The sequence below is a fragment of the Ambystoma mexicanum genome, chromosome 5q (assembly GCF_040938575.1).
Source record: "Ambystoma mexicanum isolate Mex_15411 chromosome 5q, UKY_AmexF1_1, whole genome shotgun sequence".
NCBI lineage: Eukaryota > Metazoa > Chordata > Amphibia > Caudata > Ambystomatidae > Ambystoma > Ambystoma mexicanum.
The window spans coordinates 991970967-992043055 of record NC_090933.1 but is presented as its reverse complement, the minus strand read 5'-3'; positions in this window follow the sequence as shown (position 1 = coordinate 992043055).

Sequence of the window (72089 nt, the reverse complement as noted above, 5' to 3'; positions counted from 1 at the left end):
CCCAGTCTATGCAATTCAGGATAATTGCTCAGGCATGAACCTCTAGACAATTGCAATTGAACCCCCCCCCTTATAATTATAGGGCCCTGGGACTGGTTAATGACCCAATCCTCAAGGAGTGAGGTCAATTTGGACAGAAAAACAGCTAACTCAAATTTAGCCGGATTCCAATACAGGTTTACTATAAGAAGTGTACTTTCCTCTTCATCCGCCAAATTCAATTTGACTGCCAACAAATCCTCAGAGGAGTGAATTATTTGTGTCATACTTTTTAAATCCTTATCAATCGCAATAGCTAGTCCCCCACTAGGGAGACCTGCTAGTGCTCTCTTTGCTGGACTTGTAAAGGATTCATAGCCATTAAGCTGAAATTCCTTGACAGCCATAGTCTCCTGAAAAAGCATATTTGTTGGTTTGATGGAAAATGTTGGATCATACAACCATGTATTTAAATTCTTTAGGCTGCATACGTTCCATGACATTACACTAATGGATTGAATGCTAGAGCTGTGTTAACCCTTGCTGAAGAGTCATTAATGTTTTTATAGCTGACTCTACCCACGACCAATCATGGCAATTTTTGACAAGGTTTGGTGACTGCGTTTTCATCTTGTCGTTTGTACCTATAACGTTTTATTTGGCTGTGAATTGCATTCTTTGTCAGTGACTTTTGCATGAAGCCCTAAAAATGTCATAGCTTCTTCCGTGGAATTCAATGAATTGAGCTTATACCCCAAAGTCAAAAAATCATTGTGTCGTTCCCAGATAACTTTTAATATTATTGTTGAATGGAATTCATATCATTAGATTGTTGTTTCTTTGTCGTAGAGTAATCCAATCTATATCGTCAGAATTCAAAGATCTCAATGCAGGAATTTGCCTGAAAAGATCTAGCAAACAAGATCTGAAGACTCTTTTCGTTCCATTAATTTTTAGATCACTTTCCCAACCCATAATTTTTGATGGATAAAATTCTGGTTTGGGAGATGGCATTTGTATTATGGACGTACTATTGGGTGGTGGCGGGGTATCATTTTCAATACAATTCATCACCTGGGCAATAGTGTGATTAAGCTCCTTCGCTAGAGTATTTGTGATAGAATAAGGTATGGAGATACTTTGACTAGCATGTCCCAAAATGGGTCCAGGAGCAAGCAACTTTCCTTTAGTTGTTTTAGGCTTACAAGGAAAGTAAGTTGTCATTTTGCTTTGTTTTATACATGTGGGGACCGTAGTGGTAAGGTCATGGCAACCACCTCTAAATCTTTGGTTTTACTAGCCGCAATAGTAGTGGCTATAATGATCCTGATTTTCAGTTTGGGTTTGTATAGAATGACTGTTTGAAGGGCTGTATCCCTTGTTTTGTGTTGCTTCTCTTTCAATTGTTCTTGCTTATTGTTCAGGTCAACTATTTCATCCACCTCAGGCAGATTACATATGTTTTAAATTTTAGTGTTATGACACACAATTTTGGTTGCTTGCATATTTTTTTCTTAGTGGCCTTTCTTTTAACCCTATTCTCTTTTCGCCTAGTTCTGCGGGAATTCAATTCCATGTGGGCAGGAGAACCTGAAGACACAGGTCGGAATACAATGCACTCTGGGTCCTTTAGTTCTATGATCGAATTAGACTGTTCAATAATATCTGTCAACGGTGTCGGACTCTTATGTGAAAGGTCATCCTCACTCTCAGATCTGTTTTTTTCAGAGCTTGTTGTCTTTGTTTCTTTACTCCTTCCCATAGCACAGAAGAAGGTATTGATATTCTCTTCAAGTTTACCGAGTTTAGTTACATTAGTATTTACTGTGTCCCATATGTCTTCACTGACTTCCTGAATAGTCTCATCTGGGACTTGTCCGTGTGTGTTTAAATACAAGATTCTTGTCCCCTCCAACATACATACACCTGACTGTGTCGAACACTTTTCTGCATATGTTGGATATGTCTGAGAGTCCTTAGAGACACAGAGAGGCAATTGAACTTTTTTGTGGTCCCTCAACTCTGTCTGAGTAGCTATAGTAATACCAAACCTCTCTTTTGTTTCTCTTGTTTGGGAGTAATTAGGAGTCTCGCAAGCCAATACGAAGCCTTCTAATTTGTTCATTTTGGCAAGAATCTCTGATAAAGTGGATTTAACCTCACATATTTCATATTGTGTGTCATCATGTCCTTTATCAAGAAGAGTCAGAATTATGGTAATCACTGGAAAGGAATAGGTGTCTGTATAGGTGGAGTCTTGAGGAGTGCTGTTATTGGCATGAGGTGTGGATAAAATGGCCCTACGAGGCAAAAAAGAATTAGCATGGCTTAGTTGTGATAAATTGGGGATCTCATGGTTACCATGAAAAATAATTGGACTCTCATTTTGTATCATAGAAGTTTGTTTTTTTGAGTGTCCCATTTTAGGAATGGTATGAGAGCATATATTTAAAGTTATGTTTATAGAATTCTCTTTTAGATTAGACAAAGAAGCATTTACCTTATGAAACAAACACACTTCATCCATAGCATAAGGCAAGTTTACGCATGGTGTAGGTGGTCCTAAAGATAATCTCACACGTTTACCCAACTCTGCCATCACAACAGGTGCTAACATTGAGACATCAGATACAAAATTATTGTTCCCACAATGCAATAGCTCCTCATGATCAACATGTGTCAAAGAACAAGAGGTAATACCAGACTGGGGCTGTGCTGTAAAAGTACCTTTCTAAATCTCTAGTTCCTTTTGCTTAATCGTTTGTGTCACTGTTAGGTAGAATTATATGCAGTACCCTTTGGGAACACCAAACACAATTAAGACTACAAGTGACAGTACAATTTCACCTTTGGTACAAGCCTGTACTAGACAGTTAAAGTGGTAGCAGTGGCTGAGCAGCCAGACGTATCTCAAGAGTAAGTGAGCAGTATCAGATAGTTACACAAAGGACAGATATTACTATGATTCAGGCAAACACTGACTCAAGGTTTTCAAGTAAAAGAATATACATTTATTTCACTCTTCAGTTGTATGACATTACACTATTATAAGCAGTCTAAAAATGCCACTCTTAATACACCACACCACTTCCCTTAAATTCCAGACAATTTAAGCGCACAAAATGAAGTGGGAGGGAAAGACAAAGTTAACAGAAATTGAATCACACCAACAGGTAAGTACTCAAGGCAATTTAACAAGAGAGACTACAATGATAAAATCAGATAGCAAAGGCTCAGGGCCAAAAGTCAATAGGTCAAAAGTCTTTTGCTCAAGATAATACAGTTCAGTGTAGTTTTCGGTACAGTTAGTGCCATTGATTCCGGACGAGGTTGGTTGGTAGAAAAGTTAGTTCAAAGAGAAGAGGACTCGGTTTGGAGAAAAAACACACATGAAAAATATGGTGCCATGGAGTAGGTGAGGCTCCAGTGCTCAGGATCACACAAAAAGTAGAAATACACACACTAAAACACATGTAAGAGTGGGAAAAAGGCTCACACTCTTACCAGGTGAAAAAAAGAAACCCTAGAAAACCAGCAAAGCTGCTGAGGGACTCAGTAGGTAAGGGAAATTAGCCATTCTGGAGAATTCTCCCTAACAGTCACCAATTCTGTATCAGCCTCATGATGAATGTCTACCTGAGTCCAGCTGAATTCAACCCGCGCTAGTGACGACTTGCTACGCATATCTTTCCCATTTTTACTTTCCAATCGCTTCATTTCATAATCACGCAACCTAGATTTTTCTAAAATGCAATCTGTTGTAATTTCAGATGATATAATAGATGATTGTTGCACGTGATCAGGCATTGTAATAGTAATTGGGGTTTGCGGTGCAAAGCACTTACCGCTTCTCAGCTCAACTACCACGAGGCTTTAAAAAGTTGGCATAGTTTTTTGAAAGCTCTCTGTTAAGGTCCACTAGAAGTCTCTACCTGATCTACTTAGTCACTTGCGGCTCCCACGAACGCGCTGTACACTAATTATCAACCTGAATGCACCATTAGCCACGTCCAACTGTCACCGCTTCCCAGTGATGGAGTCACATTTTTCAATTTAAACCAACAATATTGGTTCAAGTTCAGTGCAACTGTGTAAATAAGCGGACGGAATTGCGGTTCATAATGACCTCATCCGGCCGTCACCGCTACCCTACTTGTACAATTGAATTATTGGCAATCAGACGAGCGACAATTCTCACAAAGTCAAGGTTCCTAATGGTATTCCCAGACTTAACCAAAAGCTGTGTTAGACTAACACAGGAAAATGCACTAAAGGGTTTCTCCCATTTCATTAAAAATATTTTGCGGAATATAGGAAGCAATGCAAGAGGTCTTTCTGTCTTTTAAATTTGTTAAAACGGCTATGCAGATGTTATTTCTAGCTATTCGCAAAAGGCAATTCTATTATTGATTGAATACTCACGAACAGAACTACAAAACTATCAGTATTGATTTTGGTCTACCTTAGAGTGTCATTATTTGAGTATAACATCTATACAACAGTACACCCCCTCAAGCAGCACCAAAGTGTTATCGTTCACCAATCAGAGGATAAGGAGAGTCTTATTTCAAAACACATACGATGCGCCGTGAGGGGATCCAAAATGTCTCTTGCAGTAAATGAATAAGGGCTATGACAGGCTATGGAAAGGACCAGTCTCCGTACCCACTTCTTTAATAATAATTTTTATCAGAGCAGCTTGATAGTCAAGAATTAGATTCTTTAGGAAGGAAGTAATTGATCAGGAATTGCTCTCCAAGAATTTTTGTGCCAGTGTGGATTAGTGCGGGCTATGGCAGGCTATCGCTGAAAGCACACTCCCCCGCACACTCCCATAGCAGTTACTTAGAAAGTTAAATAACAGCCAAACAAGGAATTCTTGAACAGGTTAGCAAATGTTCCTGTATTGTTCTCTGAGGGAGGATTTTAGTGCAATTATGAATGCGTACGGGCTATGACAGTCTATGAATAGATCCACACTCCCGCACACCCCCCCAAAAGAAATGCTCAACTAAGAATATAACTATGATGGGTCTCCACTCATATTTATACATAAGATACTAGATCACATAGTGCATGGAAAGCAGAGTTCCTTCTCAAGTCTAAGGACATCAATAGACAGCCAATTATTACTTGCAATTGGGGCAAGCAATATCTCCCAATGGGGTACTGTGCTTAACTGATGGGTTCCTTGATCAAGTCAACCGTCCAGCCGTCCATCTCGCCACACGACACCTAACACACTGTTTGCACACCAGGTGGTATTATCTCAGAGTCTTGAGGATGTTGTCTTTGAGGATGTGGAGGAGGTTCTCCTCGAAATTAAGTATGGGGTCTGGAGGGCGGTAAATGAGGTGGATAGAGATGGTACAGGTAGGTGAGGGTGACAACTTGAGGGATAACAGGTCTACATTGTCCTTGAGAGTGGTGTTGACCTGCATGATAGGGAGGGAGTCTCTGGCTACAATGGCAACACCACCTCTCCTGGATGTAAGCCTGTCGTTCTGGTAGAAAGTGTAGCCAGAGGGAATGACTAAGGACAGTGCAGGGTCTGATGCATCATGAAGCTGGTTTCTGAGACAGCTAGTGCATCTATGTTGTGAGTGGCGATGAGGTCATTTATTTCCAATGCGTGTGTGGGTACGGAACATGCATTAATGAGGACACAGAGCATGATGGGTTGTGTGGCTATGGGGATGGTGTGTAGCTCTGCAAGCCTGGCCTGTTTGGTTGTGGCTGCACATACCCAACAGAGGCGTGGAGCGTGAAGCTAAAGTATTTGGGCCGACGACATTGACATTAGCATCTGTAAATGTCCACACAACACTGCTGAGTGGGCATTTTCAGATTTTGGGTGGGCCTTGCCTGCTCAGGCCCTACCCTGTATACGCCTCTGGCACCCAGGTTCCAGAGGTAGTTGGATGGCCATCTGGTGATGTAAGGTCACCATCTACAAAGAAGGGGTCAGCATGGGCATTCTCCTTAACAAGGGACTCTGAAATAATACCACCAGATGACAATGCTGTGACGTTGAATCGAAAGCCATCTTTGTAGATGGGGTCAACATAAAGAATAGCATTAATAGTTGGTTTGCATGGCATACAGACGATTGAATGTTTGGTGGCTGTAATTCGATTATTTCTAAGAGAGTAGGCAGCAGAAGTACAGTCAGGTGCAACAGAAGATTTGCTGCTAACATCTTAACAACAAGTGGTGTGACTAGTGCAGGAGAATTAGATGACTTTGCATGTGCAGTGGTAATACCGCTGAGTTACTGCTAGAAAGGTAAGGTTGGGCCTAAGGGGTGAGGGATCTAGTGTGGGAGGGTGGGAGGTTGCAATGTGCACATTTCGGAATCATGACATTTTTACAAACATTAGAATGAAGAGCGTTGAGCGGAGGGGCATATACAATGTCATATTTGGAGTGTTCGCCGGTGGGAGGCATCAGTGGTGCACTTGCCTTATGTAGTTCAAGGGATGCAGCAGATGGTGGTGGTGGCCTCAGTGGATATGTATGCAATGAACTGAGACCAGCCCCTAAGGAATTTACTTTAAGAACATTCAACAAGATTAACGTCTAGATATATAGCTTCTTTTGAATTGTCATATTCTGACAGTCAGTGAATAAATACACTTGCCCTAGATATGTCAGTGAACAAAAACAATTAGCCTAGATATATGATGTCATCAGTGATGTCATCAATGACATTTGTGATGTCATCTTTGATATCCTGGGTGTAAGTGTTAGCAGTGCACAGTGGCAGCATGAGTTATGGTTGCTTAGCTTCACCATAACTGGCAAATTTGTTTTTTTTGCTTCGGTTTTACTTGTAACCAGAATTTCCCCGCTTGTGTTGCTGAAGTTCTGAATCATGTTACAACAGGGAATAAAATCGTGTGAGTCATGCATGTATATTTTTGCTCACATTGATTTCTATGTAGCTCAAAAGACATGGGGCCTCATTACGAGTAGGCCAGTAAAAACGGGTCCATTACCGGCTTGCCGGTAAGAGCGGGTCCGTGCTCGTATGAACCTGCTAATAGTGGGTGATTATGAGTGCGTGAGCATGCGCAAACCCCCATGCCGGTAATGGAAATACCGGCATGCCGCTAAAGGCCCTCCAACCCCCCGATAGCGGCATTTCGGGACCCGCCGATACTTGCACCGCCTAGGAGCAACCCCTAAATACCGGCCCGGTAATACCACTATGCTAATACCGGGTTCGCAAAACCAGACCCGGAAGTAACGTCATCGCGTAGGAACTGGAAATGGGCCGGCGGCCATCTTTAAAAACACAATCCATTGCCATCCTCACTAACCACCAGTCGATACTCGGAGAGCACAGTGGAAATCCATAGAGAATGTCAAAGGCTACCAGGAAGACCACCCCCCGGCTGCGGAAACAGCGTTACTCAGACGCAGAGCTCACCATGTTAGCGGACACTCTAGCTGCACATGCAGACACAATACAATCCCACGACAAGAAGCGGGAGGTGCAGCACCAAAAGAGACAAATCTGGCAGGAGGTAGCCCGCAAGGTATCAGCCATAGGTACCACCCAGCGCAGTGTGAGGGACTGCAGGAAGCGGTGGGATGAACTCCGGTTGAGGGTACGCAGTATCATGGCCAGCAATTGGAGGGAGGCCATGGCCACAGGCGGGGGACCCCATCCCCCTGCCAAATTGATGCCCTGGGAGGAGACGGCTAGCAGATTCATCAGTCCTGAGTCCATTGAGGGATTATGCGAGATGGAGACGGGTGCGGTATCAACCGCGGAAGGAGGTGAGTGACCCTGCAGATCCCTGTAGGGAAGACCATGACATAGCACAAGTGAAGTGGTAGAGAGTCTAGGCAAGGCAATGCATGTCCCAACACCCACATGACCATATCCAAGTCCAGATGGCGGTCCAAACGCTGCCACACTGAAATGCATGCAGAGTGCCAATCCCATAACCAACACACAGCCAACACACCTGGACCTTGCCCATGTGATACATCACACAAACCCAAAATCAACAACATGCCACCTGCCATGCAGTGAATGCTAACATGCCCCCTCTGAATACCCTGCGTGACACACCTGTAAGACATGAATGCATGATCAAATGAATAATGAACAGCACCATCTTATGCCTCTGCCATGTCACACCATCACTGATGCCCTGCATCTCTTCTACCCCCCCAGGCACTGATAAGGAAGAAGCAGCCCAGGAGACAACCGCGAGGGCATCCACCTCACACCCTAAGAAGAGGGCAACCACCACCTCCGCTGGAGGCAAGCAGGCCACACCCACACCTGTCCAAGGGGAGTCCCTGGAAGCACCCGCCTCCACTGAGGAAGAACTTGATGCCAGTGTGTAGCCTGAGGGAGACACTGAGGTGGCATGCCCGGCCACCCCGAGCGCCATGCCCATCCTCTCGTCCCAACACTTGCAGTCACCCACCTGCAGTGAAGCTGATCCCTGCCTCCATGACTGCGACCTAGCCACCTCTGAGGAGTACAGTCCCGAAAATGCCATCCACGTGACTGCACAACCCACCACTCCAGCCCCCTCCAGAACCCTGGAGACACGATTGTCGATGGTGGAGGCACAACAGGAGGCCATGTTAGACCTACTCTGCCAGTACATAGCGGACGGGGAGGAAACCAGGCGGGGTATTGCCACAGCAATTCCGGGGACCACAGCGGTCATTGAAGCCAACACAGCCGCTGTTAATGCATCGGCACGGCTAATGAGGGACTGCCTGGGGGCGGTGACACAGGTGCTGACTTCAATGCTCCTTCATATGTAGCGGTCACGGCTTGCAGGAGGTGTGGAACCTGCCAGCGACTCACCTACTACCTCCACACCAGCTTCATCTGTCCCCACCAGCCCAGTGCGCCACACACGTAGGAGTGCAAGGCACACTGAAATGCTGCCTCTGGACAGGAAGAAGTCCCGAAAGTAGTGTGTGGAGAACAATGGTAGTGGGACACAAGGTTGGGGGTGAAGGGGTGCATCTTGTGGAGTCTATTGGGGTGTTGGAGTTTGTTGGGGGGTCTGGGAGTTTGTTGGGGGGGTTTGGGAGGGGGGAGTGGGCACATTTTTGCTGTTGTAAATAATACACACGTTGTGATTAGAAAAATCCATGGCTGGTCATTGTTATTTTTGTGTACATCCATTTAATGTGTTACGGTGTTCAGTGGCCAACTCCCAACATTCCCTGTGTGCATGTCCACATTGGCCCAGTGTCTGACTGACACATGTATTTCATAGTCCCTGTGTTTCAGAAGTGTTTGTGAATTAGTGCTTGGCGTACAGCATGGCCATCCCGTGCATCAAGTACTGGCATGGGGGCTTCTTCACCTCCGTCTCCATCCTCATCATCCTCACCCGGGCCATGCATGTCAATGTCAGGTGGCAGTGGTACATTTTTCCGGACGCACATGTTGTGCAGCATGACACAGGCCATGGTGATCTTTGCCACCTTCTCAAGCCTATAAAGGAGTGCCCCACCAGACCTGCTGAGGCAGCGGAACCATGCCTTCAACAGGCCAAGGGTCTGCTCAATCACAACACGGGTACGGGTGTGCATACGATTGTACTCCTCCTCAGGGCTGTTTTGCGGGTTCCGCCCAGGGGTGAGTAGCCACGGCCTCAAGGGATATCCTCCATCACCTGCAAGCAGATACAAATAGGTGCGTGTCACTCTGAATTGCCACCTTCAGGGAGCACAGTCATGGCGGCTGCTATTTGGTGTGGCAATGCACGTGTCCCTGTACTCATGCAAAAATGTTACCTAGATGTAATCTATACTGTCATGAGGTGTGGTAGTCTGGATGGCGTTCAATAGATGATGCAGTGTGTAATCATGCATGCTGAGGCAGATGTGCTGTGGTAGTGCAACAATGTTTAGCCTCCAATTCATGCTGCTCATTCTTTACTGTGCATGGTCACAATGACCACATTGCCACAGTTGCCATCCTGTTCATTCATGCATTGCTTGCCATCACCATGGTGGCCTGGTTGTGCCTCTTACTTGTTGTCATCGATATGCATTATTTGTGATATGTGGCCCAGTGATGTGTCATGTACCGTTTGACTGGTTCAGGTCAGGAGTGTTTAGCTCTGCATGCATTCTCCAATCACCGGCTATTGCCACCCAGGTGCAGTATCCCCCCCCTTTCTCACCCAGGAGAAGGATGCCCCCCCTTTCCCACCCAGGTGCAGTATTCCCCCCTTTCCCACACAGGTGCAGTATCCCCCCCCCTTATGCATCCCCACACATCAGTAGCCCAAAGCACTGACATGGGACAGTTGTGCAACTCACCAGGCAGCCAGGCACATGGCCCAGCATGTCGCTCCATGTGACGGGGTAGCATGGAGTTACGCAGTACCATGGCATCATGTGTTGATCAGGGAAATCGGGCACAGCAATGTGTGATGATCCTGCTGGAGTCACATACCATTTGCACATTGATGGAGTGGTATTGCTTGCGATTGCGGTTCACCGCCTCTATGGCATGGGGGATTACCAATTCCACATGGGTGCAGTCGAGTGCACCGACACAATTGGGCATGCCTGCCAGTGTATGGAAGCCTACTTTGGTGTCGGCTATCCCCTGGGAAGTCCGTGGTAGGGTTATGTGGCTGCTTGCATGCTTCAGGAGGGCATCCAGCACTTGGTTCAACATGCGTGAAAATAGTGGCTGTGAAATGTCATTCAGCTGGCCCACTGTGTGTTGGTAGGTGCCTGTGGCCAGAAAGTGTAGCACAGGCACCACCTTTAGTAGTGGGGGGATGGCAGTGCATATTTCAATGAGGCTGGCAATGTCATTTTGTATCATGTCCACTATGGTGGTGATGGTGTCACGGTCCAACCAGTACAGGGTGTGGATCTGCTCAGGGGTTAGGTTAAAAGGGCTGGGTCTGGTGCGAGCGATTGGTGGTTGCCTACGAGGCACTGCTGCCTGCGTTGTTGGTAATTGCTGGGCCTGTCTCACCCTCCTTCTCCTCCTGCGTCTCCTCTGTGCTGCCTGTTGTTGCTGCTGTAGTTGTTGTTGTTGTTGCTGTTGTTGCTGTAGTTGTAGCAGTATGGGCATGTCCTCCAGCGCCATGATTGCAACAGCTAGTGGTAGCATTTTGGTGTTGGAAGGGGTGTGGTGTGTGGGTGTGCTCATTTTATACTGGGGCAGCCTCCATTGACTCCACCTGTGGGGATTGTGTGCACCTGTTGCAGTTGCCTTGTATCCTGATTGTATCCTGATTGCTGTTTGCGGGTGGTCTGCGATGCCTGTATGGCCGGCATCGTGCAGCCTGTGATTACTGGCTTTGCGATGCCGGTATTTGCATGTCCACGTGGGTTGGGATTTCCCCCTATTACCAGCATGCCAGTATTTGCTCCCGAAGGGGCGCGTGTACGCGCCTATGCCGCTATTAGCGGCGCCGTTATTTAGGGTGCTGCTAATACCGGGTTTGCGGGTCGGAATACACCGGAGCGGTAAACGATGCCGGTATTACCATACCGGCATCGTTTTTGCCTTACCGCCAACCTTGTAATGAGGTCCATACACTTTGCACAGGTCTAAAACAAAATTGTACACATGATTTTAGGAGATTATTCAGGAATGTGTTCATTTGATTTGTATTACGGTTTGTTAGGCTTCTTGAGTAGATGTTTCAGTAACTAAAATAACATTAAAAAGTAAAGTAAATTCTTAGTTAGTAGGTTTTACTCGTTAAGTCCTTTTCGACCTGGCCTCAGATTTCTTGTGTGTGCTTTCGTGTTGTGAAAATGAAAGAGAGAAACAAATAAAAGAATATGATTTTTTAATTTTCCTTATGGTCCATCAGCATTCATCAGAAAAAAACAGCAGTCTGTTGACTGCATAGAATGATAAATTGCCCAAATGTCTCAAGTGTGCACTAAATGCGTATTCTTGCATTTTTCTCTGGCCTTGTTACCTTTCATTACAGCCATTCGCTTTGCTTGAGGCTAACTTGCAGGACAGCTTTAGCATTTGGGATTGCTAACGTACCTGCAGTTGACATGTTTCTGGAGTGTTTGTTGCTTGGCGCTGCTGGCTGACAGCCAGGCTTGGGTAAAGGTTTAACTGACAGATTTCTTGTCAGGTTTGCAGGAAGGATCAGCTGGTTATTTCGGTTTTTGGACTTTCCCAGTCTTAAAGGGTGCCCTGCTACATGTCGTTTGAATGGCGTGCACCTATTTGTTAGGACTGATTTTCTGTACTCTGGCCAAACTATATTGTGACAGGGACAACTCAGTGGAGCTTAGCCAAACCAGTTTAGGTAGCAGTGCCAGGTGCTCTAAGCTAAATTCTTCAGAGATGGTGAGTTTGTAAGTGGTCCACAATGAGGTCACACAATGGGAATCACAAATTACACTTAGACAGGATGTATACAAATGAATGTATTATTTATTGGCCAAAACACACTATGACAAATGACTACTAGCAAGTAGAGTTAGCACACAACACTATTAAACTAAATACACATATACATTCACCTTGTTATAGGGCATAATACATATCAGAAACTCCTGAAAAGGAAAGGTTAGAATAGTATTATGCACTCAAAGTCACAGAGATGATCCCTAACTAAGATTGTCCAGCCCTAAGTTGTCTGGGGCCTTTTGCCCAATAGTTCAGGAAAAAGTTCCACAGAAGTTATGAAGGACATAATGGAGGTAGGGTCTACGGGGTCCAGTTCTTATGGTAAGGGTTCAAGTTAGACTAATGCCCAAAAGTAGCCCTAACTTTTAGAGATCTTGCGCAAGCATTGGAAAAACCAATAGTCTTAGAAGTAAGGTTTATTATAAGCCCATTGATTTACGATGGGAGTATAGGGGCAGGTAAGAAGCCCTGTAACTAACCCCATACTCCGATTCTTCACAGACTTGGCAGGACAAAGGAAGAGGGTCAGAAGTTGCTTTTCCCACCGAAGGTTACAGTCCTCGATTCTCAGGGGTTGCAGGTTTGAGCTGATCTCCAGTTGGTGTCTTTCACTGTTGCAAGGACTCTCGATGGAAGAATGCAGCAAAACATGATGCAGGACACCTCTCAGGATTTGACTCAGGTCAGCTAAGAGGTTTCAGACTGTGGTCACCGCAGCAAGGTGGCTCAAAGGGACTCAGCAGCCACGGTAAGACTTTTCCTCCTATCTTGGGTCTCCTAGATGCTAGGATGGCAACATTTCAGAGAGGTTAGCCTTGTAGAGCCAGCTGAGGATACCCCAAGTTTCAGGTCGAACATCGGTACGGTGACACCAGTAGCACAGTAGCCCATAATCAAATCTGGTCAGTCACAGGATGGTTCCAGGGCACTTTCGAATCCTTCCTTTGGCAGGGCACCGAGCAGATGTCAGGAATGGATGGTCCCTCCACTCCAAAGGTCACAGCTCCTTCGCAGGACTGCTAAAGATCACTAGCAAGACAGGGCTCCTCTAGGACAGAAGCAGAAGTTGGTCACCAATCCCCCTTCACTCAGATGTCAGCTTTCTTTGCGGGTCTCGCAGCTGGATAGGATACTTAGCTCCTTCAGGTTTCTCCAGGATCTCTGAAGAATGGGTGCAGGGGTACTCTTCTTATCCTAAAAGTCATGTAAGAGTTGAAACTCCCACTAGCCAATAGCAGGACTAGCCCACACACACACACACCCCAGCAGTGGTCCAATCAGGACCACTGGCGGGAAACACTCATGCATACCACACAGACACACTGAGATCAATTTATGGATTGGGACATGAGAGTCCCAGCTCACATCCTGCCAGCAAACACATCCTATCCAGTAGCCCGCCAAAAGCTTCTGCTTTCCCGGGCACTGGAAGTCCTTATAAGGATTTTTCTGGTCTCTTAGGCTAGGAAGAAGACTAAAGAACAAGATGGCAAAAGGACAAGTGAAAAATCCTGTGGCACACCCATGTTTGACCACTAGCCACAGTCAGTAGCCAAATGCGGAAAAATGCAGTAAGGCTAATGCGAAAAAAAACAAAAGTGGGAAAAAGTCACTGCTGCCACCAGCTGTTAGGAAAGATTTCATATTTGAATGTAATTTTCCCTCCATGTGTCAACCTCCAAACTTTTTGCTGCTGTTCTACCCCCTGATCTAACCCTTGCCAGAGAAGCGCAGCCCTCAGCCTCACTCCTCTGGGCTTTCGCTCAATTCTTATGGGGAATCTGACATGCCCTTAAGACAGTCAGTACTGGGAGACTGTTTCCCTTAGTCCTTTCCTCATGTTGCAGCTTTTTGTGCAACATGTAACAGGTGTACAATGTAACTTACATTACAGTACACTTGGGTCTCTAGTCATTCCAAAGGCCCTAGAAACTCTCGCTGGACTTATTATGAACTGGGCAGGTGTGTCACGGACAGGACTATTGTTTATCTTATGTTTTGAACCCTTTTTTGCCATGTTATCTGCGCTTACCACAGTGCTCCTAATTATAAATATGAAACAGGCACAGCCCAACAGATACGCATCCTTTGCCTCTTTTGGTAACTTAGGAGGAGTGCAGCCTATATTCTTTAGGAGTAAGAGCTTATAACGGTAGCATCCCAAACAGCATTAGTACAATGGATCCAAAATAAGACTGTCCAATCAAGTTTATACATACAAAAGTACTTTATCAAAACAATCAATTCAAACAACTGAAAAACACATAAGACCCACCCCTAAAAGAGAAACACAGAGAATGCAGAATTCTGATGATAATGCGCACTCTGGGTTGATAAGCAGGGGTGTTCAGGCAAAACGATTTCAGCACCAATGTCAGTGTTCAAGTATATGGGTCTCATTATGAGTTTCGAGGTAATTTGGTGGTAAATCTGGCAAATTACTGCCAAACTCGTTAGCACCACTTGGCCCAATGGGTTTATCATGGGATTGCAAGCAGTGGTAGGGCAGTGTTAATCCCAATTTTTAGAGTCTACTCTATGGGTATTTTGGTGGAACTACCATGAGCGGTAGTTCCACCACTGTAATTACCGATATTTGGCCTTAAAGAGGTGTATTTAACTCGAGCATGATGCTGGAGGAAAATCCTCCACTTCAATGTCAAACTTGTATTTCGGCTGTACGGGCAACATGGCGATAATTTCGTTACTGCCAAAACGAGTGTTGATACTGGTTTTACCACTAGTTTTTTTTTCCTCACACCGCTAAACATGTAAAGAATCCCTATGTCTTTAAAAGGTAAGGAGGGCGGGGTTAACATTCACAATGGTCCCTTAAAGTGGATCACTGGGACATGGCCTCATCAAAATACCTTTAGCTCTGAAATGCACGGATAGATCATGTTACACTGCCAAACATATACAAGTCTTACACATTCCTATTTGCTTTGCCATAATAGGCATGCTGGAATGAACCTAATAATAGGCTAACTGGGAGCTTGGAGACAAGCAATTTCGGCACATTTATAGACTGATAATGATAAGCGTCTTGTGATACCTGTTCAATCATTATAATTTCGTCCACATCCAACATACCATATTGGTAAGTGTATTTAATACATAGCTCTGGTGGCGCATTGATGTCAGCTGACACTGATTTGCTAATATCCAATCATAATAAAGATATTGACCTAATTCTCTTGTTTTTCTTCCAATTTGTTTCCCTTTGTTTTTTGTTCCACCCTCTGAATCTCCTTCCCTAAAACAATTTTTGGTGTTCATACTTTGTATAATTTTGAATTATATTTGTTGTCATGTATATTTTGTGTTTGTATAATACATGTCAATACTGTGTTATAACAACTATGGCATATTTACAGCCACAACTTAAATTGGATTAGTTTACAGTTTTGAATTGTAATTGTTTATTTGTAAAGCGCTTATACACAAGTGAAGTGCTTCAAAGCTCTTCAAGGCGACAAGGGAATAAGGGGATATAGTCGTCATTCTTAGGGCTTGAAGATTCCGAATGATCTTAACAACAATAACTACCATACTAGGCCAGAGGCATTTCTACTGATATAAGTGCGTGAGAAAAGAGTGGGGAGAGAAGGGGAGGAGAGGGAGAAGGACATACAAAGACCCAAAAGGTTGGTCATCAGTGTGCCTATGCACAAGTATTTCAGGCACATACACAGCTAGGGAGGGGGGCAGAGAAGGACAGGACAGACAAACCTGCTAAGCCTAGGACATTCAAAGTTATGCAAGTACGCAGACAGGAAGTGCGAGGGACGGGGTGAGGGGCAAGTGCGCCCAGTCCAGCAAGGGCCTGGGTTAAGTACAGAGTGGTTGCCCCTCTCATGGAACGTATTCCAAGTGCAGTAGTGCAGGCAGAGTCTGGAGGCCCGGATGCAAGTGCAGGACTGACAGGGGAGCCGGTGACCTGTGATGCTCTGGAGGTGCACCAGGTGACCAGGTTTGGGAAGAGAACAAAGGCGGGAAGCAGGAGAGAAGAGGAAGGAGGTTAGAAAGGGAGAGGGAGAGAGAAAGAGGATGAGAAGAGGAAGGTCTTGAGGTGTTTCCAGAACTTAAGGAGGTCTGGCTCAAGACAGAGGGAGGCAGGTAGGCTGTTCCAGAGGGAGGCACCTGCAGTAGATACAGGTCTACCCCCAAATGTCTGTTTGGAAAAACGGTTCACCGGCAGAGATATGGAGGAGGCCGAGCGGAGGGCTCTGGAAGGAGAGTATTTAGGAAGAGAGCATTGTAGTTCGTAAGGGCCCCGGTAAGCCTTGTGGACTATGCAGAGGGACTTGAACTTGATCCTTGCAGCCACGGGGAGCCAGTGGAGGGATTTCAGCACAAGAGAGATGCAGTCCCTGGGCTTGGGGCCAAGGATAAGTATTGCGGTTCTGTTCTGGATAAGTTTAAGAGGTCAGAGAGCAGAAGTAGGAAGATTGAGGAAGAGACTGTTGCAATAGTCCAGTCTGGAGAGAACCAGGGCTCTGGAGAAAGTGAGCATCTGGGGGAAGGTGAGACAAGGTAGAATACCTCTGAGGAGGTGCAGCTTCTCACATCTCACATGTCCGAAATGTGAGACGAGAAAGAGAGAGTGGAGCTGAAGATGGCCCCCAGATTTTTTGCCTCACTAGTGGAGGAGGGCACAGGACCAAGGGTGGCTGGCCAGAGTGAAAGTGGGAAAGAAGGAGCAGGGGTCCAAATGAGGAGGATCTCTGTCTTACTGGCATTAAGACAGAGATCATTAGCAGCACACCAGGACTGAATTGCGGACAGACAGTCAGTGATGAGCGAGGAGGAGGAAGATGCTGAGGGTAACCTGAAAGAGAGCTGTGTGTCATCCGCATAACACTGAAGAGGTGAAGACAGAGATCATCTGTGCCAAAGGGGTCACGTAGACATTGAAAAACTGGGGAGCAAGATTAGATCCCGGGGGCACACCACAAGTAGAGAGAGTGATAGCAGAGAGAAAGGGCCCAAGTTCTACCTAGGAAGGACGGTCAGAGAGAAAGGATGCCAGCCACATCAGGGCCTGATTAGTGATGGCCAGGGTCTCACGGACATGGGAGATCAGGATGTTGTGGTTTACTGTATCGAAAGCAGAGGATAGGGCAAAAAGAATTAGGGCAGAGGGAGAGTTAGAATCAAGTTTTGTGAGCAGGTCTTCACGGGTGTTTAGAAGACCAGTTTCTGTGCCTCTGAATGCTCTAAAGCCATTGTCATGGAGACAACCAAAATATTCAGTGTGGAGGGTAAGCTGAGAGATAACCAAGTTCTCCATGAGTTTGCCCAGGAAAAGAGTGGTGGAGACCGGGTGATAGTTTGCCAGAATAGTGGGGTCGGCAGAGTTTTATTTTTAGCAGAGGGTTTACACGAGAATGCTTGAGAGAAGTGGGGAAAACACCAGTGGTGAAGGAGAGGTTGCAGAGGTCTGTCAAGGCTGGAGCTAGAAAGTCAATGTTGTCCTTGATGGTTTTGAGGGGAAGGGGTCCACCTGTTTGGAAGAAGCTTTCATAGACCAGACTTGTCTAGAGACCTCCTCATGTGTGACAGGGGAGAGGAGGGGGAGAGGTGAAGGCGGCCGAGGGGGGCCTAAAAGATGTTGGTGTACGAGTGGGTGTGGAGGAGAGAGAAGACAGGATGTCCTGTGTGTTGGTGAAGAATGAGGACAGAGGGAGTGTTAGTGTCGAGATTTGAGAGCAGGTCTTCACAGGTGTTCAGAAAAGCAGTTTCCATGACTCTGGATGCTCTAAAGCCAGACTGATGGTCGTGGAGGCAACCAGCAGATTCCGTGTGGAGGGTAAGCTGAGAGATAGCCAACTTCTCCAGGAGCTTGCCCAGGAAGGGAGTTATATAGATAGGGTTGTAGTTTGCTGGAATAGAGGGGTCGGCAGAGGGTGCACAAGGGAGTGCTTAAGTGAAGTTCGGAAAACTCCAGTGGAAAAAGAGAGATTGCAGAGACCAGCCAAGGCTGAAGCGAGAGAGTCAATGTTGTCCTTAATGGTTTTGGAGGGGCAGGGGTCCACCTGTTTGGATGAAGCCTTTATAGACCGGACTTGTCTGGCAACCTCATCAGGTGTGATGGGAGTGAGAGAAAAGAGGAGAAGTGGTGAAGGGGCTAAGGTAGACTCCAGAGGTGTTGGTGTATGATGTGGTGTGGAACAGGGAGAGGTAAGGATGTCTTGGGTTTTTGCGGTGAAGTGTGCAGTCAGGCACAAGCAAAGGTCCTTGGTGGGTGTGACAGAAGAAAAGGCTGCTGCAGGATTGGCTATTTCTTTGCAGACTTTTAAAGGTTTGGCTGTGTTGTTTGATGCCGTGGAAATGCGGGCTTGAATAAAGACTCTTTTCTTGGAGTGGATGCAGAGTCGATATTACGTTTGGAGGAGGCAGCAGGCCAGTTTGTCGGAGGGTCTGCCTGACGAATTCCATTTCTGCTCAGCTGCTCTACACTTGCATTTGAGGGCAGCCAAATCGGAGTAGTACCGAGAGTTGCACTTTTTGGAAGGCTTCAGTCAGACCCTCATGACAGGGGCAAGAGTAACAAGAGTGTTAAAGATAGAGAGATTGAAGTTAGCGAGGGCTGTGTCAGGGTGGGAGTCAGCCGCAGGAGTAGGAGGCGGAAAGTAGGTGGAGGCAAAGGCAGCTGCGGTCACTTTTTTAATGGGTCTGGTGACTTTGAAACTGAATGGCCGAGCCAGGTGTGCCGATTGAAAGAGGAGAAGAGAGCTTCAACTGTGATGAGAGAAGAGAGTGGTCTACCCAAGAGAGAGAGGTAGTGAGAGGGATAGAGAGAGGTTTGTCGGTAGGGATGAAAGCATCCAAAGTATGTCCCGCTGTGTGCGTGGAGGAAGAGGGTAAGATTGAGAGGGAGAGAGAATCACATAGGTTGCGGAAAAGTCCTGAGGAGTCAGGGGAGTCCAGATGGATGTTGAGATCACCCAGCAGGAGGAGTTGAGAGGAGGAGGAAAGTAGAGAAGAGGCCAAATCAGCCCATTCAGAGAGGAAGAGAGTGGACTGTCCTTGTGGCCGACAGAAGGTGGCCAGAAGTAGAGAAGATTTAGGAGAGAGTGAGAGCTTGCAGAATAGCCACTCGTAGGAGGAGTAGGCCTAAATTGGGATGATGGACACAGGTATCCATTCTGGAAAGATCATCAACACTCCCCCTCCTGTCCTCTTGGTCCTGGGAGCAGAGAGGATCTTGTATCCTTCAGGGAGGAGTATGTCAAAGCTCGGGACAGAGCTGTCCTTGAAAGAAGAGAAGATTCAACATTTGAATCCTCCCGTCCCCTGCACACTGTCTTGTGTTGGATAAACCAACTACTATAGTCTATAGAGAAAATCTCAAAAGGTTAAAGCATTAATAATGATTTCCACACAAAAAAAGTCTTATAAAAAAATTGTATAGATATATTTTCACAAAGTACGAATTCCCAAAAAAAAACAGTTTTAAAGAAGGAAATAAATGGAGGAAGTGTTGGCAGTGGTCCGTTTTCAATGGCGACGTGTTTCGAGGAGAAAAATTCTCTTCTTCATAGGCCTAATTGGACTGTAAAAGAATTTACATTACGTATGCGCAAAATTTTGTTGTACAATAATACAGAAGTACTAAGTTATCCATACATGTATTTAAACAAACAATTTTTAGCATTTAGAGATGTATACCAAGATAATTCTTTAATGATTTCACAAAGTAATTTCTCAAAAAAAAAGTGCATAAGTACATTGATATTGTTAGTAAAGCAACTAGATCCATTCTTGATCAGGTATGACAAATGTTATATCGCCCTAGGAGACATTAACTTCCCTGGCGAGGAGTCTCGCAAATAACCAAGACAACCCAAACATGCAGAATTCAAAACATACGGTCATTGGGCCTGGAAAAGTAAAGATTACCTGTTGGCGCTAGAATGAAAGAATGTGAAGGGCACAACTTCCCAGTAAAGTGGATGTGGAGATTCTGGAAATACAACTTCAAAGTAAATGCTGTAGTTCAGCCGCGTTGTACCAATTTCAAATGTAAGTATAGTTTATGAGTCAGCTGTGTCTGTAAAAGATGAGATGAAAAGAGCACTATTGTAAAATCGGGTGATTAAGAGAAAAAGAGACCGTAGATAGAGTAGCAGTTAAAAATAAATACATGTAACCAATTCTACCACTGAGTAGAAAACTGCAAAGCAAAACCAAAATGTACACCCAGTGACTGTAAACAAAGGTTTGACTAAAACATGCACAAAAGATAAGAAGAAAGGTTCATCTGTCAATATTCTACAAGAGGATGTAGTAGCCAGTAGAGGCCATGATCCGTCTGAAAAAACTGACTTTTCTATTTGATACTTTTTTTGCTTTCCCTTTGCTTTCCCTCTTGGGTATCTTTCAACTGTTTATACTTACTTGGGACATACTACAATATGGCCCTCGTTGGATATTGAATAGGACATTTGTGTCCCTTCTCTATTTCGCCGGGTTGCCAAGGTTGAATTTTCACCGGATACGACGTTGTATGTGCTCCTTTTTCTACCTTTTCTAAAATGGCCACGGGCCTCCCCATGGAGATGTTTCGGAACAAACCAAATGCAAATAAATTTAAAAAAACAACAAAAAACATCAAAGCCTCCTCGAAAATCATCCTCTTGGGAGATGTTAATCTGGGCCTTCATGACCCAAATGACCCTCAAGCCATCTCGGTGGCTAACCCCCTCGAAACCATAGGCTTCAAGCACCGCATAACCAACCCTACTCTTGTGAAAGGCTGTACACTGGACTGGATTGCTGACCACAACTGCCAAGTCTCAATCAGTGCCAACACTCCTTGCCCGTGGTCTGACCACCACATTATCAATTTCACCATCCCCCACCCTAGGAAGCCTAAACTTACTGCCACACAACTACCACCGGCAGTCATGCATATTACCAGATTGAACACACCTGCCTCAAACCTCCTTTAACGGCCGGCCCCAATTTACTAGTGGACATTCACACCTCAACCCTTTCCAAAGCAGTTAACACTATTGCCCCCCTACTCCACACAAAGCTAAACTTGTCAGACACTCCATCCTGTTGTTTACCCAAAACCTACTAGAACTGGGCAACAAGAAGCACCAGGCAGAACTAATGTGGATTAAAAAAACTCCTGATACCTTGAAGGATGACTTCACCAAAATCTCTAGACTCTATCTATCTATCTATCTATCTATCTATCTATCTATCTATCTATCTATCTATCTATCTATCTATCTATCTATGCAGAAAAAAGCGCCAGTTTAAAGACAAACATGTGAATTGGTTCCTGCACACAGCATCTGAGAAATGACACATGCAAAGAAAATGTGCGATGTTGGCAGCCATATACAGCAAGATTATATATACAACATTATATGAAAAGGCACACAAAGGAATCATTTTAGTTACATGGAAGAATGTAGCCAACTTTTGTTAATTGAAGGACTGTCCAAACTGAGAGGAACAGCACAGCATTTTAAAGGAAAGTGAAAAAACTAATTGGGCCCTGCATTGTATTTTTTGCTTCAAAGGTCTAGAGTTGTTGTTAGTCTCGGTTTCAAGTTTCTGTATGTTCTAATCCTTGAAATTTACATGCAAAAGAAGAGTTGTGTTCACCAGGCCGTTTAATACATCAAAACCATCTTTTCAGGAACCATGACCGCAAGTACTTAAGTCTTGGCCCTTAGTTAGTGCTTGTTTTTTTTAATATTTACCATCTATGTTCAGGGTCACTGCAAGCGTCCAATAACAGCATTTCAACATATAATCCATATTGGGTCAAATCCTGTTGTGCTTCATCTATGCAAAGGGCCTGTGGGTCTCAAACCTGTTAAGGAATCTCTTTTTAAGGGACTCCTATGACGACCCAGGGGCTGTTTGCTGCCATCTTTGCATCTGTGTGGCAGGCGTACTACTTACCTTCCTTTTATCCATAATGTTAGCTGTGCTACCGACTATCTACTGTTATTTCCAATGGGAAATCTCTGAATTCGCCATCTATACTATTAGGAGGGACCAGGACGGAAAAAGAGGACAATCCTCATACATCATAAACACAATGGCCCTCATTACAAGTCAGACGTTAATGATTTAACGGCGCCGTTAACCCTTAACTCCTGATTCACACTTTAACGCCTGCTTTTTGCAGGCATTAAAGTCCAAGGCGCTATGCGACCTTGGTGCTAATTACGGCACCGTAATTTAAGGTGCCGTAATTAGCACCTTCCCCATCCCCATTATGCCCTATGGGGCAAAAATGGGAATGGGGAAGGGCAAATGGTGAATGGGGAATTACCGCCCCACTCACCTTGGCGGAATCCGGCATGGACCATGGTGCTAATAGCACCATGGTCCAACGCCTGACTTGCAATGAGGGCCAATAACCCTCTCTAGTCAGTAGTGATTGGCATACAAAAAAAATGACCATGTGATGTCATAAATAGATCATTGCTCTTTTGTAACACAGTTTAATACATCATGTTATAGTCTTGCAAAAATAACCCATAAGGATATGGCGGGACTCGTGGAGAAGCAGGTAAGTCATTTAAGCAGGAAGTGGATTGGAAAGAAGTGATACAATCAGGAGTAGATTGTAATGAGGCGGGAAAATCAAGAGTGAATTGGAAGTTTATAGGAAGACCGGGAATGGATTAGAAGCAAGTAGAAAAGCCAGTAGTGGAATGAAAGGTGGTAAAACCAGGAATGGATTGGAAGGAGGTGAGATGATTAGCAAAGGGATGGAATGTGGTGGTTAGACCATGAGTGGAGTGCAAGGAGTAGGTGACGTTAGAAGCGATGAAGGAGGTGCTGCCTTCAAAAGAGAGGTGATGATATCTGGTGAGAGGAAGGAGGTGATGATCAGAAGAGTTGGGTGGAAACACAGTGACAGTGATCACTAAGGAGAACAGGTGTATGTACGAAGTCGGAAAGAGGCAAGAGAGCTTTCGGAAGAAGAGAAAGAATTGCTAAGAACATTATAATCTATTTAGCCGGTCTAGGAGTCTCTGCTGGGCTAGGTCTGCCTTTGTCAGGTTGAGAAGACAGGCAAAGTAGAAACTTGGGCAATATTGTCAGTGTAGAAAGAAAGAGCAACAAGTGTAAGCTTCAATGTGTAAGCTTCAGTCTGCCTGTCCTGTTGACCCCTATATACCTCTCCTTGCCAGTCTAGTTAATAGGCCAACTAAAGTAATCTGGTTCCCGGATTATATCAGGAGTACCAAACTCCAACAGGTCTGAAACAAAATAATATCAAGAAGAGCATTGTCAACCATGTTAGTTTTCAATCCCAAGAAAGACGAAGGGATGCAACTTCCCTAGGAGTTTAAAAGAAAAGGGTTTGGGAATCGTGGTTGCCTTGATCTATTGGGGGTCCACAAGACTGCTTCAGTTCTGCCATTTACGAACGAGGCCGTCTATTGCAGAATAGTGCTGCCTAGTCCTGCTACCCGGAGCCTTTGGATAAGTGAAAAATCGCTTGCTGTGTCAAACACTGCATAGATGTCTAGGAGTATGAGGGCTGACATCTATGTTAGCTTATACAAACTATTCCGATGATACACAGGTACTCCTACCACTCTCAGGCTCCTATGACCATGATGTTGCAGCCCTTCATGCAATATATGCCACCATCCATCCAGGCTTGGATGGTGGAAAACTGCCTTTGTCTCAATGGTAACAAGACTATGATCATGCTCATTGGTCCCAAGGAAACACTAGCTAAACTTGATAAACAATACTGTAACTTCACAATAGAGAACTCCATCATCCCGATCTTCTCTTCAATAAAGACACTAGGCGTCTAACTTGACTCTAGGTTGTCGATGGCACACCAAGTCAGCGCCTAAGCTGCTGCTCACACCACGAAACTAATCACTGCTGTAAAACCCTTCTTGTCCCCACAGAACTGCCTTTCTATTGCCAGAGCCACCGTAGGGGTAAAACCTGATTACTGCAATGTCCTCCTAGCAGGCACATCAGCAAATAATGTACACAGACTCCAATTCATACAAAACAACGCGCTTGGAGAGATCTCATTGTTCAGGCCAGGAGAGCTGCGCACTGGCTCCCCGTAAAGGAACGTATAACTTATAAGACCCTCACCATAACGCACAAGTCTCTAACTCTCACAGCCCCACCCTACCTCTCAGAGATTATCGTCAGAGCCACCTCCTCACGCCAGAAAAGATCCTTCCACACCAACCAACTGCACATCCCGTCCATCAAAAGAGCCAAGACAGGGGGTATAGGCTTCCCACACATAGCACCTAAACTGTGGAATGCTTTACCCAACTCCCTCAGAGCCGAGACCTCCCTCTATGCCTTCCGAAAAGTGTTAAAAAACACACTCTTAAACTAACCCTGGCGCGTCCTCCCCTCCACCTCCCCCCTTGATCCCCCTGTTCTCTCTGTTTGTAAATAAGTTTGTACTTCTATTCTGTAACTATGCATGTTTCTATCGTAACTAAGTAAGTGGACTGTAACAAGCGCCACAATGCCTACGGGCTGATGTGCGCTCTACAAATGTAAAATAATAAATAAATAAATAAATACATGATCTGAGGTCTTCACAATGTTGGGCCAGATTCCGAATTCCACGTTGTCTTGTGAGCCCCTTTACCACATTATTAAAAGTGCTTGATGGACATCATGGTGATACCTACTGGTCCACTCCGCTGGAACCGACTCAACTCTTGAGCTTCAATGCCACTTTCCTACACCCCCATGCAGTGCTCCCTTTTTCTAGCACACATCTGCCACTGCATTCTGCTTTGCTTGAATAGTATCCTTTTCTGTGGCACATCATTCTTTGGTTCCATTCCAAAAACGATAGGGGCAGGTGTGAAACTGTATAGCAATGCCTTATTCTAACTCTGTAGGCTTCTCTTCTCCCCTCTGTGCATTATCATTGGTTAGAACCAGGACTTTCTTCATTGCTTTCGTTATAGCCCTGCCTTATTCTGACTACTCAGGCTATGATGTATGATGTGTGGCATCAATAAAGGTGACAGTAGCTTGCATGATCGCCTATAATCGCGCAAGGCGTCAGGCATCAGAGACCTGATGCCTGAGGGCTTGCGCACGCTATACAATTGCAAAAATAATATATAAATAAATAGAAGAAGAATGGGTAACATTTTGGGGATGTGCTTTTCAAGAATGAGACTACCACCTCACTAGAATGGTTCAACAGGTTGGCCTTCAGGAGGAGAGTACACCTTTTAAGCAAGCTATTCCCAAAGCATCCTGTCCATTTACATGTTTGAGATGGGATCTCCGGGAAGGGTCGAAGAAGGCTGATTTGTTTTAGGGCATAATGTTCACAGCCTCTTTTAAAGAGAACATCATTATGCAGTATATGTTGTTATATGCTAGTTTGAGTTACATGGAGGATATCCACAACTGTTTCGAAAGACGTGAGCAAGAGTGTTTCCTCTTTTTTCTGTAGGGGGCTGTGGTGGATGAGGAAAGTTGTATATGAAAAACAGCAATTTCCACCACTAGCTACCCTGCTTCCCATCATCCAGGTTGTAGATAATGGAGTCCCCAAGTGTCTACAAAAAGGCTATTTACAAAACATATTTATAGCCAAACACCAGATAAAGGGCTTCATTATGACCCAGGCGCAAAGTGTTTAACGGCGCCGTAAAAGGATGCGGCGCCGTTAAACACTTAGAGCCTAATTACGAGGTCCCTTTACGGGACTCGACCTTAACGGCTGGTTTTACCAGCCATTAAAGTTGGGACCCGCAAAGGGACCTTGGTGCTAATTACGGTGCCGCAATTTGCGGTACCGTAATTAGCACCTTCCCCATTCCCATTGAGCCCTATGGGGCAAAAATGGGAATGGGGAAGGGCCATGGCGGCATGGGGAATTACCGCCCCACCAACCACGGAATGGGGTGGTAATTCCCCATTCCGCCATGGCGGACTGCGGCATGGACCATGGTGCTAATAGCACCATGGTTTAGCGCCAGAGTCCTAATGAGGCCCATAGTCAAACAACATATTTTACTAAGTATACATGGTCATAGTATAGTATACAGTATACAGTATGATAAAGGAGCCAGCATCAAAACTATATATGCTTGGTTCTTTCCTTTTTAGTAATGTAATAATCCCTATGTTGCCATATAACTGATGAGCCAAAATAACTTCTGAAGAAAATCACTCCCGAACCAGTCACTTTTAGATATACCAAATTTGAAATTTAAATATATGGGGTGATCACAGATACTTTATGGGACCCCACAGCCCCATTTATGAAACGATTTTCCTTTAGCCTTATGCAAAATGCATGACTCCCCCTTTCAAAAGTCTCTAAAGACTTTTGTCTTCTGTTAATTTGGTGTTGGGACTTGTTAGGGAGAATTATCCACAATGGCTAATTTCCCTTACCTACTGAGTCCATCAGCTGCTTTGCTGGATTTATAGGATTTATTGTTTCACCTGGTAAGAGTGTGAGCCTTTCTTTCCCACTCTTACATGTGTTTTGCTGTGTGTGTTTAACATTTTCTTGTGTTCATAGGCTGTGGAGCCTCACCTATTCCCCAGGCATCATCTTTTTACTGTGTGTTACACAGCAACTTCAGTGCTGTGACACAGGGTTGTCTTTTACACTTCCCAGCTCAGACTCAATTTTTTGGGACTGACTACTGTCACCCAGAAACATATAAAGTTGCCATTAACTTTATTAGCCTCTGTAAAACCACAGACCCAGTACACCCTATCTTATATAGAGTACTGGAAACTGTTGCTAGTTATCCCTTTTTGCCTGTTTATCTTGGAGCATTGTTTCTCTCTTTTCATCAAGACTTGGCTGGTGGCAGTGGTAACTACCCTATTTAGCCTACCGTGGTTATCTTAAATAACCTTGGTATTGTTTGAGGCTATCTTGGTAGCCTCGAACTTAAACCCGCTAGGCCATATATGTTTTATTTCGGTTCCGGCTGGGTTTATTCACTATTTCTTTTTGTAAAAGTCTTCCTTGTGTTTTACTCCGCGTGCCAAACCAGGTTTGATTCCTTTGTTCACCGTCTTTTCGCAGGCTTCTATGCAGAAGCCCTCCTTAGGTGCCTGTATGTCTGGGGGAGAAAGGATGTGAGGGGGGGTATAGGACTCCCTGCACAGGGTCTCCTTGGAGACCCATGTCGCACTCTGAAATGATTGGCTGTGGTGACCGACCCCGCGGGACAGCCACCCTGCTGCGTGATTGACAGCCAGGCTGTGTGAACGGGGGAAAACTGCATAAAAAGCAGGTCTCTGGGTCTGGAAAGGCAGGGTAGTCAATGGAACAAAAGAACCGACGAGGAGCTGACAGAAGAGGACCCCTACAACAACTGAACCGCCCGGTGAAGCCCTGCTGAAGGTCTGAATCTTCAAGCCCCAACAAAAGAGGAGATCTACCAGGAATCTTCTTCCCGTGAGCTGGTGGGACCAACCAGTTCGCCCAAACAGCAAGCCAGGACTCTTTCCTCTCGTCGAATTTGCTGTGCCAAGCTACAGTGAACCGGTAGCCAGGAAGGTCGGACCTGCTTGGGTTTTAAGGAGTGCACCTTTTACTCGTTGCTTTGCTCTGCTGCTGGTTTCTTCCCTGGGCAGTGCAGGACCTTCCAGTCTTCCTACTTCGTGTCAGTCTGACAGTCGATTCAGGAACCGTGAGCCTGCAGGACCTGCCAGCACGTCTGCCTCAGCTACAGCTTCTTCTCCATTTAAAGGTACTGTTCAAATCCGGTTGTTCGTTTCGTCCAGCCACAGTGAAAGTGTGTGAAATCTTTCTCCAATCCGAGGGCTTGTCCTTCTCTACACTTTGAACTAACTTTTCTGTTGACCATCTTCTTCCGGAACTCTTGGTAAAGACTTAACCGCAAACTACCCTGAACTGTGTGATCTTGAGCAAAAGACTTTTGTCCTATTGACTTTGGGCCTAAGCCTTTTTCGTTTGATTCCCTCACTGTAGTTCCTCTTTCTAGATTGCCCTGCTTACTTACCTGTTGGTGCTGCCTAATTTCTGCCTAACTTTGTCTTTCCCTCCCTTTTAAATTGCTAGAGTGCCATTTTGCTCACATTTCATTATGAGCTTAACTTGTCTGGAATCTATTCGGAGTGGTGTGGTGTATGAAGAGTGTGGAGGTCTAGGAGGTATTCCAAATTAAAGTTTGTGAATTACATATGCCTTTGTTATTTCACTGAGGTGGTGCTCTGTGCAAATCTGTGACTGACAGAAAGGGATAACATGGCAGTGGGAAATGGCCACCAAGTAACAGGTGCCGCATGCCGTTTCAGATGGAGTCCCATTTTTCTGTCCATGCCGTGGGACAAGCAGTGTGCATAGAGCCTGGAGAGCATTGGCAGTGGTATATGGTAATTAAGAAGTGCCCATGCAGGATCGGAGAAGGACATGAAAGTGGGCAGTCGGTAAGTGGAGAAGGATGAGGGAGCAGATCTAGTGGGGAGAGCAGAGTCAGACAGCAGAGGTAGAGCTGGCACCTGGCATATCACTTGGAATTGTAACAGGCATCAGGATCCATGGCTGCGCCAGCGAATATTGGCAGGGAAGTGTGATGAATCCGGTGGAGTCATCACTGATCCCCCAGTGTTAACCTCCTCTCATGTGGCATGGGGATGGCAGCCACTATCTGATCCCGACACTGGGGTGGTAAAATGAGGGAGGATCACATGGGAGGAGACAGTCTTCGGGGAGATGTCATGACTCCATCGGGTGAGACATGGTATCCCCCATTTGTCTTTGAGGATAATCTTCCCATACCCAAGACCCTTATGGCTTATTGTCATTCATCTACACCTCCCCCTTTGAAGCGTAGGGAAAACCTTTCCACACATCAAATCAGCCAAACCTCCAACCTTGATTGGTCTTGTAGAAATTACAAGACCACCTTCCCCAGGTCCAATTTTCAATCATATCACAATACATTACCATTTAAAACTAATGAAAAGATTATTCAAGCTTTAGAAATCAATTACCAACAATGGAATTCTTGTCCCACAATTCCTCATGTAATGGGACAAAGATGAGGGAAAGAGTAACGCAGAGCAGGAGAAACCAGAAACCAAAGGAGCATTCTAGTCTTTCCCCTCCAATACCTTTGCACAGGAAATTTAATGGAAGGAAACAAGATGCAAGAGGCTACTGTTGGTGAGAAGACGTTTCAACTGTCTGCAAGCATGCTCCACAAGCATGGCGAGCCAGGTGGCTCACCAGCAGAGAAGAGGGGAGACACTGATAGAGCGCGTCATGCTGCAGAGATGCCAGGAGCCAGAGGAAGACCCCTGGGCTTTCGCCCGTCTGCCACAAGCAAACCCTTTCTTACCGGAGCCAGAGGGAAAGCAGAGTGTGGAAGAGACACCACAGAAGAGGAAAAGCCGAACAGGAAACAGCCACAAAGGGAAACTAAGCGGCGTACATTCACTGACGGACCGTGAATTAGCCCGAGAACGGCATCAAGAACCACAGAAGAGAGAAAACCAAGAAACTAACCGTAAAAAGGGGAAGGGAAGTAAAACCCTTATATTTTTTAATTTTTTATTTATTAAGTGCATTTGGATGAACTATGTCAAACCTTTTACACTGTATTACACAATACGATATCAATATCCATACAATGCATTACATAAAAAACAGCCTTTGCCTAATACATTATTATGTAAAACGTGCTTTATATATTGCCATGCAAATGTACAACTTTAGAAGTAATACCCCTATCAGTGTGTGAATGTATGGAATGTAAATACAAGGGATCACCAAAACGAAATGTACATCAAGAGGATGCAATATCCAATCATGTGAATATACAGTGTGGAAATGGTTGAAACCCCATGTGAATACAAGAAGCCCTGTATAGAGAAAATACCAGGCCACTGCAAGTGTGCAAGAATGGAAAACCCCGGCAGGAAAATATACCAGACAATTGCAAGTGTGCAAGAATAGGAAGCGTGCAAGAAACAGAAGTCCTGGCAGAAAAGTATAAAAGGCAATTGCAAGTGTACAAGAACTACAAGCCCTGGCATGAGAGTATACCAGGCAAGTTATAAATGTGTAAAGAACAAAAAGCACTGGCAAGAAAGTATACCAGGCAATTGCAAGCGTGCAAGAACAAGTGTGTTAAAAACGTTTAAGTACAGAACTATTAGAACTGTGTTAAGCATATAAAGAAAAGCGTAGTCCAGACAAAAAGAAGCTTTGTCTGTTGCATTGTGGAACAAGAGCTCTTCCAAAATAAATAACTTTTTGTGTTGAAACTTCAAGGAAGAGAACCTGAGGGGAAGGGAACCCCATTGTGAAACAAGGGCTCTTCCGATATAAATAACTTTTTGTGTTGGTACCACTTATTCTTCTTTTATGAACACTTTCACAAGAACTTCACAGGTTAAAGACATTTCCCTTTTTACCTTTATAATTTAGTTTTAGCGTGAGGGTCAGAATACAACATTTAGACTCAAGTACAGTTTGATTTTGACATCCTGACATAGACCGTTCCTTAGTTTTGGTTTAGGTAGGACAATTGCTATTAGAGCAGGATGAGAGAGGCCTTTTCCCAATCCTTTTATTTTCAATAAAAGTCTTTAACCAAAAACATGGCTAACTCGTGTTTGAGTTTCATTCCAGACTCCTCACAGGACCCTGCATCCTAATTGGCTTTAAGGATTCAAATGTTTGGAGTCGATTGCTAATCTTGCTTAATGTCCAGGCACTCTTCTCTTTGTGTAAGCACAAGGAGTATTTTCAATAAACATGGAGATTTGAATGCTTATATTGCACTCTTACTGGATTCTCATTTAAGAAGGGTAGCTCAATACTGATTGAGATCTAAATGGAGTCCATGCCAACTTTCTTGCTTCTGCGTTGTGGAAAAAACAGGGTATGGCCATTTTGTTTTACCAGCGAACAGGGATATCAGTGGATGGAATTATTTGAGACGATCAGGACCATATGCAGAGCTTCAGAATTCGCTAGACAAATGATATCCTGATGGTGTTTAGAGCTAAGTTCCTTTATTATTATAATTATTATTAGTATTATAATTATTTATTTTGTATGATGCGCAACTCATTCATTGGCCTCAGTGCGCTAATACCCTTTGCATTGTGAAATGTATCCCCTCTAATACAGTGTTAAACTAAGATGCTAGAGTATATAACAAGGCTTTAGCCAAGTGTCTATCCCTTATAACCAAAGTGACTCATAACAAACTTGGTTCATTTTTGGTCACTAAATCCATGATAACAATTAAATATAGTTTAAACCCTTGACCTCTCATCTCACAATATTCTCCACCTCTTGGGAAGGTACAGATAAATGCAATGGAGAAAAAATGATGAAAGGCTAAAGATATACAAAATATTGTCGCAAATGGCAGCCACTGGGCAATAACAAGGTTGTATGTATGCAACGCTGCACACTCTAGGCCATCTGTAAGTGTGGGTAAATTAATATGATGTGATAGTGAGAATATCTACAATTGATCAATGTCCCAGGTATTGGATGTACAATGTTGAGTACTTATATGAGCCTGAGATTTTGTTATTTTCCTTTAAATTGCAATGGACATTTGTTAGGGTATCAGGAGAGAACAGCTCTGTGGCACATCCACTGAGCTTGGAGATGCCTATTTTTGTAGTAACTACTACTTCGAGTGTACTTCTATACAAGGTTCGAATTTATCATGTTTTCCATGTAGTCAATCATTGATAGATCGACTCCCATTGTTTACTTGAATTTCAATCACTTTTACACTTTCATTTTCAAATGTTCTTTATTGTGATCCTTATAGCAGAAGCCCTCGCCATGTATCCCCTCATCTATTGGCTAAAGCCAATGCGTGTTCTAGAGAGTCCAAAGATGGGACATGCGCTGGTGAAGAAAATGAAAACAACATGAATAGCCCCACTTAAGAAACATAACAAACATTACTTACAAAGATCCATATCCACCTGTGGATCCAGATACCTGTAAATCCCCTGTGCAGACAGCACCATATTAGTGCCTAAAGACTTGAATCCAATCGAGAATACCCGAATCTAGAGTTACTATAATGCTCTTGTCTGAATCCTCGTGTGATGCCCGAATCCATGTATGGGCTTCCCGATCTCATCCAAAATTTGCAAGAGAAATTCAGATGTCACAATTTTTTGGCTAGCTCGAGTGGATTTGCCAAATTCCAGCGATTGAGCCAGCAGGAGTAAACTCACAGTGGGAAGAAGAGGTACAGTGGGGCACAACCTAGGAGTAAATCACAGTGGGACTCAACTTAGAAGTCAAAACGCAGCGGTAGGAAGAGGTACAGTGGTGTACAAGTTAAGAGTAAAGTTTAATGAAGAGCAGGGAAACAGTGAGGCACAACCTAGGAGTAAGTCACAGTGGGGTTCCTTACCTGATTGTACATAGGACTGCTGGTTGGTCAGGAATGGGATCAAGAGGGGAACACATTGACTAAGTAAACAAGTGTCATCCTTTTCCAGTGTCCTATGCCATACTCTGGAATTAGGCTTCTAAGAAGGTCACGGGACAATCGGCTCCTTTGCTACAGAATCTGGTCAGCAGTTGTTCGGAGGAGGCATTGCCTGAAAAACAAATGTTACGGGTCAGAGACAGAAGGCTGAGGATTAAAGAAGGTAAAGGAAATGGACAGAGATGATGTTACGCTCACCTGGCTCCCACAAGGGCGTCGGTCGGAGTCGGACAGCTGCGGTCTCCACCCACGTGATGCGTAGTGCAGCGATGACTGACTGTATCTGCCCTCCTAATCTTGTCTGCTTAACCCGCAGAAATATTCTCCTGCAAGAAGAGAGATGGATTTAGCCACTTGTGGATTCAAGTGATGGCACCCCCACAGTCCTCCCCAACTAATCACCTCCGAAATGCCCTCACAGCAATCTAACCTTATATTCTTGAAAGATGAGTTCTCCATCCTGCGTGGATTTGCAGGGGCGCATCGATTCCAGTTACTTCACTGGTTTGAAGGCTCGGGAGAGTTCCGGAGAGTATTGACTCTGAGGTTCCTGGTGAGGACCAGTAAGTATTAAGTTCATAGAGTTCAATATGTCCGATGTTCACTCTTGTTCCCCCCCTTCCTTTCTTGTCTTGCAGCTGGCTCGTGAAAAGATGCTCTTGTGGCAGCTGGTGGCGCTCAGGTAAGAGTCTGTATTACCCGGCGCTGTCTGGTAAATGTTGCACGAGGAAAACGTGTTGTTTTGTCTTTCTTTACAGTGCGGCACGTGAAAATATGGAGAGTCACAAAATGATGCCTCCGGTGGTAAATCAGGTAAGTCTATGGTGGTAAGAATTATATTTGTTGGTTCCCTCGGCTCACCTTGTGGTTTTCTTTTGTCTCCTAGGTGCCGATGTTTGGCGAAGAAATGATGGAGGCAGCGCCGACCCAAAGGATGCTGTGAAGCCTGGTGAGTATGGCGCAGCGCTGCAGCTGGAGGTGCGGCGCATGCAGAAATGATGTTCTTTACAGGTCCGGAGACAAGATGGATCCAGAATCAGGTGTGGAATAGAAATAAGTTTGTTTTCTACCCTTGTCCCTTTCTTTCCTCTTTGTTTTAGGAGCTCCGGATTCGAGGCGGGCGTGGCAGAAGACTGGATGCAGGCTGCAGGCACGGTGAGTGTTACGCTGCTGGATGCAGAATAACGCGAAGCGTGTGTTGCTGGTCGGGTGTGGTTTAAATAGCCTCAAAAGTAATCCCAAGTAAGAAGTCCCGTGAACCACACCCGAGTAAAAAATAGTCCCTGTAGAAAAATAGTCCCTTTCAGGCTTCATGTTGGATTGGAGTCATTTGCAGCATGGTCTGCCTGAGGTAAGTAATGACTATGAGCCTGGTGCCTTAGACGCCAGGACTGATTCCTACTATGAGCATGGCGCCTAAGGCGCCAGGACTGAACCCAGATAGTCCCTAGCCGGGGCTGCTGAGGTTTTACTAAATGTCTAGATGCCTGCTCCCGTGGCTGATGGACTTGGTCCAGATGCCTGGGGGTAGGCATCATGACAGATGAAGAGATACCTGGTGTGCAAACAAACTGGAGAAATTAGTTGTAAGGTGGAGATATACATGGCAAGGGGCAGAGAAGGTTAATTAGTGCGGATTGTGAGCAACAGAGATGAGAGATAAACAAATGGGAAGGGAGGTAGAGAAATAAATTGCGAGGATCAGAGAAGAATAGATAAAATGTGAGAATTTGATTAGGTGAGGGAAATCATGAAGCTTAGGAGAATCAAAAATGCAGAGACATAGGTTGGGAAAAAAGATGAAGAACTAAGCAGTCAGCGTCAGAGATGGAGATAGATGATAAGGGTTAAAGAAGGTGAAGGACATTTTGAGGATTTAAAGATGATGATATTGTACTTGAGAGTGTAGTTTGTAAAAATCTCTCTTTGTATTGACCAAATCAGCCATCTCACTGACTTATTTCATCACCATTACATAGGCGAATTAGTGATAGAGTTTGTGAATGAGTTAGTTTTTGGGGAGATTTTTTGTAAATTGCCCACTGCATAATTTATTTGCCTCTTGGCCGGTCAATAAACATTCATGTGCTGGCCCAATCTCGCTATGAACAGAGGAGAGTGTGACGTTGGCATCATTTCAAGAGCACAGGCATGCAAGAACCTGTTGTTCTCTGTGCCATCAGTGGCTGTGGGGTTGACCGCATACCTGCTTTACTTTGAAATTTTGGGAAACAGGGTTCGAACCTGTTGTGCATCGTATCAATTTGTAGAATACCTCATCAACTGGGTGACCCCTAAATGAATTGGGTTCCTTGTTGCAATCCACTCCTCCAATGCAATTTTAAATGTTCAGTAAACAGTACATTTTAAGAATGAGTCATTTGATATTCGTTTTTTGTTTTAATGTATGCCTTGCCCTTTTGTAGATTATCTACTCTACTCTAAAGTACTTTTCATGTAGGAAATAAGCACAGAACCTTGCATTAAAAGCATTGTTAATTATTTCTGCTCTGATTTCCCTATAGATTCTTGCCATGACAACTGGTATGCAATTGCAGCAAAGGATGCATCATGCCAGATGATATTACAAACACGCATTCCCGTAATTGCGAAGGTGGTTAAAAAAGTAATCCCCTTCTACACTCAGGAGCACCCTTCCCAAAGAACCAGCTTCCTCAAAATTGCTTTTCAGCCGAACCTACCCTCCCTAGCTGTTCTCTCCTCTCCAGTTCACACCTGACAAAGTGCTGGGTGGCGAGGCCTACAGTCTTCAATGCATCAGGGGCATCAAGGGGCCTTGGCACTGTGGCACTGAAATGCTTTAACTGGGGAGTGTAAATCGATAATCTCAGCAGTGGAAGCATGGCAGGACTTCAAACTAGGGGTGTACCAAACTTCGGCTTCGAGTAAGTATTCGGTCGAATTCCGGCTAATAAAAAGCTTTTTGGCACCGGCCGAATAGTTTCTTGCTATTCGGATCTTGCCGAATACTTTGACATTCTCATTTGAATACAATGAAACATTAACCCAGAAAGGTAAATATAGACTTCAGTTTGCAAAATTGAATAGAATTAGTCCAGACAAATTGCTATCACACAGCTGAAAAATATCTTATATTGTAATCTGCTTTTTAGGACATGTTTTGTTACAGATTCTTAAACATAAAAGGTGCTCATCTTTTATACTTAGCCTGTAACAATACAGGAACATCTTTTCTTTTGGCAAATGTTTATGTGCAATGTGCACTTTTTTCAGTTGGAAAAGATAACTGAAAGAACTGTGCATAGATACTTTCAGTTCCTGCCACATCACTTACCATTGCATACGTCATAGTCCCCCCTTTTCTTTATTTAAGGACTTGAGTCCTGAGTTTAACATTATCTGATATTTTACCAGGAATTATAAGTTGCATATGTTTGTGTATTGGCGAGAAGGAGTGACTAGGATAAGCGAAAGGTTAGCAGCATTTGTTTGGGTGGGGTGAATAGTTGTGCAAGGTAGAACAGATTCCTCACATACACACCATTGTTGTAAGGAAGATGATCCCAGGTGTCCCGATGCCTGACCATCAGTTGAATACCATTACCCTGCAAGATAAATATATAATCCTTAGCACCTGCAGACAATAACAGGGAGAGATTGTACACATTATGCATCATTTTTAAAAAAACAATTACATTCAGGGTCCTCCTATGTTTGCACCTACGTGCTGTGGGGACCCAGCTGTGGGGTCCCCTGCATGTAATTTTCATCACTCTCAAAGCGGAGAGTAAAACTGATGAGTAATACGAGGTGAAATTTCCTTTACCCTTCAGTTTTACTCTCCGCTTTGAGAGCGCTAAAACACTGCTTGCCATTAAGCTTTGCAGGCAGTATTTGATAATGGATTCCAATGGAATCTGCATGCTCATCTCCAGGTGCAAATGTGAGGTATATTTCATTGGAACCCATTTGTTTTATGCCTGCATGAACATCATATGGAGGAGGAAAGCAAAGCAGACATTCTATCTAGTTTCCCCACAACATCCCAATAGGACATTTGTAATCTCTAGTGTGGAGTTGTTAAGAACATTAATGAAAACAGCAGTGCCCAGTTATGTGACTACCAGTAGGGTGGTTTGGGTGGAGTTGGGAGCAGGCTAGAAATAGTGAGGAAAATAGTAAGCTCTATGTGCTGGACTTTGCACAGAGGAAACGTCACACTTACACAGAACAGTTCTCCCATGGATCTGCCAAGCCCAAAAGATCTACTATACTGGACTCCTCTCAGACATGATTTGAGAGCCCAATATGGCAGACTACTGCAATGAAGCTTGGTCTGTCGGTAAATTCAGGCCCCTTCATAAGAGATTAGTACACTCAGATGAGTGTAGGCATTTGGATAAGGTGGACATGCATTGGCGGACTGAATTGGAAGCAGAAGTGGGAGGTGGAGTTGGAACGAGGAGAAAAAGGCTGGGGAGAGATGACCAGAGAGGAACCCAGAGAAAAGGATAGGAATCCGAAAGTGAAGGTGATCATTGAGGGAGAGAAGGAGGAAGAGGAGGGGGAGCTTAGTCTGAAAGTGGGTAAAGGGAAGGATGATGTTGAGAAGAGGGAGTTGATGATAAATAAGGAGGAGAGGGGGACACCAAGCAGTAGGTGTACAGTAAGAAAGAGGAAGGTGAGAATAAGGAGGAGGATAAAGAGCAGTAGTTGGAGAAGAATCAAGGAGGAGAAGAGGTGGAGAAACATTTGCAAGGAAGGCCTAAGCCAAAAAGGGAAGAGTCAGTCATGCAATCAGCCTGAGGGAGGACACTTGAGGAGTGGTGGAGCTATGAGTGAATGATTGAGCATGGAGGAGGTGATAGAAAGGTGAACCCTTGAGAAAAGAAGGGACGAGATGTGATTGCAGGACAAGAGAACTGGGATAATGTCCCTTAAGGGCAGGATACCACTTGCTTATCAAGGACAAGAGGAAGGTGTGTTGTTGAGGAAAAGAGACAGGTTCTTCAGACGGGAGGAGCGATGTCACGGTACAGATCTTCATTCATGACGTTTACCGTCGCTCCCGTGTCGACCACAAACTTGTTCCTGGTGTTCCCCATTTGTACCGTCACTTTGGGAGCTGAGGCGTCTTCAACGTCGACGCTGAGGAGTCGGATATATTCCCTATCGTAGCCATCTTGCAAGTAGTAATTTTGTTCGTCTTCCCCTAACTGATGTCTCGTGGGGAGTTGGTGTATGCGTCTGTCCTGTTCATGAGGTGGCAGGGGGTCCCTCATGTTTGTCGCTCCGTGTTCCGGTGTTTGCAGTGGTTCTCATTGGCGAATGTCATACAGTTAATGATCTCTCCTGTCTGGTTCAATCTGGAGACCTTCTAGTGCCCTCAGCGTGTTCGGGCGTTGATAGGAGTTCATGGAGTATGTTGTATTTCTTTCGATGGGGCGTTGTTGTTGTTCCACGTGTGTCTCTGCTGTGCAGCTAGCGGTTCATTGGCGGGTTGAGCTTCCCTCGGGGAGCTGTTCCTTGAAAATCACTTGGAAGTGGTTTTCCATCCCACATCTTAGGCAGCGCCGGCTGATGGCGGGGCATGGTCCTCTGTGTGGGTACTCGAACCCACAGCTGTAGAATTGACGGTTGCCCTGGGTCTGTTGAGTCAAGTATCTGGGGTTTGTTCTGTTTTGTGAGGTTGGGTATCGGGCATAGGGGCTCACGGCTGCAACGATGTCACCCTTCTTGGGATTTTCAATAGTTGCGGCCTGGACATCCACTCTTTCGTAAACTCTGGCCAAGTCCAGTACTTCTTTTAGGGAAAGGGGCTTTTTTAGGAGGTGTTTCCTCAACATCGAGGATATGCACCCTTCTATTATGCCTAGCCTGATAGCTTCGTCATCGTTAAAGTTGGCGAAGTCACACTTCGTTATCTTTCTCTGAAGGCGGATGACGAATTCTCCTATGGATTCATGAGGCAGTTGACCACATTGATTGAAAGTGCACCGCTCATAGTCACGATTGGGTGAGATGACAATTTTCTCATTGATGGCTTTTAGTAGGTTCGCATACGTGGTGCGGTCCTGTAGGGGAATAGTCCGTATGATGTTTTTAATTTCTCTCCCTGCAACATTGGCAAAAATACTGAGTATATTGGGGGGGTTCTTGTGTGCCAATGGCACCTACGAAGTCCTCAAATTCTTCTACCCACTCTTCCCATCGCTGACCCTGATCGTGATGTGGATTCAGTGTGAATGGTGCAGGTCTTCTCATTAAGCTGGCGTGAGAGGAGGGTGCACTTGGTAGTTGTGGTTGGGCATTGGCATCTGCTGTATCTGGAGCCGACATGATGGCGCCGTTGTGTATACTTTAGTTGCTTAGGTGTCACGTGGGCACCAGTCTTAACCGTGTCCTGAGGCACTGTGGTCACTTGTTTTGTGTGCCAAAATATGTCCTTTTGTTATAGGTAAGTTCTATTTGCTGGTTTGGTAGGGAGGGCCAGCCATGTTATTTCTTCAGCTTTGATTGTGTTCATGTGTGGCTGCTGGGTCCTCGGGCTTGACCTCTGTTTCCACTTGTCACACTTATGCTTGGGCCCTAGGGTTTGGCCTCTATTTCCGCCGTCGCACTTATGCTTATTGCATGATTATTTTTGAGTGTCACTGAGCATGAGACGCTGGGTTACTGCTGCTAGGCCATGTATTACAGTTTTTTTTTTTATAATGTTTTTTTCTGAATGTCACTTTGTGGGAGACACAGGGATTCCCTTATTTGTGGCCGTTTTCTTCCCGACCCCCGGCAGAACACCTTACTTGCTGGGGTGCAGCCGCAGCGGTCCGTTGTTTCCTCTCTTCCTGCTGCCGATGACGGAATGAAGCGGCCGAGCAGCTGGGCCTGCTGCGCTGTCACGGGTGCCGCAGGCATGGTTTTCTCCTTTCTGTTCGCTGGCTTCGCAGTCGCTGGTCCTTCCCTCTAGAGTTGCACTGGCCTCTTGGTTGATGCCGGGCGCACGGGCCCGCGAGGTCGTTCCCTCCGGGTCGCTGCCGCTGGTCCTTCTCTCTCGGTGTACGGACCTCATGGTCGATGCTGGGCGCACGGGCCCGCAAGGTCGTATTCTCCGGGTTGCTGGGTGCTCGGGCCCGCTCCGATATGCAGGCACACAGGCCTTAGTTAACTGCAGAGCATGCAGGCCTCTGCTCAAGTGCAAGGCACACAGGCCTCTGCAAAAGTGCAAGGCACACAGGCCACTTCTCTATTGTAGGGCACACGGGCCCACCTGACCTACTGGGCGCACGGGCCCTCCTGAACTGCTGGGCGCACAGGCCCACCCGATCTTCTGTCATCACACAAAGGTTTGTGTCGGCCTCGTCGCCAGTTGTTGGGGCTCTCACCACACACACACGTCCATACACAATAGACAGGCGGAGCCGCTCATGCTGTGAACCTTCTTTATTCACTCCTACAACGTAACTGCCCTTTCCTTGTCCCCTCCCTTTCCGCCCTCTTCCCCCTCCCCCATGTGCGTGTCTTCTTAAAGGGGCTGTGTCCCTATTAATCACATACAACAGGCCCAATATTGGAGCCAGTCTGAAGACCAGCTTAAGTGGCTTTTCCATCCGTTGAGGTTCTGTGGTTTAGCTTGGTAGAACTCAGCCTTCTCTCTTGCTGCTGCCTAGGCCCATCATGCTAACACACGGTCATTACGGCCCTGGCGCTAAGGGGTTAATGGCGCATAAAAGGCTGCGGCGCCGTTAACCCCTTAGGGCCTAATTACGAGGTCCCTTTGCGGCTCCTGACCTTAACGGCTGGTCTGGACCAGCTGTTAAAGTAGGGACCCGCAAAGGGACCTTGAAGGTAATTACCGCCTTCCCCATTCCCATTGAGCTCTATGGGGCAAAAATGGGAATGGGGAAGGGCCAATGGTGTAATGGGGAATTACCGCCCCGCCAACCTTGGAATGGGGTGGTAATTCCCCATTGCACCATGGAGGACTTGTTACAATACCGGCAGCAACCATGGTGCTAATAGCGCCATTGGTTACCGCCAGTGTTGTAATGAGGGCCTCAGATTCTAGAACCAAGGTGGAAGGGTCTCCAAAAATAACAAGATACCACGATGAGAGCAGAGTAACCAGCCTGGGAAAAAAAAGAGTCAAGAAAAGTCTGTGAGGAACTGAGTGTGTGAACACTGACAGTTAGTTCTAGGATGGGATCCCAGAATTGAGAAACGTTCTCTTGCCCAAGGAGCTCTTATTTACCCAAGAGACTTAGCTTGAACATATAAAGAAGTCATTTAATTTAAGCTAGCCCAAACCTCATACCCACCCCCAATCAACCTGTTTTTGTTAAAAAGTGTAATCTCCTGTGTTTTTCCACTTAATTCCTCGTATTTTTGTGAAAGTGCAGAGTAGACACAATGGACCTCATTACAAGTGTGCCGGTCTGGTAACAACAGTGCCGGTAAGCCGTTGTTACCGGACCGGCACACTACGAGTCTGCAGGTGGGTGCCGTCCTCCCGCCATGTGAGACCTGGCAGGCGGAACGGCACCTGCTCGCAGACTTTCTGGGAAGCACCAGTACCGTTATGAACGGTGCTGGTGCTTCCCTCATCCCCATTCCCATTGAGTCCTATGGGACTCAAATGTGAATGGGAATTTACATTTTCCAGCGCCTGACTTCCAGGAACACCGGGGTCGTAGTCCCTGGTGTTTCCGTGGAGCCAGGAACCAGAAAAAAACACGGCAGGCTGCCGCTGGACTCGTAATGATGCCCAGTGTCATTAGAGTTGCATGATCAGGGCATCAGTTAAATGAATGAGGTTTTCTTGTGGGCAGAGCAGAGCTTGTGCTTTGAACGTCCACAGGACTAATGTGCCTCTCATTTGTAGATTAACTAGTAACAGGGTATTGTACAAGTCATCGGGGAGCATTGCAATCTTGCAACAGAGACACAGTGGCAATGCATATCTGTGGAACAAGGGGCGTAAACATGTATTAGCGTTGTGCTTTATGCGGTACCATAATTCACTGTAATGAACACACGGGGCCTCATTACGAGGTATGCCGGTAAGGGAAAAATGATGCCGGTATGTAAATACTGGCATCATTTAGCGTTCCGTAGCATTCTGACCCACAAACCCGGTATTAACGGCACCGTTATTTACTGTGCCGCAAATAGCGGCATAGGCGCATACACGCGCCTCTTCAGGCAGGAAATACCGGCATGCCGGTAATAGGTGCCAATTACAACCCACGCAAACATGCAAATACCGGCATCGCGAACCCGGTAATAATGGGCTGCATGATGCCGGCAAAACAGGCATCGCGGACCACCCGCAAACAGCAACCAAGATACAAGGCAGCTGCCATAGGTGCACAAAATCCCCACAGGTGGAGTCAAAGGAGGCTGTGCCAGTATGAACTGAGCACACCCACACACCACAACCCCCCCACAGGTGTAGGCAATGTAGAGTGGCCCAGTACAAAAGGAGCACACCTACACACCACACCACATCCTACACCAAAATGCTACCACTAGCATTTGCAATCATGGCGCAGGAGGACATGCCTATACTGCTACAACTACAGCAACAACAACTACAGCAGCAAGAACAAGCAGCACAGAGGAGACGCAGGAGGAGAAGGAGGGTGAGACAGGGCCAGCAATTACCACCAGCGCAGCCACCAGCGCCTCGTAGGCAGCCACCAATCCCTCGGACCAGACCCAGCCCATTCAACCTAACCCCTGAGCAGATCCACACCCTGTACCGGTTGGACCGTGACACCATCACCACCATAGTGTACATGATACAGAACGACATTGCCAGCCACATACAAATACACACTGCCATCTCGACACTACTAAAGGTGGTGTCTGTGCTACACTTCCTGGCCACAGGCACCTACCAACACACAGTGGGCCAGCTGCATGGCATTTCACAACCACTATTCTCACGCATGCTGAACCAAGTGCTGGATGCCCTCCTGAAGCATGCAAGCACCCACATATCCCTACCACGGACTGCCCAGGAGATAGCCGAAACCAAAGTAGGCTTCCATGTACTGGCAGGCATGCCCGTATTGGTGCCATCGACTGCACCAATGTGGAATTGGTAGTCCCCCATGCCATAGAGGCGGTGTACCGCAATCGCAAGCAATACCACTCCATCAATGTGCAAATGGTATGTGACTCCAGCAAAATCATCACCCATTGCTGCGTCCGATTTCCTGGATCCACACATGATGCCATGGTACTGCGCAACTCCACGCTACCCCGTCACATGGAGCGACATGCCGGACCACGTGCCTGGCTGCTTGGTGAGTTGCACAACAGGCCCATGGCCATGCTGTGGGGTACTCATGTGTGCGGATGCAGAAGGGGGGCTACTGCACCTGGGTGAGAAAGGGGGGGATACTTCACCAGGGTGGGAAAGGGGGGGATACTTCACCAGGGTAGGAAAGGGGGGGTTAATAGTACACCTGGTTGGCAAAAGCCAGTGAGTGGAGGATGAATGCAGAGCTAAGCACTCCTCACCTGACCCAGCCAAACGGAAAATGACACATCACTGGGCCACATGTCACAAATAATGCATATGGATGACAACAAGTATGAGGCACAACTGGGGCACCATGGTGATGGCAAGCAATACATGAGTGAATAGGATGGCAGCGGTAGCAATGCGGCTAGTGTGACCATGCATAGTGAAGAGTATACAGCATGAATTGGAGGCTAAACATTGTCGCACTGCCACAGCACATCTGCCTCAGCATGCATGATTACACCCTGCATCATCTATTCAACCCCATCCAGTGTTCCACACCTCTTTACAGTATACATTCCATATAGGTGACTATTTGGTACACGTACAGGGACATGTGCATGCCCACACCAAATAGCTGCTGCCATGACCGTGCTCCCTGAAGGTGGCAGTTCAGAGTGACACACAGCTATTTGTATCTGCTTGCAGGTGATCGAGGATATCCCTTGAGGCCGTGGCTACTTACCCCTGTGCGGAACCCGCAGAACAGCCATGAAGAGGAGTACAATCATGTGCACACTCGTACCCGTGTTGTGATTGAGCAGACCTTTGGCCTGTTGAAGGCGCGGTTCCGCTGCCTAAGCAGGTCTGGTGGGGCACTCCTATATAGGCCTGAGAAGGTGGCAAAGATCACCATGGCCTGTATCATGCTGCACAACATGTGCGTCCGAAGGAATGTACCACTGCCACCTGACATTGACATGCATGGGCCGGGTGAGGATGAAGGGGATGGAGACGGAGTCGAAGGAGCCCCCCTGCCAGTACGTGATGCATGGGACGGACATGCTGTACGCCAAGCACTAATTGACGAATACTTTTGAAACACAGGGATGATGAATGACTTGTGTCAGTCAGACACTGGGCCAATGTGAACATGCACAAAGGGAATGTTGCTGGTTGGGCACTGAACACCGTAACACATTAAATGGATGAACACGAAAAATAACAATGTCCAGCCAGGGATTTTTCTCATCACAACTTGTGTATTATTTGTAACAGCAAAACTGTGCCCACTCCCCCCTCCCAGAACCCCCCAACAAACTCCCTCACCCACCCCACATACCCCAGTGAATAGGCCAACAAACTCCCTCACCCACCCCACATACCCCAGTGAATAGGCCACCAAACTCCCTCACCCACCCCACAGATCCCAAATGTCCCCATGTGTGCAACAAACAGTGTTGCCTTCACCATTGTAGTTCCTCACATATTGTAATTTCCCATAATGTCATTTCTTTGTGACTTTTGGGTCTGGGGGTGCCATGGCCGAGCGCCGTGCGCTCCAACGCGTTAAGCGCACAGGGCTTGATTGCACCGGGGTGGAGGGGGATGACGTGGTGGAGGTGTCTATTATCAGTCCCCTGGCTGGGCCATGGTGTGGCTGCTGCACTTGCGTGATATTCGCAAGAAGGGCCTGGGTCAGTGACCCCATACGCTCCCGGAATGCACACGTGGATGCCTCCACGGCAGCTGTATTGGCAGCAATGGCCGTGGCTATGGCCTTCATGGCCTCATCACCAGCGACGACCTGTTGTCGCATTATCTGGAGCATTTCTTCTTGGTGGGCCTCTACCCTTGCAAGACGGACCTCGAAGGGGGTTTCAGCCGCAGGTGAACTGATGGCTGGCGGGGTGGTGGAAGGCAGGGTGGCGGCTGGCGGGGTGGTGGAAGGCAGGGTGGTGGCTGGCGGGGTGGTGGAAGGCACCTGCGTGGGGTCCTCCTCCTGGGCAGTGTCCTCCTCGAAGATGCCAATGTCCGATTCTCCAAGGTCGGAGTCATGCAGACATGGGTCATCCTGGCTCTCAGTCTCCGCAGGGGGGGGGTGCAAGCAATGGGCGATGGGCAGGTCATCAGTGATGTTGCCAAATGGCAGCTGTGATGTTTTGCGGTGTGATATTTTCATACATACAGGTACAATTTAATTTCTGTTGTGTGGCATTTGGTGTACTGAGGGGACATGTTGGCAATCATTGCATGGCTGGTGGCATTGGATTGTTTTGGTGTCTGTGGGGGGGCATGGGCATGGTTGGGTTATGTTGCACCTCTGTTGGGATTTAAATTTTCACTAATCAAGCGTGTGGTGCAGGGGGTGGCACTCATTCGTCTATTGATTTGTTGATGTCGCCTTGGGACATGCATTGGCGTGCCTAATCTGACTTCAACATCACTTGTGTTACATCATGTTTTGTTTTGCGTGGATGTGATGGTTCACTCACCTTCCTCTGTTGTAGTTGCTGCGCCAAACTCCTGGTCTCCTATCCCCTCTATGGATTCTGGGTCAATAAATCCACTTGCGGTCTCCTCCCATGCGGTGAGCTTTACAGGGGAGTGTGTGCCACCGCCTGTCGCCATTGCGGCCCTCCGGTTCACCACCAGGATCTTCCGGACCCGGTGGCGGAGGTCGTCCCAACGCTTTCAGCAATCTCGTACGCTCCTTGGGATGCTCCCCACTGCCGACACCCTCGTAGCAACCTCCTGCCACACCTCTTTTTTTTGGGTTTGGGCCGCATGCTTAAGGTCTGTGCTTCTGATGATGTCAGCATGCTGTTGGAGGGTGTTTGCCAGCATTGTCAGTTCAGCATCACAAAAACGCTGCTTCCTCTTCCTTTTGGTGCTTTTTCTGATGGCCTTCGACATCCTGATTGAGTTGTGGCACTCAACAACACGGGTGTAGTGGTGGTGATGGAGGATGGCAATGGATTGTATTTCTAAAGATGGCCAGCGGCCCATTTCCCGTTCCTGCGCGATGACGTAATTTCCGGATCCGGTTTTTCCGTACACGGTGATACCGTGCCGGTATCACTGTGCCGGTATTCAGGTGTTGGTATGAAGCGGTAACGCTATGGGCGGGCCGCGCAATGCCGGTATAAGGGGGTTGGTGGCACTTTACCGGCATGGCGGGATTGCCACTACCGGCATGGGGGAACGCGCGTGCTCGCGCACTCGTAATCACCCGCAGTTAGCGGGTTCATACGTGCACGGACACGCTCATTCCGGCATGCCGGAAATGGACCCGCTATTACCGGGCAACTCGTAATGAGGCCCACGGTCTTACACTATAGTGTTGGCTGGATAGTGGGGCATGATGTCAGTCTTGAAATGGACTATGAAATAAAAAAGGTAAAAAGCTCACACAGTGTACTGTTCACCCGTGCAACAATTAATAGGGTTTTGATAGCACATAACTGTGTTGCTTTCTATATTCTAGAAGTAATGCGTGGCAAGCCCATATTTTTCATTTGCACTTTCCTTTGTATGAAGCACAATGTGGCAATCCTAAAGTGGCTTTGGGCTGGACTAGCAACCCAACTATTGGCACAGTTATCAAGCTGGATTTGGGAGCTGCCACCACATAATGCATGAGTGTCTCAAAAAACCTCTATACACTGCTGTCCATGCAAGGCTTTCATTGCAACTACTCTAAGTGACACACAAGCCCACCTTAAATAGCGGGTAGACAGACATCTTCTACTGAAACGATGCACATGCACAGCTTTGTGGGAGACAATGAGACACAAATCCAGTCGGGAACAGACATCTGTAGGAGGATAACACAATACTTCATATGTTTCTAGTCAGGCACACAAGTCTGTATTACTAAACAATGAACACACTGAGCCATCATGCATGATAATTTCACAGCTGAGACTAGACCAGGATAGACCAGATGGTTGATGGACGCTTTTGTATTGCTGGTAGCGCTGGTACAAGATCTTGGCTCAGCTAGTATCACTATTTGCAATGGTTATTATTTGATTGCATGTGTTGTAAAATCATAAACCGCAGAGCTGTCAAGGAGCTAAGTACCTAGGAACCCTGATACATGGAAGACTACTTAAGTGTTACCATGGTTAACATGACACAAACCCAACCCAACAAAGAACACAGTGCACATTTCAAACAGGGGTTGCGAGGTTATTTCCTGCCAAAGGGGCACCTAAGCTTCTCCCCCACATTAGCTAGATTATGTATGCTTTACAAAAGCAAAACAAAACACAAGGCCAATTCGAAAAGGCGTTGGAAGATGTGTGAATTCAAAGCAAGCTTCCATCACTGGTCCTTAATGAGAGGTGAGTGTCCAAAACACATCAAACCCCAAGCTGTATGTCTGAAGCCTTTGAGGCATAGGCAAGGGTTAATATATCCTCAAATGGCAACATGTGTTTAGCTCTGCCAAAACCTGGCACATAGGCAGTACAGTTTCCATTTAGTGGAATGCTGTGAAGAAAATGAGGTTGTTTGATGGTTTCTCGTCAGGACTATCAGTGATGGAATAAAGGCATACACTGACCAGCAGTAACTCGATGCGACAATAAGGTCCTGATTTACAAACATGGTTTGAATGGGACTTTCCTGTGATAAAACATTTTTTGTAAATCAGGACCTAAGTGTGCATCATGCCTGAGCCAATATTTCAAGTATGGCTGACAGTATTGTAGCTGACTTGATAGACCATGAATAGCTGGTGGTGCTTGTGATCACCGGAAACGGATGCGTGAGTATTCTGAAGAAGGAGGCAAAAGAGCTTAATGAGACGCCTAGGAGCATGTGGCAACAGCGTTTGCTAGGTGGCAATGTGCCTGTGCAGCAGAACTACCCCACAGCTGTTGAACCCTGCAGTTGCACCCTGTGAGAGGCGCTTGCGTCAGGTGTTGCATTTGTGAAGCCTGGAGACACTGGCCTCAAAGTGTCCAGAAGAATCATGTAACAGAAGTCTAATATAGACATTGAGTGATGGATTGGGAATTGTAGTCAAAGTGCAGACGAGTTATGTGAGCGAAGGGGCAGCGGGGTGGTGAATGGCTGCTGGTAACTGTGATGAACATACCGTCGGTTGTGAGGGAGCAGAAGAGACTCGAGCCTTTTTGTGTGGATACTGAAAGATCCTTCGAGAACTTGGAACCGCGCCATATTGTAGTAGCATTAGGCCGTGAGAAGGAAAGATATTGACACGTAGAAGAGAATTGTTGGAGGAAGGCAGCAGAAACCTTGCTGTTGAAAACAAAGAAGGGAGTTACAGAGAGAAAGGAGCTCCTACCAATAAAAGGAAAGCAAGCGAAACTACGATAAGTAGGGAACACAAATAAGAGTACCCGTGTGTTGGAAATTAAGGAAGAGCAGAACCGTAGAAAGGTATTACTTGAAAATGCTGGGCTGGATCAATCGTTATTGAAGAGAAGAGTACAAGATAACCAGGTCCTACAGACACTACAATGCAACGGAAGTGGATAAAAGACGCTTTGGGTGAAAGTCACTGTACCCAGGAAGGGAAGCTATTGAGTTGATTTAAAAAAAATGGTGTTTCTGAATTGACATGAAAAAGAAAATTAATTATGATTTGTTTTCCTTTCAATAGGGTTTGCGTAAACATTTTAAATATAGATGTACGTGATTGTTTTAGAACATGAGCATTCTGAACAGGTCCACCGCAGGAGAGCTTTCGAATTCACACCTTTTCTAGTGCTCCTGAGATTAGTGTCTGAGCGGGCAGTGCGTACAGGATACTGCCAAACTCCTGCTGGCGCCTTGGGAATGGGGGATGCTCATGTACACTTGTTTCTAAATTGGAACAGAGAAGCGTCATCATTCTTAAGGAGACACTGTTAGGTTCTCATGTCCTTCTGCTTTGGAGGAAGACGATAAGCAGAACACAAACAAGTCCACCTGCCGTTCTGTGCTTTCTGTTTGAGGATTTTGTATACCTGGATCCCGCTGTGCCGGTCAAAGCTATAATATCCAATTTTAGGGTGGGTGCGTGCAGCCATCTGGATACCGTTCACACCCTGCTTCGCATGTCTATCCGGATTTTTCGTGTTTGCATTCTCACAGCTTTGTGGGGTTATTAGCGCGATGCTTATTGACCGACATGCGCCTCACAACCTCCGGGCTACAAAGGCAGTGATTTACCTCGAGCGGCTGGGCCTCTCACTTCGATCACCTTGCAAAGTATGTGTGTGTCAGGAAACCAGGTGCAAGTGTACTGTGGCTGCTGCAAGCCTTGAATAGGAAACACCAGGTGCTTGTGTACTGTGGCTGACACAAGCCTTGAATAGGAAAAGAAGGTGCAGGTGTACTGTGGCTGCTGCAAGCCTTGAATAGGAAACACCAGGTGCAGGTGCACTGTTGCTGCTGCTGCAAGCCTTGAATAGGAAACCAGGTGCAAGTGCACTGTTGCTGCTGCAAGCTTTGAATAGGAAACACTAGGTGCATGTGTACTGTGGCTGACACAAGCCTTGAATAGGAAAAGAAGGTGCAGGTGTACTGTGGCTGCTGCAAGCCTTGAATAGGAAACACCAGGTGCAGGTGCACTGTTGCTGCTGCTGCAAGCCTTGAATAGGAAACCAGGTGCAAGTGCACTGTTGCTGCTGCAAGCTTTGAATAGGAAACACTAGGTGCATGTGTACTGTGGCTGCCACAAGCCTTGAATAGGAAAAGAAGGTGCAGGTGTACTGTGGCTGCTACAGCCTTGAATAGGAAAACAGATGCAGGTGTACTGTGGCTGCTGCAAGCCTTGAATAGGAAACACCAGGTGCAGGTGCACTGTTGCTGCTGCAAGCCTTGAATAGGAAACCAGGTGCAAGTGCACTGTTGCTGCTGCAAGCCTTGAATAGGAAACACTAGGTGCATGTGTACTGTGGCTGCCACAAGCCTTGAATAGGAAAAGAAGGTGCAGGTGTACTGTGGCTGCTGAAAGCCTTGAATAGGAAAACAGATGCAGGTGTACTGTGGCTGCTGCAAGCCTTGAATAGGATACACCAGGTGCAGGTGCACTGTTGCTGCTGCAAGCCTTGACTAGGAAACACCAGGTGCAGGTGCACTGTTGCTGCTGCAAGCCTTGAATAGGAAACCAGGTGCAAGTGCACTGTTGCTGCTGCAAGCTTTGAATAGGAAACACTAGGTGCATGTGTACTGTGGCTGCCACAAGCCTTGAATAGGAAAAGAAGGTGCAGGTGTACTGTGGCTGCTGCAAGCATTGAATAGGAAAACAGGTGCAGGTGCACTGTGGCTGCTGCAAGCCTTGAATCGGAAACACCAGGTGCAGGTGCACTGTTGCTGCTGCAAGCCTTGAATAGGAAACACCAGGTGCAGGTGCATTGTTGCTGCTGCAAGCCTTGAATAGGAAACCAGGTGCAGGTGTACTGTGGCTGCTGCAAGCCTTGAATAGGAAACCAGACCCAGGTGTTCCGTTGCTGCTGCAAGCCTTGAATAGGAAACACCAGGTGCAGGTGCACTGTTGCTGCTGCAAGCCTTGAATCGGAAACACCAGGTGCAGGTGCACTGTTGCTGCTGCAAGCCTTGAATAGGAAACACCAGGTGCTGGTGCACTGTTGCTGCTGCAAGGCTTGAATAGGAAACCAGGTGCAAGTGCACTGTGGCTGCTGCAAACCTTGAATAGGAAACCAGGTGCAGGTGTACTGTGGCTGCTGCAAGCCTTGAATAGGAAACCAGACCCAGGTGTTCTGTTGCTGCTGCAAGCCTTGAATAGGAAACACCAGGTGCAAGTGTACTTTTGCTGCTGAAAGCCTTGATATGATATGATATGATAAGGTATGATATGGCATTTATAATGCGCCTATACACAGGTGTTTCAAGGCATGATGAGGCAAGGCAGTGGAACAGAGGGACGACAGAGACAGCAATCTTACTAGGACAGGTGACATTGAGATTGCGCTAGTGCAGGGGAGGGGAGGGGAAGGGGAAAAGTGCCAGGGGGAAAAGGGGAGGGGGAAGTGCAATACATAGGATAGATCATGAATAGAAACAATAATAGGAAAAATAAATAAGAAGTGCGGCCCGCTGGTGGCATGTGCTAGGGTAAGTGCAGACATCAGGTGTCAAGTACAGGTAGGGAGCTGCAGGGATACAAAAAAAGCCCCAGAGTGCAAGGGTTGCCAGGGGGCAGTGCAGGTGTGCAGCTGGAGGGTAGGGGTCCTGGACCCGAGAATAGAGGGTAGCCAGGTGACCAGTGCGGTTTCAGATTCCACCAGGTATTCAGCATGGGAGAGGAGGAGAAAAAGCAGAAGTTAATAGGAAGGTCTTGAGGTGCTTGCGGAATTGGAGATGGTTCTCCTCAAGTTTCAGAGAGGCAGGGAGGATGTTCCAGAGGGAGGCCCCAGCCGAAAAAAGAGATCTACCACCAACTTGTTGCTTGGAGAAGCGACTGACCCTGAGGGAGTTGGAGGCGGATAAGCAAAGAGCTCGAGAGGGAAAATATTTAGGAAGATAGAGTTGAAGGTATTGAGGTCCCAGGCCCCAGAATTCTTTGTGGACAATGCAGAGGGTTTTGATCTTAATCCTCGCAGACACAAGGAGCCAATGTAGAGATTTAAGTGCTGGAGAGATACGATCCCTGGGCTTGAGGCCAAGGACAAGTCTTGCAGTCCTGTTCTGGATGAATCGCAGAGGGCGAAGAGTAGAAGCAGGCAGATTTAGAAAGAGGCTGTTGTAGTAGTCCAGCCTAGAGAGAACCAGAGCTCTGGAGACAGTGAGCTTCCGGGGGAAGGAGAAGAAAGGAAGAATACCTCTGAGGAGGTGCAGCTGGTAGTGTGACTTCTTAGAGACGTCAGAGATGTGAGGAGAAAAGGAGAGTTTAGAGTCGAAGATGACCCTGAGGTTTTTAGCCTCACAGGTGGGAGCAGAAAGAGGGCCAAGGGAAGCCGGCCAGAGAGAGACAGGAAAGGAAGGAGTGGGTGTGCCAATGAAGAGAATGTCAGTCTTACTCGCATTAAGGCAGAGATCATTGGTGGTACACCACCCCTGGATAGCAGACAGACAGTCGGAGCTGAGAGAAGGAGAAGAGGTGGCTTCAGGGAGCCTGAAAATGAGCTGAGTGTCACCCGCTTAGCATTGAAAGTTTGGGCGGAGAGCGGCAATGCGGTGTGAAAGAAGTGGCAGGTATTGGTTGAACAGCCAGGTAGAGAGGTTAGACCCCTGGGGAACACCACTGTTAGAGATAGAGATAGAGGAGGGGAAAGACCCATGTTGGACCTGGGAGGGTCGATCGGAGAGGAAAGAAGTCAGCCAGGCCAGGGCCTGATCTGTGATATCCAAGATATCACAGAGACGGTTGAGCAGGATGCATGGTTCACTGTGTCAAAGGCAGAAAAGAGATCAAGTAAAATGAGGACACAGGGGGTGTTGGAATCAAGGTTGGAGAGCAGGTCTTCACGGATATTCGGGAGAGCAGTTTCCGTGCTTCTGGCAGCTCTGAAGTCATGGAGACAACCAACAGATTCAGTGTGAAGATTAAGCTGGGAGATGACCAGGTTTTCAAGGAGTTTGCCCAGGAATGGAGTAATTGAGGTTGGGTGATAGTTAGCCGGGCAGGATGTGTCGGCAGAAGGGATTTTAAGAAGGGGGTGCACAAGGGAGTGCTTTGGGGAGGAGGGGAAGACTCCAGTGGTGAAGGAGAGATTGCAGACCACTTGAATAGGAAACCCCAGGTGCAGGTGTACTGTTGCTGCAAACATTGAATAGGAAACACCAGGTGCAGGTGTACTGTTGCTAGCCTTGAATAGGAAACCAGGTGCAGGTGTACTGTTGCTGCTGCAAGCCTTGAATAGGACACCAGGTGCAGGTGTACTGTTGCTGCTGTATTCCTTGAATAGGAAACCAGGTGGAGGTGTATTGTTGCCGCTGCAAGCCTTGAATAGGAAACACTGGGTGCAGGTGTACTGTTGCTGCTGCAAGCCTTGAATAGGACACCAGGTGCAGGTGTACTGTTGCTGTTGCAAGCCTTGAATAGGAAACCAGGTGCAGGTGTAGTGTTGCTGCTGCAAACCTCGAATAGGAAACCAGGTGCAGGTGTACTGTTGCTGCTGCAAGCCTTGAATAGGAAACCAGGTGAAGGTGTACTGTTGCTGCTGCAAGCCTAGAACAGGAAACCAGGTGCAGGTGTACTGTTGCTGCTGCAAGCCTTGAATAGGAGACCAGGTGCAGGTGTACTGGTGCCAGCCTTGAATAGGAAACCAGGTGCATGTGTACTGTTGCTGCTACAAGCCTTGAATAGGAAACCAGGTGCAGGTATACTGTTGCTGCTGCAAGTCTTGAATAGGAAACTTGGTGCAGGTGCACTGTTGCTACTGCAAGTCTTGAATAGGAAACCAGATGAAGGTGTACTTGTGCTGCTGCAAGCATTGAATAGGAAACCAGGCGCAGGTGTATTGTTGCTGCTGCAAGCCATGAATAGGATCCAAGTGCAGGTGTACTGTTGCTGCTGCAAGCCTTGAATAGGAAACAAGGCGCAGGGGCACTGTTGCTGCTGCAAGCCTTGAATAGGCAACCAGGTGCAGGTGTACTGTTGCTGCTGCAATCCTTGAATAGGAAACCAGGTGCAGGTGTACTATTGCTGCTGCAAGCCCTGAATAGGAAACACCAGGTGCAGGTGTACTGTTGCTGCTGAAAGCCTTGAATAGGACACCAGGTGCAGGTATAATGTTGCTGTTGCAAGCCTTGAATAGGAAACCAGGTGCAGGTGTAGTGTTGCTGCTGCAAACCTCAAATAGGAAACTAGGTGCAGGTGTACTGTTGCTGCTGCAAGCCTTGAATAGGAAACCAGGTGAAGGTGTATTGTTGCTGCTGCAAGCCTAGAACAGGAAACCAGGTGCAGGTGTACGGTTGCTGCTACACGCCTTGAATAGGAAACCAGGTGCAGGTATAAGTCTTGAATAGGAAACCAGGTAAAGGTGTACTTTTGCTGCTGCAAGCCTTGAAGAGGAAACCAGGTGCAGGTGTACTGTTGCTGCTGCAAGCCTTGAATAGGAAACCAGGTGAAAGTGTACGGTTGCTGCTGCAAGCCTAGAACAGGAAACCAGGTGCAGATGTACTGTTGCTGCTACAAGCCTTGAATAGGCAACCAGGTGCAGGTGTACTGTTGCTGCTGCATTCCTCGAATAGGAAACCAGGTGGAGGTGTATTGTTGCCGCTGCAAGCCTTGAATAGGAAACACTGGGTGCAGGTGTACTTTTGCTGCTGCAAGCCTTGAATAGGAAACCAGGTGCAGGTGTACTGGTGCTGCTGCAAGCCTTGAATAGGAAACACCAGGTGCAGGTGTATTGTTGCTGCTGCAAGCCTTGAATAGGAAACCAGGTGAAGGTGTACTGTTGCTGCTGCAAGCCTAGAACAGGAAACCAGGTGCAGGTGTACTGTTGCTGCTACAAGCCTTGAATAGGAAACCAGGTGCAGGCATACTGTTGCTGCTGCAAGTCTTGAATATGAAGCCTGGTGCAGGTGTACTGTTGCTGCTGCAAGTCTTGAATAGGACACCAGGTAAAGGTGTACTTTTGCTGCTGCAAGCCTTGAATAGGAAACCAGGTGCAGGTGTACTGTTGCTGCTGCAAGCCTTGAATAGGAAACCAGGTGCAGGTGTAGTGTTTCTGCTGCAAGCCTTGGATAGGAAACCAGGTCCAGGTGTAGTGTTGCTGCTGCAAGCATTGAATAGGAAACCATGTGCAGGTGTACTGTTGCCGCTCCAAGCCTTGAATAGGAAACCAGGTGCAGGTGCACTGTTGCTGCTGCAGGCCTTGAATAGGAAAGTAGGTAAAGGTGTACTTTTGCTGCTGCAAGCTTTGAAAAGGAAACACCAGGTGAAGGTGTACTGTTGCTGCTGCAAGCCTTGAATAGTACACCAGGCGCAGGTGTACTGTTGCTGCTGCAAACCTTGAATAGGAATCCAAGCGCAGGTGTACTGTTGCTGCTGCAAGCCATGAATCGGAAACCAGGTGCAGGTGTACTGTTGCTGCTGCAAGCATTGAATAGGAAACCAGGCGCAGGTGTACTGCTGCTGCTGCAAGCCATGAATAGGAAACCAAGTGCAGGTGTACTGTTGCTGCTGCAAACCTTGAATAGGAAACTAAACGCAGGTGTACTGTTGCTCCTGCAAGCCATGAATAGGAAATCAGGTGCAGGTGTACTGTTGCTGCTGCAAGCCTTGAATGGGACACCAGGTGCAGGTGTACTGTAGCTGCTGCATGCCTTGAATAGGAGACCAGGTGCAGGTGTACTGTTGCTGCTGCAATCCTTGAATAGGAAACCAGGTGCAGGTGTACTATTGCTGCTGCAAGCCTTGAATAGGAAACACCAGGTGCAGGTGTACTGTTGCTGCTGCAAGCCTTGAATAGGACACCAGGTGCAGGTGTACTGTTGCTGCTGCAAGCCTTGAATAGGAAACCAGGTGCAGGTGTAGTGTTGCTGCTGCAAATCTTGAATAGGAAACCAGGTGCAGGTGTACTGTTGCTGCTGCAAGCCTAGAACAGGAAACCAGGTGCAGGTGTACTGTTGCTGCTGCAAATCTTGAATAGGAAACCTGGTGCAGGTGCACTGTTGCTGCTGCAAGTCTTGAATAGGAAACCAGGTAAAGGGGTACTGTTGCAAGCCGTGAATAGGAAACCAGGTGCATGTGTCCTGTTGCTGCTACAAGCCTTGAATAGGAAACCAGGTGCAGGTATACTGTTGCTGCTTCAAGTCTTGAATAGGAAACCAGGTGCAGGTGTACTGGTGCTGCTGCAAGCATTGAATAGGAAACCAGGCGCAGGTGTATTGTTGCTGCTGCAAGCCATGAATTGAACAGGTGTAGCAACAGTACACCTGCACAACCAAGTGCAGGTGTACTGTTGCCGCTGCAAGCCTTGAATTGGAAACCAGTTGAAGGTGTACTGTTGCTGCTGCAAGCCTTGAATAGGAAACCAGGTGGAGGTGTACTGTTACTGCTGCAAGCCTAGAACAGGAAACCAGGTGCAGGTGTACTGTTGCTGCTGCAAGTCTTGAATAGGAAACCAGGTGCAGGTATACTGTTGCTGCTGCAAGTCTTGAATAGGAAACCTGGTGCAGGTGCACTGTTGCTGCTGCAGGTCTTCAATAGGAAACCAGGTAAAGGTGTACTTTTGCTGCTGCAAGCCTTGAATAGGAAACCAGGTGCAGGTGTACTGTGCTGCTGAAAGCCTTGAATAGGAAACACCAGGTGCAGGAGTACTGTTGCTGCTGCAAGCCTAGAACAGGAAACCAGGTGCAGGTGTACTGTTGCTGCTACAAGCCTTGAATAGGCAACCAGGTGCAGGTGTACTGTTGCTGCTGCAATCCTTGAATAGGAAACCAGGTGCAGGTGTACTATTGCTGCTGCAAGCCCTGAATAGGAAACACCAGGTACAGGTGTACTGTTGCTGCTGAAAGCCTTGAATAGGACACCAGGTGCAGGTATACTGTTGCTGTTGCAAGCCTTGAATAGGAAACCAGGTGCAGATGTAGTGTTGCTGCTGCAAACCTCGAATAGGAAACTAGGTGCAGGTGTACTGTTGCTGCTGCAAGCCTTGAATAGGAAACCAGGTGAAGGTGTACTGTTACTGCTGCAAGCCTAGAACAGGAAACCAGGTGCAGGTGTACTGTTGCTGCTGCAAGTCTTGAATAGGAAACCAGGTGCATGTATACTGTTGCTGCTGCAAGTCTTGAATAGGAAACCTGGTGCATTTGCACTGTTGCTGCTGCAGGTTTTGAATAGGAAACCAGGTAAAGGTGTACTTTTGCTGCTGCAAGCCTTGAATAGGAAACCAGGTGCAGGTGTACTGTTGCTGCTGCAAGCCTTGAATAGGAAACCAGGTGAAGGTGTACTGTTGCTGCTGCAAGCCTAGAACAGGAAACCAGATGCAGGTGTACTGTTGCTGCTACAAGCCTTGAATAGGCAACCAGAGGTAGGTGTACTGTTGCTGCTGCAATCCTTGAATAGGAAACCAGGTGCAGGTGTACTATTTTTTTTTTTTTTTTTTTTGCAATTTCTAGTTTCTTACAAACTTTTATTACAACTTTCTTCCTCAGTCGCTTCGCTTCTGCAATAGAGTGGACAAGTCGTTGGTTCATGAGTTTATAGTTTGCTCCAGAAAGTTTATGACTGCACAAGTCAAGTGAACTGAGGTCCCGCTTAAAATTTTGAGCCACAGTTCTTCCATGCAATCCGTTTGAGGGGCGAACTTGCGTAGGTGGAGAGACCTTGTGTCCTTCAATGCGTGACAATTAGTCAGAAGATGTTTTAGTGATTCTGAGTGATTTCGACAAAACCTACATGAGGGGTCTTTTACGTTGTCGATGTGTCGGAGAAAGCACATTTGTCTGGTTTTATGGAGGTTTGTTCTTAGGCGCAAAAAGGCATCTCTATGATGGCGAGACGGGAATATGCTCAGGTATTTCGGTAAGCAGTCTAATTTGTTCGGAATCATACTCAGATCTATTACAGTCTTTAATTCATTGAGTTTTTCCGTGTTGTCGATCCAGAGCTGACGTCTCAGTTTTATTTTTGCGTTTTGGGGTCGTTCTATCAGCATCTCCATGTTGATGTTTGCGGCTTGCATAATTGATTTGACTTTTTTGGGCCATAATTCCTGTAGGGTGTTTGAATTTAAGTTTTTTTGTGAGTTGAACAGTTTGAATGCTGGCTCAACCTTCTCTAACGACATCTTTCGTAGTAAAGTCATTGATTTCCAAATGACAGCTCCATACATTGGTTCGAGTCCCAATTCATGGCGAATTACTGATACTGACAGGTATTTGGGTAATCTCAACACCCGACGCCAGAATAGGCCTTCAAGTTTAGACCAGATCTTAAAGTCGATGTTCCAACCTGTCTCCGCACCAAACGTCACGGATGGTATCACTTTTTGTTGGTAGAAGGTGCGTACTGGAATCAGGGAAAATTTTCCGAATTGCGAGTGTATCTTTGCACCTTGTAGGGACAAGGTTTTTATTCTTTTTTCGAGTTCGGACACCCAGCTCCATTCTCTTATAGACATAGAGAATGGAATGCCCAAGTATCGGATTGAGGTCACTTCCTCAATCGGAACATTGTTTAGAATCCATTTGAATTTCTTGTTTTTCTGGCCCTCGCCATGTCCTAATTTCAGAATTTTTGTTTTATCAACATTAATTTTTAGGTCGTTGTCCGTCATATAGATGTTCAATGCATTTAGTAGCCTCTGTAGCCCTATTTGCGTTTTATCAACTAGGACAAAGTCATCGGCGTAGATCAAATAGCTCACGGGAGTGCCATTGAGTTTGGGAGGGAAGCAGTGAGTATTTGTTAGCGCATCTGACACATCTGCAATGTATAATTTGAAGAGTTCCGCAGCAAGAGGGCATCCTTGCTTCACTCCCTTTTTCGTTGGAATTGCTTCAGAGAGAACACCACTTTCGTTCAACCTTATTCTTACTGATGTTGATTCGTGTAAGGCTTTTATGGGATTTAGTATGTTTGGAGGACAATTCCATTTATTCAATTTTCCCCAGAGTTTTTCTCGGTTGATTCCGTCGAAAGCTTGTTGCAGGTCTATAAATGCAAAAAACAATTTTCCCTTACTTCTCAGGGATTCCAACTTTAATAGATTAAGTATAGCAAGGTTGTTTTCAGTGCCCACTCCCTTTGTAAAGCCAGTTTGACGTACATCGTTTAAACCGCAGCGGCGTGCCCAAGCTGAGATCTTTTCTTGTAGAAGCGAGGCAAAGACTTTCCCGATGGTATCCAATAACGCGATAGGGCGATAATTTGCAGGTACGTCTCTGTTGCCCTTTTTGTAGATCGGGACAATGATGGCCTCCAACCAGGATGATGGAATTGTCCTGGAGGAGGTTATTGTCACGAATAGATCGGCTATGAACTTTGCCCATTCTTGGGGATGTTGTTTAAGCATGATGTTCGATATACCATCCGGGCCAGCTGCTCGGGAATTTTTTTACTTTGATATGGCGCCATATATGGTCTCTGCGGTCTCTGCAGTATCCCAGGGCACCTTTTCACCGTTTTTCTCGTCCACCACCATATTGCTAGTGGACGAGAAGACGTTTCTAAAATGCGCTGCCCAAGCCGCCTCGGGTATACCGTTTGCCATGATTACAGCTTGATTTGGCTGGTCCATATTTAAAATTCTCCAAATGTCTCTGGTGTTCTGAGATCTTATCAAGGACAACATTTCCTCGCCACGTTCTTGGTCACGTTGGAGGGCAAAAGCTTTTGTCCAGTTTCGATATAATTGTTTTCGATGTTTGATTTTTGCTACTCTATTAACGCTACTCTCTGCTCTTAGTTCTTTCAGATCTTTCCTCAGTTTCTTCTTCTCATTATTCTGAGATACGCTCCATGTGTGTTTATGTTTGGACATTGACGTGTTCTTGCTTGGTTGGGAGCTGGCCACAGTTAGAAGAATGGCAGGATAATCGGTGAAGACTGTCGATGCCTCGTTTCTTGATTGGAAGTCGGCAGTGAGGTATTGTATCTGTTTTGAGGACATCCGAAGTCTGTTGCGGCTGGCGTTCACCTCTAAGTGGGTGCATGCCGTGCCGCTTAGGTGCTTACAGTGGGGTTGCCAGTGCATTTTCAACGGAAAATGGTCGCTGTTCTTCGTTGGCGTGATCTGCAAATTGGTGATTGTCGGCATCAGGTTATTTGAAACCCAGATGTAATCCAGTGTTTTCTTTATTCCCATGTTCATCCACGTAATTTGTGGCGGAGTGTCACCCGGGACATTGCCGTTTAACATGGTACAATCTCTGGCTTCCATAGCCTCCTGCCATCTTGTTCTTTTAGAAGAATCCTTTAGATCCTTATTGCAATGATGATTGAAGTTCAAATGGTTGCTATTAAACCAAGATGTATTTAAATCACCGCACACAATTATCCACAGGTTGTCACCATTCCTTAGATTTGTGTCGATTGTTGTTGTTATTGAGTGGATAAAAGCCCCAACCGAGATCTTTGCAGGGTTCCAATATACATTAACTAGCAAAAGATGTTGAGGTGAGCAGAGGTCTTTTCTAGAATCGCTGGTTTTTCTTACGAGTAAAGTTGCCTGTACATGGCCATTTGGATTCGATGTATCTGCCACTTCCCAACCTGTTCCTATCTTTATCAGTGTCAATAATCCTGAAGACGGACGACCTCTCGCATTTTTGCTTGCAGGGTTTATTAGTATGTGGTAGCCGTCTTTTACAGGAAGCTGTCGCATCCAGGTCTCTTGAAGGCATATTATGAAGTTGTCCTCGAGGCCCACTGGAAAGTTGTTGTATAAGTGGCCGAATCCTCTGGTATTCCATGAAATCAGGGTATTTACGGCCTCTGACCCACCATTATCTAGTTAGTATTTTTTCGTATCATATTGTGAGGTCTTGTTGGTCTTAGCAGGTATCATGTTTGAGTTTAGATGCCTTCGAATCTGCTCACGCCGATGACTCAGGAGGGTTTTTTGTTCATGTTCCTCAGATAGGTTATCTCTGTACTGATTGGCTGATTCAAGATATTCAAGAATTTCAAAGCCAAGCCGTAATATGTCTTCTCTTGCCCCCATCATAGATCTTCTAACTGCATGTGAGTTGACATGTAGTAATACACAGTCAAGTCTTTCTTCGGAGTAGTATTCGACAATCTGGATGTCGTCGGATGAAATTGTCCTTAGAGAAGGGACTGAATGCAGAAGGCGCATGACATTGCCACGATTCAAATTTACATCGGAGTCGTCAGCCAATACGTTGGTCAGTTTGATTTTCTTTGCTGTTATGACACGATGTTGCTCCACAGTGGTGCGTTTTCTTCTTGTATCCCTGAATTTATGATTCTGAGCAATTGTACGCTTTGGATTTAGAACTGTGACTAACTTTTCCGCACTGATGTTTAAGTTAAGACGTTTTCCCCCGAACATTTTACTGTCAGACTTTCTTGCAACTGGTGTGCATTTCTCACTCAGTTTTGTTGGCAAACGTGTTTGGTTTTCTTTCGTTTTCCAAGGGTTGTTGTGTGGTTGGATGTGAGGCTCAAGGGGGGTCTTATCAATGTTCGACGTGTTGTCATCAAGGATATGGCCGCCTTCCCCACTCACATCGTGTGAGTAAGTGGACAGGTTACAAAGTTCCTCAAGGTCATTTATGGATGAGTCACTGCCAGTATCCGAGACAACCCTCCTGCGCTTGTTTGGATTTGGTTTTGATGACTTTGTCACATGATTTTGCGCAATTTTCTTCAGGGAAGGAGGGTTGGCTGCTTTTTCTTCTTCTTTTTTTTTTTTTTGCAGTTTTCTCTGCTAGAGACCGGGGTCCGGAATAGAGATTGACTCTTTAGCAATTTTCCTGACGTGTTGTCACGGACAAAGATTTTAGATTTTGGAGGCGTTGTTAGATTTCTAATGAATTTCTTTGAGATTGGAGATTGTTTTGTGACCGTTATAAATCTTGTCTTTTCTTTCTTTTTGTTGTATGGATCACTACTTGGAGGACCTCCTGGTTTTCTATTTTGTGTGGAGCTTGGAGTCTTCGCAGTTTGGAGGGTTTTTGCGCCCCCGTGAAAAATCCCGAAAGAAGCCAACTAGGAGCTGCTGGGGGGAGATCCCAGATGCTAGGAGGAACTTTTCCTTTTAGATTTTGCGGTGCTTCGCTTTCATTTGGCAATTGAGAGCCCTCCACTAAGCAGGATTGAGGTTTCGCAGGAATGTCAGGTTTAGAGCTTGTTTCTTTCTTTTTTGACACCTGCTTTAGTGCATTTGCTTCAGCTCTTGCTTGGGGATAAGTGACACCTTGCACGTTCACCTGGACTGTTTTCCCAGGGAGTGTTATTGGCAGGACAGCTGTGTCGCCCGAGTTTATGTGTTGACAAATTCCACTTTCCGGAGTAAACAATTTTGTTGGGGCTGGACTTGGGTGCAGAAGAGATTTTTGCATGAATGTCGACAGGTCATCCATTTGTGTCTTTGCTTCAATTGAATTTTTTCCGATCAGCAGGACTATTTTTCTAAGGCCGTCTTCCATTTCCGATTGATCTTTTGTTCGTTGTTCCAACTGCAGATTAAAGTTATGTTCCAGCAGAGATACTTTTTCTGTCAGGTGACCAATGATAGCACCGTTATTATGAAGTTGTTCATTCATGCTTTCGTATAACTTTATGAAGGGTATTAAAGCCTGAGACGTTGCTGCTAGCACGTTGTTATGTATTTGTATTGCTGCAGCGACCGAAAGATTTGCTCTTGCTACGGAGAATGAGTCCATTGGATTAGGCAATTTTGGCTTGTAGTGACCATTATATTCGGGGTCGTCCGCTTGGAATGGTAGGCGTTGTTTCTCTCGACCTGCATCGGCGGATACAAGTTTATGAGCGTGACAGGGGGTCGAGCACTTTGGTGCGTTGTCACCACTTTTGTTTGTCGCAAGCTTTGGTCTGGGCATAGTCTCACTCACTTTCTCAGCTCGAACATTTTTCAGTACATGGGGCTGATGTGGACTAGCGACACCTCTCTCCCGTTTCGGTGAGATGACCAGTGTGTGTTTTTCGTTTTCTTGAGGACTAGATTTTTGTTGGTAGTTTGTAGTTCCTGATTCAACATTGGGAGGTGACCCCAAAACTGACTTTGTCTGATTTTTTGTCTCATTATCGTGTTTTCCTTCAGGGTAACTTTCAGACAGCTTTGCTTTCATTAAATCGAAGTCGGCTTGTAGCCTTTGTGTAAGTCGGGCCTCCCGACCAGATGAATCAGTTGCAGTGTTTAAAGGTCTTGTAGAGGGAGTAAAATGACTGGAGTTTGCTGGCGTGTTCTCTTTATTGCTGTACGCTGATTTAAAGCTGTTTCCTGTACTTAAATTAACTGGTATATTGTTTGTAAGTTGATTAATCAGAGGATGACTGTTCTGAGACATACTGCGGGGAGTTGTAATGGCAGCAGATTGAGCCCCCTCCTTATTGCGAAAATGAAATCGTAACATTTTAGGATTTTGTTGGGTGCGTAAAGGATCTGAGTTTAAGAGCTCGGCATCCGACACCTCAAAAGGGGAATAAAACAACTCTTCGCCATCCTCGTTACTCTCTACTGGTGGACAGCGTGGATGTAGTATCTTGCATGCAGCATCGAAATGTGTTTTGCAAGTGTGTTCCACGCAATCGGTATTTAAAACAGGTGCAAGTTCTGTATTTGAGTGGGTGGGTTCAGGTAAGTTTGCGGTTCTCTCAAGGAGACCCGCATTTGGCTGGTCTCGTTGGACATCTGGACAATCGTTTCGATCGCCGCTTGCCGCCTCTCTGGCGTGAGGCTGTTCCAATACGTTTCTCACAATTACTTGGGAGTCAAAGGCTAAGATGGCCTCATCCATGGACGCAGCAGGTGAGGGGCGACACTCCACAGGGCACAATCCATTTTGTGCAGCATCACAGCCCGGAGTTGAGGGAGAAGGCGCTGATGCTAGTGGAGGCACAATGCTGGTGAGTTTAAGTGGAGCATTTGGCAAGAGGGATGAGGCCATTCGGCAAACCTGGTTTGAACTCAAAGTGCTGATCGCGTTCCCCACTAGTTTTCCTTCTGGGTTGTTGGACTTATTATTGTCCCCGAGGGCAGCTGTTGGGGGAGTGGAGTCTGAATCAATAGACATCTGATTCGAGGGTGAGTCACACCCAATTTCGCTCAGGGTCTGTTTTATTTTGAGACGAGTTAGTGAACGGGTATCCATGGGCAGGAGACTTCTTGGTAGCTGGCTGCCTACCACTGACTGCAGCTCAGCACGATACTCTGTAAGTTCTGCTCGTGTACCGTGATGTATTGGATTTGCAGATTATGTGGGACTTTGCAGGGTTTTCTGGGGGGGTCGAAGATGATTTTGTCTCCACAGTCACCCTCCGGCACCACCAGCGCCTAACAGCCGCACAACAGCCGATGTGCTTTACTCCCTCGGGCTTAACGCCGCGAGGGTGGTAGCCTCGATCTTATGAAGGCGGCCTGTGTCACGTGATAGGTCACGTGCACCGCTGTAGCCCTGCCTCCTCCAGGAAGCCGGGAAAGGCAACAGGAGCTTCGAACCAGCTCGCAATGTCAGGTAAGTGAGGATGAAGTTTCCACAGGCGAAATTTGCACCTTCAACACGCCGGGAACACAGCGCTCGGGCGGCAGCCTCGATCTTATGAAGGCGGCCTGTGTCACGTGATAGGTCACGTGCACCGCTGTAGCCCCGCCTCCTCCAGGAAGCCGGGAAAGGCAACAGGAGCTTCGAACCAGCTCGCAATGTCAGGTAAGTGAGGATGAAGTTTCCACAGGCGAAATTTGCACCTTCAACACGCCGGGAAACAGCGCTCGGGCGGCAGCCTCGATCTTATGAAGGCGGCCTGTGTCACGTGATAGGTCACGTGCACCGCTGTAGCCACGCCTCCTCCAGGAAGCCGGGAAAGGCAACAGGAGCTTCAAACCAGCTCGCAATGTCAGGTAAGTGAGGATGAAGTTTCCACAGGCAAAATTTGCACCTTCAACACGCCGGGAACACAGCGCTCGGGCGGCAGCCTCGATCTTATGAAGGCGGCCTGTGTCACGTGATAGGTCACGTGCACCGCTGTAGCCCCGCCTCCTCCAGGAAGCCGGGAAAGGCAACAGGAGCTTCGAACCAGCTCGCAATGTCAGGTAAGTGAGGATGAAGTTTCCACAGGCGAAATTTGCACCTTCAACACGCCGGGAACACAGCGCTCGGGCGGCAGCCTCGATCTTATGAAGGCGGCCTGTGTCACGTGATAGGTCACGTGCACCGCTGTAGCCCCGCCTCCTCCAGGAAGCCGGGAAAGGCAACAGGAGCTTCGAACCAGCTCGCAATGTCAGGTAAGTGAGGATGAAGTTTCCACAGGCGAAATTTGCACCTTCAACACGCCGGGAACACAGCGCTCGGGCGGCAGCCTCGATCTTATGAAGGCGGCCTGTGTCACGTGATAGGTCATGTGCACCGCTGTAGCCCCGCCTCCTCCAGGAAGCCGGGAAAGGCAACAGGAGCTTCGAACCAGCTCGCAATGTCAGGTAAGTGAGGATGAAGTTTCCACAGGCGAAATTTGCACCTTCAACACGCCGGGAACACAGCGCTCGGGCGGCAGCCTCGATCTTATGAAGGCGGCCTGTGTCACGTGATAGGTCACGTGCACCGCTGTAGCCCCGCCTCCTCCAGGAAGCCGGGAAAGGCAACAGGAGCTTCGAACCAGCTCGCAATGTCAGGTAAGTGAGGATGAAGTTTCCACAGGCGAAATTTGCACCTTCAACACGCAGGTGTACTATTGCTGCTACAAGCCCTGAATAGGAAACACCAGGTGCAGGTGTACTGTTGCTGCTGAAAGCCTTGAATAGGACACCAGGTGCAGGTATACTGTTGCTGTTGCAAGCCTTGAATAGGAAACCAGGTGCAGGTGTAGTGTTGCTGCTGCAAACCTCGAATAGGAAACTAGGTGCAGGTGTACTGTTGCTGCTGCAAGCCTTGAATAGGAAACCAGGTGAAGGTGTATTGTTGCTGCTGCAAGCCTAGAACAGGAAACCAGGTGCAGGTGTACTGTTGCTGCTACACGACTTGAATAGGAAACCAGGTGCAGGTATAAGTCTTGAATAGGAAACCAGGTAAAGGTGTACTTTTGCTGCTGCAAGCCTTGAATAGGAAACCAGGTGCAGGTGTACTGTTGCTGCTACAAGCCTTGAATAGGCAACCAGGTGCAGGTGTACTGTTGCTGCTGCATTCCTTGAATAGGACACCAGGTGCAGGTGTACTGTTGCTGTTGCAAGCCTTGAATAGGAAACCAGGTGCAGGTGTAGTGTTGCTGCTGCAAACCTCGAATAGGAAACCAGTTGCAGGTGTACTGTTGCTGCTGCAAGCCTTGAATAGGAAACACCGGGTGCAGGTGTACTGTTGCTGCTGCAAACCTCGAATAGGAAACCAGGTGCAGGTGTACTGTTGCTGATGCAAGCCTTGAATAGGAAACCAGTTGAAGGTGTACTGTTGCTGCTGCAAGCCTAGAACAGGAAACCAGGTGCAGGTATACTGTTGCTGCTGCAAGCCTTGAATAGGAAACCAGGTGCAGGTGCACTGGTGCCAGCCTTGAATAGGAAACTAGGTGCATGTGTACTGTTGCTGCTACAAGCCTTGAATAGGAAACCAGGTGCAGGTATACTGTTTCTGCTGCAAGTCTTGAATAGGAAACCAGGTGAAGGTGTACTTCTGCTGCTGCAAGCCTTGACTAGGAAACCAGGTGCAGGTGTACTGGTGCTGCTGCAAGCATTGAATGGGAAACCAGGTGCAGGTGTACTATTGCTGCTGCAAGCCTTGAATAGGGAACACCAGGTGCAGGTGTACTGTTGCTGCTGCAAGCCTTGAATAGGACACCAGGTGCAGGTGTACTGTTGCTGCTGCAAGCCTTGAATAGGAAACCAGGTGCAGGTGTAGTGTTGCTGCTGCAAATCTTGAATAGGAAACCAGGTGCAGGTGTACTGGTGCTGCTGCAAGCCTAGAACAGGAAACCAGGTGCAGGTGTACTGTTGCTGCTGCAAGTTTTGAATAGGAAACCTGGTGCAGGTGCACTGTTGCTGCTGCAAGTCTTGAATAGGAAACCAGGTAAAGGGGTACTGTTGCAAGCCTTGAATAGGAAACCAGGTGCATGTGTCCTGTTGCTGCTACAAGTCTTGAATAGGAAACCAGGTAGAGGTATACTGTTGCTGCTGCAAGTCTTGAATAGGAAACCAGGTGCAGGTGTACTGGTGCTGCTGCAAGCATTGAATAGGAAACCAGGCGCAGGTGTATTGTTGCTGCTGCAAGCCATGAATTGAACAGGTGTAGCAACAGTACACCTGCACAACCAAGTGCAGGTGTACTGTTGCCGCTGCAAGCCTTGTATAGGAAACCAGTTGAAGGTGTACTGTTGCTGCTGCAAGCCTTGAATAGGAAACCAGGTGGAGGTGTACTGTTACTGCTGCAAGCCTAGAACAGGAAACCAGGTACAGGTGTACTGTTGCTGCTGCAAGTCTTGAATAGGAAACCAGGTGCAGGTATACTGTTGCTGCTGCAAGTCTTGAATAGGAAACCTGGTGCAGGTGCACTGTTGCTGCTGCAGGTCTTGAATAGGAAACCAGGTGCAGGTATACTGTTGCTGCTGCAAGCCATGAATTGGACAGGTGTAGCAACAGTACACCTGGACAACCAAGTGCAGGTGTACTGTTGCCGCTGCAAGCCTTGAATAGGAAACCAGTTGAAGGTGTACTGTTGCTGCTGCAAGCCTTGAATAGGAAACCAAGTGCAGGTGTACTGTTGCTGCTGCAAACCTTGAATAGGAAACCAAGCGCAGGTGTACTGTTGCTGCTGCAAGCCATGAATAGGAAACCAGGTGCAGGTGTACTGTTGCTGCTGTAAGCCTTAAATAGGAAACTAGGCGCAGATGTACTGTTACTGCTTCAAGCCTTGAATAGGAAACCAGGTGCAGCTGCACTGTTGTTGCTGAAAGCCTTGAATAGGAAACCAGGCACAGGAGCCCTGTTGCGGCTGCAAGCCTTGAATCGGAAACCAGGCAGAGGTGTACTGTTGCTGCTGCAAGCCTTGAATAGGAAACCACACGCAGGTGTCCTGTTGCTGCTGCAATCCTAGAACAGATAACCAGATGCAGGTGTACTGTTGCTGCTGCTTGCCTAGAATAGGAAACCAGGTGCAGGTGTACTGTTGCTGCTGCAAGTCTTAAGTAGGAAACCAGGTTAATATGCACTGTTGCTGCTACAAGCCTTGAATAGAAAACTAGGTAAAGGTGTACTGTTGCTGCTGCAAGCCTTGAATAGGAAACCAGGTGCAGGTGTACTGGTGCTGCTGCAAGCCTTGAATAGGACACCAGGTGCAGGTGTACTGTTGCTGTCGCAAACCTTGAATAGGAAACCAAGCGCAAGTGTACTGTTGCAGCTGCAAGCCATGAATAGGAAACCAGGTGCAGGTGTACTGTTGCTGCTGCAAGCATTGAATAGGAAACCAGGTCCAGGTGCACTGTTGCTGCTGCAAGCCTTGAATAGGAAAGTAGGTAAAGGTGTACTTTTGCTGCTGCAAGCTTTGAATAGGAAACACCAGGTGAAGGTGTACTGTTGCTGCTGCAAGCCTTGAATAGGAAACCAGGTGCAGGTGTACTGCTACTGCTGCAAGTCTTAAGTAGGAAACCAGGTGCAGGTGCACTATTGCTGCTACAAGCCTTGAATAGGAAACCAGGTAAAGGTGTACTTTTGCTGCTGCAAGCCCTGAATTGGAAACCAGGTGCAGGTGTACTGGTGCTGCTGCAAGCCTTGAATAGGACACCAGGTGCAGGTATACTGTTGCTGTTGCAAGGCTTGAATACGAAACCAGGTGCAGGTGTAGTGTTGCTGCTGTAAACCTCGAATAGGAAACTAGGTGCAGGTGTACTGTTGCTGCTGCAAGCCTTGAATAGGAAACCAGGTGCAGGTGTACTGTTGCTGCTGCAAGTCTTGAATAGGAAACCAGGTGCATGTATACTGTTGCTGCTGCAAGTCTTGAATAGGAAACCTGGTGCAGGTGCACTGTTGCTGCTGCAGGTCTTGAATAGGAAACCAGGTAAAGGTGTACTTTTGCTGCTGCAAGCCTTGAATAGGAAACCAGGTGCAGGTGTACTGTTGCTGCTGCAAGCCTTGAATAGGAAACCAGGTGAAGGTGTACTGTTGCTGCTGCAAGCCTAGAACAGGAAACCAGGTGCAGGTGTACTGTTGCTGCTACAAGCCTTGAATAGGCAACCAGGTGCAGGTGTACTGTTGCTGCTGCAATCCTTGAATAGGAAACCAGGTGCAGGTGTACTATTGCTGCTACAAGCCCTGAATAGGAAACACCAGGTGCAGGTGTACTGTTGCTGCTGAAAGCCTTGAATAGGACACCAGGTGCAGGTATACTGTTGCTGTTGCAAGCCTTCAATAGGAAACCAGGTGCAGGTGTAGTGTTGCTGCTGCAAACCTCGAATAGGAAACTAGGTGCAGGTGTACTGTTGCTGCTGCAAGCCTTGAATAGGAAACCAGGTGAAGGTGTATTGTTGCTGCTGCAAGCCTAGAACAGGAAACCAGGTGCAGGTGTACTGTTGCTGCTACACGCCTTGAATAGGAAACCAGGTGCAGGTATAAGTCTTGAATAGGAAACCAGGTAAAGGTGTACTTTTGCTGCTGCAAGCCTTGAATAGGAAACCAGGTGCAGGTGTACTGGTGCTGCTGCAAGCCTTGAATAGGAAACACCAGGTGCAGGTGTACTTTTGCTGCTGCAAGCCTTGAATAGGAAACCAGGTGAAGGTGTACTGTTGCTGCTGCAAGCCGAGAACAGGAAACCAGGTGCAGGTGTACTGTTGCTGCTACAAGCCTTGAATAGGCAACCAGGTGCAGGTGTACTGTTGCTGCTGCATTCCTTGAATAGGACACCAGGTGCAGGTGTACTGTTGCTGTTGCAAGCCTTGAATAGGAAACCAGGTGCAGGTGTAGTGTTGCTGCTGCAAACCTCGAATAGGAAACCAGTTGCAGGTGTACTGTTGCTGCTGCAAGCCTTGAATAGGAAACACCGGGTGCAGGTGTACTGTTGCTGCTGCAAGCCTTGAATAGGACACCAGGTGCAGGTGTACTGTTGCAAGCCTTGAATAGGAAACCAGGTGCAGGTGTAGTGTTGCTCCTGCAAACCTCGAATAGGAAACCAGGTGCAGGTGTACTGTTGCTGCTGCAAGCCTTGAATAGGAAACCAGGTGAAGGTGTACTGTTGCTGCTGCAAGCCTAGAACAGGAAACCAGGTGCAGGTATACTGTTGCTGCTGCAAGCCTTCAATAGGAAACCAGGTGCAGGTGTACTGGTGCCAGCCTTGAATAGGAAACTAGGTGCATGTGTACTGTTGCTGCTACAAGCCTTGAATAGGAAACCAGGTGCAGGTATACTGTTTCTGCTGCAAGTCTTGAATAGGAAACCAGGTGAAGGTGTACTTTTGCTGCTGCAAGCCTTGAATAGGAAACCAGGTGCAAGTGTACTGGTGCTGCTGCAAGCATTGAATAGGAAACCAGGCGCAGGTGTATTATTGCTGCTGCAAGCCATGAATAGGAAACCAAGTGCAGGTGTATTGTTGCTGCTGCAAGCCTTGAATAGGAAACCAGGCGCAGGGGCACTGTTGCTGCTGCAAGCCTTGAATAGGAAACCAGGTGAAGGTGTACTGTTGCTGCTGCAAGCCTAGAACAGGAAACCAGGTGCAGGTGTACTGTTGCTGCTACAAGCCTTGAATAGGAAACCAGGTGCAGGTATACTGTTGCTGCTGCAAGTCTTGAATAGGAAACCTGGTGCAGGTGCACTGTTGCTGCTGCAAGTCTTGAATAGGAAACCAGGTAAAGGTTTACTTTTGCTGCTGCAAGCCTTGAATAGGAAACCATGTGCAGGTGTACTGGTGCTGCTGCAAGCCTTGAATAGGAAACACCAGGTGCAGGTGTATTGTTGCTGCTGCAAGCCTTGAATAGGAAACCAGGTGAAGGTGTACTGTTGCTGCTGCAAGCCTAGAACAGGAAACCAGGTGCAGGTGTACTGTTGCTGCTACAAGCCTTGAATAGGAAACCAGGTGCAGGCATACTGTTGCTGCTGCAAGTCTTGAATATGAAACCTGGTGCAGGTGTACTGTTGCTGCTGCAAGTCTTGAATAGGACACCAGGTAAAGGTGTACTTTTGCTGCTGCAAGCCTTGAATAGGAAACCAGGTGCAGGTGTACTGTTGCTGCTGCAAGCCTTGAATAGGAAACCAGGTGTAGTGTTTCTGCTGCAAGCCTTGGATAGGCAACCAGGTCCAGGTGTAGTGTTGCTGCTGCAAGCCTTGAATAGGAAACCATGTGCAGGTGTACTGTTGCCGCTCCAAGCCTTGAATAGGAAACCAGGTGCAGGTGCACTGTTGCTGCTGCAAGCCTTGAATAGGAAAGTAGGTAAAGGTGTACTTTTGCTGCTGCAAGCTTTGAATAGGAAACACCAGGTGAAGGTGTACTGTTGCTGCTGCAAGCATTGAATAGTACACCCGGCGCAGGTGTACGGTTGCTGCTGCAAACCTTGAATAGGAATCCAAGCGCAGGTGTACTGTTGCTGCTGCAAGCCATGAATCGGAAACCAGGTGCAGGTGTACTGTTGCTGCTGCAAGCATTGAATAGGAAACCAGGCGCAGGTGTACTGCTGCTGCTGCAAGCCATGAATAGGAAACCAAGTGCAGGTGTACTGTTGCTGCTGCAAACCTTGAATAGGAAACCAAACGCAGGTGTACTGTTGCTCCTGCAAGCCATGAATAGGAAATCAGGTGCAGGTGTACTGTTGCTGCTGCAAGCCTTGAATAGGAAACCAGGTGCAGGTGTACTGTTGCTGCTGCAAGCCTTGGATAGGAAACCAGGTGCAGCTGCACCGTTGTTGCCGAAAGCCTTGAATAGGAAACTAGGCGCAGGTGCCCTGTTGCTGCTGCAAGCCTTGAATAGGAAACCAGGCGCAGGTGTACTGTTGCTGCTGCAAGCCTTGAATAGAAAACCACACGCAGGTGTACTGTTGCTGCTGCAAGCCTAGAACAGATAACCAGGTGCAGGTGTACTGTTGATGCTGCATGCCTAGAATAGGAAATCAGGTGCAAGTGTACTGTTGCTGCTGCCAGTCTTAAGTAGGAAACCAGGTGCAGGTGCACTATTGCTGCTACAAGCCTTGAATAGGAAACCAGGTAAAGGTGTACTGTTGCTGCTGCAAGCCCTGAATAGGAAACCAGGTACAGGTGTACTGGTGATGCTGCAAGCCTTGAATAGGACACCAGGTGCAGGTGTACTGTTGCTGCCACAAACCTTGTATAGGAAACCAAGCACAGGTGTACTGTTGCTGTTGTAAGCCATGAATAGGAAACCAGGTGCAGGTGTACGGTTGCTGCTGCAAGCATTGAATAGGAAACCAGACGCAGGTGTACTGCTGCTTCTGCTGCAAGCCATGAATAGG